Source organism: Eleutherodactylus coqui, chromosome 4 (assembly GCF_035609145.1).
Source record: "Eleutherodactylus coqui strain aEleCoq1 chromosome 4, aEleCoq1.hap1, whole genome shotgun sequence".
Lineage (NCBI taxonomy): Eukaryota > Metazoa > Chordata > Amphibia > Anura > Eleutherodactylidae > Eleutherodactylus > Eleutherodactylus coqui.
In genome coordinates, this window is record NC_089840.1 from 129,584,219 (window position 1) to 129,644,683 (window position 60,465).

The 60,465-nt window shown below is 45.9% G+C and overlaps 1 protein-coding gene across 2 annotated transcripts; it reads left to right on the top strand.

Annotated features, from left to right (window-relative positions):
* Window positions 1-1,383: 1,383 nt before the first annotated feature.
* LOC136625688 (serine/threonine-protein kinase 38) lies at window positions 1,384-43,756 on the top strand. 2 transcript variants are annotated; one of them, XM_066600104.1, is made up of 14 exons: window positions 1,384-1,471; window positions 13,649-13,781; window positions 15,931-15,982; window positions 18,027-18,149; window positions 18,231-18,314; window positions 26,526-26,649; window positions 27,692-27,846; window positions 28,447-28,549; window positions 29,570-29,631; window positions 32,122-32,239; window positions 32,629-32,752; window positions 32,886-32,981; window positions 34,713-34,807; window positions 36,577-43,756. In XM_066600104.1, the coding sequence occupies exons 2-14, from the start codon at window positions 13,651-13,653 to the stop codon at window positions 36,705-36,707; spliced, it is 1,398 nt and encodes a 465-aa protein (XP_066456201.1). In that variant the 5' UTR covers window positions 1,384-1,471; window positions 13,649-13,650; the 3' UTR covers window positions 36,708-43,756. The 2 variants fall into 2 exon arrangements, with proteins under 2 accessions (XP_066456201.1, XP_066456200.1); XM_066600103.1 differs by having other exon boundaries at window positions 1,434-1,534.
* Window positions 43,757-60,465: the final 16,709 nt, after the last annotated feature.

Consider the following 60,465-nt stretch of genomic DNA (forward strand, 5'->3'; position numbering starts at 1 on the left):
GGCCTATCGGCAGTTTTTTTGCGCGTGTCCAGACGCAGCGTATTTATGGGTGTAAAAACACACACACAAAATCGCAGCAGTTTTTGTCTTTGGCGTTCACTCTTCGCCTATTGTTTTGAAGGGTCCATGGCATGCGAGTGCGACGTTTCCCATTGAAGTCATCGGAGAGACGCTTGGGATCCGGTCACGGGCGCGAGGATCGCAACTTCACAGAAGCAATGCAATTTGTAATTAAAAACGTTTTGTATCGCCGTGAAAAATCGCAGGTTAGCAAAAGCAATATGGCGCTTGAATGGAGCCTCAGGCCGCTCTCTTACAGGCGGTTTTTACAGTGTTTAGCGGGCGTTACAAACACCTGTTAAGAACGCCGTACTGAGCCTCCATTGATTTTAATAGGGATTCTCAGAAAAGCGTTTTAGCGAAGCGTTTCTAACATGCCGAACGCTGTATGCTCTATTTTTGTGCGTTCAGCGCGCTTTTACATCACTCATTGCAATGACGGCGTGTGTTAAAAACGCCGTTCCAAAACGCTGCATTAAGAAACGAGGCGTAATAATAAATGCTTGTGAGTGGCCTAAGGCTAGATGCACACGGGCGTACTTGTGTGCGCAAAATATTCATGTGCAATACAGGCGATAGAACCCGCGGGCTTCACTGTGTTCGCTCACATCTGCAGCATTTTCCTCTCCCTTTTGTTCACGTAAAAAAAAAAAACGCAAGCTGTTCTATCTTTCTGTATATTTGCGCACCAAAAGTCCCCATAGGAGTCTATAGCGGTGCGTAGATGTACGTGCAATATGCAAGGAGATGCATGAACACAATGCGCAATTCCACTGGGAAAAGAACACATCTATAACCAATTAGCCATTTAAATGGGTGCGTCTTTATTTACTGCGCACAAATCAGCACGCCTCGTGGGCGCAGAAAATGCAGGAAAATACGCCGATGTGTGCAAAAAAACACTACACTCATGAGCGCGCAAATCCTTATCCGCCTGCGCTGTATATAACGGGCGGGTTGGGTTCCAGCAGATGTGGTAAAAGTAACAGCAGAAACTGGTGATTTTTTTTATTTCCCCCAAACTGCCCTGTATGAGCCATGCCCACTGCACAGTATGGTGCCTGCTGTAGCGCCCCCAGCTGTGTGTCGGCCGCAAGCCACACTGTGCCGTCACCGCATGACGCCATTCCCACATCAGCCCAACAAGAGAAAACCACGTGACTCTCCCCATCAGCCAGGCATCAGCCAACCCAAACAACCAATCAGTTTACTGGAATTGTGAATCAGCCAACCCTAACAACCAATCACGTTGCGAATCGAGCAGAAGTCTTGTGGAATATGATAATATGCAGCCCGGCCTGAAGCAGGATTCCTCCCACCCACGTGACTGGTCACATGGGCGTGACATCATCAAAGGTCCTTGAGCTCGCTGGGAGCTGGCATCTACCGTAACTTTTGAGAAGCTCGGCCGGTAAGTACGTGCCGGGTCCGGGGGAGGCGCGGCCGCCCTGCTGTGACCGAGGACAGGCGGGAAGTGAGTACCCAACACCCGTCTGTGACACCCCGCGTCTTGTAGTCCCCCCTTACAGCATATGGTTTGTTCCCTAAAGACAAGGAGTTGCTGTATAGAGTCATCCGAAAACCGCGTCTCGTGGGGGTGGGGGGTGAGCGCCCACCTGGGGAGAGGTGAGCTCAGTGCCAGTGCGCTGCCGGGAAAGCCGCTGCTCTGGGATAAGGATGGCTCTGTTGTTTCCCTTCACTGGTGCCAGTATGAAGTCTGCCTGCGGGTTCTCCTGGCCTGGCTGTCCGCACGGGAGCCCTTGTGGTCACACTACAGCTGCCGGCTCTGCAGGGATGCTGGGAGTTGTAGTTCTACAGCCCGAGAGCCGCAGGTGACTGCCGTTTATTACTTTCCATAACTTTGTACTGTTGTTGGAGGCTGGTCCGCTCTGTCGGCTGTCTGTCCGTCAGACACACGGCTTTACGCCAAAAAAGCGGATGAAAACTTAAAAAAGCAGCTGAGAACTTATTCTCAGTGATTTTTCGGGCCGCAGAAACAAAGATGGCGGCAGCGGCCTCGGATCACCTGTGCAGAACACAGCGCTTATACGGAACGCTAATTTCGCATCCATTTACACGGGGTGGGTGCCTTCTAAACGGACGGCCGACCCTGCCACTAGTTGTTGGCGCTCGTGCCAAGCATTTAGAGAGACCACCGCTGAGCATCACTGAACGGGGAGCGTTTACACGCAGCGAGAAGTCGCCAGTGAGTTTTATGCAGGATGAAAGCGAGTGAACCAGGAAACGGAAATGTCTTCCATTCCGACAGAACGACGATCGCGCTTCTGGGAACCAATTTTGCGCACTAATCGTCCCGTGTAAATGACCCTTTAGTCTGTCGTATTGGTTTAAGGGGGCGTGCGGGTCATGTAGCGGTCTACCACTGAGTATGGCAGCAAAATTGCACCACGATCCAGCAGTGAAGTCCGTCCGTGTAAACGCGCTGCACTAGTGCTAACTACCTTAGTGGTAACGGCAGCGCTCGTGCGGTCATTTACCCGACTGTCGGTCCGTGTGAAAGGGCCATCATACTACTATTGCATCAGGTAGTCGGAGAAGCCGTGCGGCCATCTTTGGTTCTCCAGGCTTGGAGGGTCACTTTAGGCCTCATGTCCGCGGCGGATTGGATTCCACATGCAGACTTCCACAGCAAGAGAGACATGGAAACAATTTGCGGGAGATCGCGGATGTAATGTTTTTCTGCACAGGTGTACTGCAGATCACCTGCGCGGGAAAATCCCCATCCCCCAGCCTTTCCCCCAGCCTTTCCCCATCCCCCAGCCTCCCGAGTGATTTGAACCTTCAAATCCAGTGCAGCAGCAATCATATTTTCGATGCACTGCGGATCATCTGTAGCTATTGACTAATATTGAACCCATCCGCATGGAATCTGCACTGAAAGGGAGCATGCTGCGATGTTGGCTGCACCAAACGGTCCGCAAATCAAATCCGCATTCTTAAATTCAGTAGCGGATGCCAATGCTTCTCTATGGGCACTTTAAATTGCAGATCTTCGGCGCATCACATCCACCCGTTGACATTGGGCCTCAGTGTACCCGTAGGCCATTGTGGGTTAAACGTAAGCCTGATGTACATGGGCAAATTTGAATTGCGGAGTCTGCACGGGGCGGGTGCAAGGACGATCCGCAGTTCAAGCCACCCAAAGGGAAGCATGGGTGTCCGCAGCTTAATTACAGCATGCAGGTTTGATTTGCAGACCCTCTGGTCTGAAAAACAAATTGCAGCATGCTCCATTTCAGTCCAGGTCCCCCTCAGCCGTGGGCGGAGTCAGATTCTGCCGCGGACGTGAGGCCTTCTTCAAACAAGACCCAAGTTCTGTGCGGTTCTCTCTGTGGATTGGGAGGTGCGACCCGCTGCGCTTCTCTGTCCAGCAATAAACCGTATGGAAACGTAACCTGTGTGAGGCTGTGGTCAGCGGGAGATGCACAGCCGGACGTCGGCCGACACGTAACTTATACCACTTTTATGGCCGCGTGCCTTTATAGGGGAGAAACAAGTGTTGAGCTATAAAAAGTAACTTTTCATTTTACCTGTCTTTCATATCGAAACCCGCACGGCGCAGACGCTTTATCGAAACCCGCACGGCGCAGACGCTTTATCGAAACCCGCACGGCGCAGACGCTTTATCGAAACCCGCACGGCGCAGACGCTTTATCGAAACCCGCACGGCGCAGACGCTTTATCGAAACCCGCACGGCGCAGACGCTTTATCGAAACCCGCACGGCGCAGACGCTTTATCGAAACCCGCGCGGCGCAGACGCTTTATCGAAACCCGCGCGGCGCAGACGCTTTATCGAAACCCGCGCGGCGCAGACGCTTTATCGAAACCCGCGCGGCGCAGACGCTTTATCGAAACCCGCGCGGCGCAGACGCTTTATCGAAACCCGCGCGGCGCAGACGCTTTATCGAAACCCGCGCGGCGCAGACGCTTTATCGAAACCCGCGCGGCGCAGACGCTTTATCGAAACCCGCGCGGCGCAGACGCTTTATCGAAACCCGCGCGGCGCAGACGCTTTATCGAAACCCGCGCGGCGCAGACGCTTTATCGAAACCCGCGCGGCGCAGACGCTTTATCGAAACCCGCGCGGCGCAGACGCTTTATCGAAACCCGCGCGGCGCAGACGCTTTATCGAAACCCGCGCGGCGCAGACGCTTTATCGAAACCCGCGCGGCGCAGACGCTTTATCGAAACCCGCGCGGCGCAGACGCTTTATCGAAACCCGCACGGCGCAGACGCTTTATCGAAACCCGCACGGCGCAGACGCTTTATCGAAACCCGCACGGCGCAGACGCTTTATTAAAAGGAATGCGTGGGTTTTTACACTTCATGTACGTTTCTCGCTTCCATGTAATGTTTAAGGATTTGCCAGTGGAGGGGCCCTAAGATGAGTGGAGCATTCCATTGTACAATGGACGCGAGCGCCGGTTCGGGGGTCAGTGGCGGTGCAGGGCACACATACCGTGTCTGCCCGCGATATACATGGTGACCAGTCTCTGTGGCACTTCTCCGCCGGTCACCGGCCGCCCCGGTTCTGCAGCCAGTTTCTCTTTATAGAGGGATGACCGTGGCGTGAAAGAATTCCCTGTAAATACAGTGTAACGCCACAAATCAGCGGTTGTGGCGGAGACGAGCGTCACCCAGGGAAGTGTCATGGTGTAATAAGTCATCCTCACCACAAGTAGTAATAAAGCCCTAATAACGGGCCTGTCACCTGGAAGACGGGCTTCACAGGGAGGCTATAATTAACACTACAATGTGTTGCGGCGCGCTCACACCGCGCCATGAAGCGCTCAGATTCCAGGGATTCAGAGTTTTTTTTTTTTTGTTTGCTTTCTTTTTGAAGTATAATCGTTCCGTGTAAACGCGGCCAGCGATAAGCCATAATATGTTCGCTTATCACGCGTTTTATGTTGGCGTGAAAATCGTCGTTGGCTCTTTTGCTAATCGTGCTCGTTTAGTCGTTGTCAATCGCTTATACTGCGAACTGAATGATCCTGTAGGCAGAAATCATCTGTGTCATAAGCCGACCGCCTTCTGACATGGTTGGCTCATTCGCTTGGGCGAACGATTATCGCTATGTGTAAAAGTACAACAAGGCTAACTTCACATGAGCAAGTCCAATCTCGGGCTGTGAATTGCGGCCTGATATCACGCTCGCCAATGCGCGATTTTTTGTTTTTGTTTTTTTTTCTCCCCCCAGCAAAACCGCCTCGCATCATTCCAGTGAAGTAGCAATCTGCCCCCACAGCTGACAGCCGCCGCGGAGGATTGCAGAGTTTCTCCCGTTGTTCTGAATGTAGAGACCTCGCATGGTGAGCGCCGAGCATGTAGCCTGATGCTGCCCTCCACCCCATTACAGACAGTGGGCGCTGCGATGCGAGGGCACGCACAAGATGGAGCGTACCACAATATGTTTCCCACATTGCAGCGCTATGCAGGAAACCATCACTCCAAAGAATGGGGTCCATACTCGTGCGTCTCATAACAGACTAATCTTGCATGATCTCTGTCGTGTGACGTTGGTCTATGGCCGTAAGCGGAAAATGGCGCTATCCTCCCGCAGCGTTTTGCAGCTGTGACCCTGCGAATCTTGTACTCGCACCGGCAGTTGTGCGCAGCACTCCTGTTTTTTCCCCTTACTTTCGATGCCGCACACACTGGATTAGCGATGACACGTTTACCTGCAGCCCGTGCCTAATGTAATCGTGTAAGGGCGTGCGGATATATTTACCCCACAATAGAGAACGAGGCGCTCTATATACCCAGCAAAATATGCTGCTTTCTATTTTGTGCCAGTGGATTACGCAATTCTGACACGCTTACATGAGCGTGAGGCAATGTGATTGATTGCCTGCGAGCTACGTCCCATCACATGGGCGTACAGAGCCCGCGGAAACGCAATTCCAGTACAGTTGTGTGAGCCCGGCCGTGGCGACAAATTGAGTATGGCGCAGAATGAGATCAGGATCCGCATGCATTGGTATTTTCTCTTCAGTCACAGCTGTATTTGCACAAGCGATATTGTTGTGGGGGAGGGGGAGAACGATCACACAAGAACCAAGAGAAAAAAAAAAAGCTCGGGACCCGGCGTCCCACATACAAAAATGCTCGAGTCTCCCATTGTAGTCAATGGGGTTCGTTACTCGAGTAGAGCGCTCGAATTTTACGAAAAGCTCGACTTGAATCGCTAATCTCTAGACAGATGATGTCACAGGAAATCTGTTTTCCTGGCATCGGCACCCTGAGAGTCATGATGCCAGGGGTTCAAGAACGTGACTCTGCCACCTCTCATTGGCGGCAACCGTCATCTGATTTCCGGTGATGACCTCTGTCACAACAATCTGTGACCGCAGCGGGTTGCAGCGTTGGATCCGGGCAACCATGGCGGGATAAGTAGATCTCTGCTGATTATCTTCACACGGTAGGGGGGCCCTATTGATAAGGGGGTTGTGCGCTAATTGGATAATCCCTTTAAGCACTCCATACATTCCTATGGGAGGTTTCCATCTGCAGAACAGATGAGAGCAGTGCTTGCTGCGTACCTAAAGGGGGTTTTACCAGGATCACAAGTTATTTCCTATCTGCAGGGTACTTTCTGATCTTGGGGGTCTTGCCACTTGGACTCCTACCAGTATAAAGAGTGGTTGATTCTCCCACCCACAGTGACTTCAGAAGGAATAGAGGGTCGGCCGGGTCTGTGCAGTTGCGCTTCATTCATTTCACTGAGCTTTGTGTGGTGCAGTGTGTTAAGGCAGCAGTATGCAGTCCTAAGCTCTCACTCACGACCTGAAGGTTGTGGGTTCAATCCTTGCTTGGTTCAGGTAGTCGGCTCAAAGTTGACTCAGCCTTCCATCCTTCTGAGGTCGGTGAAGTGAGTACCCAGCTTGGTGGGGGGTAATAAATACTGTATTTTTAGCTCTATAAGATGCACTTTTTTCCCTTCCGAAGCAAGGGCGAAAAAGTACCTGTGTCCTATAGAACGAATGGGCCGAAATTCATCGCGATCACAATTTGTTCGCGCGATCATCACTTTGACATGTGACCGTTATTTCGCTTGTGCGATCGTGTTTTAAACTCGCAATCACACGCAAAAATGTGCGATCAGTTAGCAGTTTTTCTCCTCCCCCCACCGCCGTTCATGCGTGCTGCTGATTGGTGGTGAGCGCCGGCGGCAACTGGTGCTGCTCCCCGCCTTCACCAATCGGCTCCTTCCCTGCCGTGCACAAGGGCCGCTGCTTTTTAGAGCTCTGCTGCTCCGTCGCCCGGCACTATCCCCCGCACTGTCCGTGGGTGAGTTCACAATATTTTTGCCCATTTTTCCCCTCTAAACCGGGGTGCGTTCTATCGTCCGGTGTGTCTTATAGAGCAGAAAATACGGTCATTACCTGAAAGCTCTGAAGAATAAGTTGGCGCTATACGAATAAGATTTATTTCTCTTTTTATTTCAATAGAAATGCCCAAACAGTTGCCGCTCGGCCACCTCTGGCCGTCCCATTGTAAGTGAATGAAGCAGCGGCGTGCTTGTGTGACCTCCACCTCATTCATTCCCCTCGTCACTGCCAGGGGTGCAGTAAGGAGGACAGGGACCCCTGTTCTAGGATGGGTTGCCGACTGTCTCAGGTGTGGGACTCCCACCATACAGCAAGTGATCCCCTATCCTGTTAAGGGATTATTTAGGATCCTTGTAGCGTGTTTGTTTTTTTTTCTTTCCAAAAAACCATAACTCCTTTCTCCGTTGCTGTCTGAGGGCTTGCTGTATTCGATAGTTCTATGTAATATATCCTATGATGTACTCAAAACCATTCTGATGCTAACTTCACACACATGGGTGAGCGCCATATTGGGCCGTGAAACTCTGCCTGATTTTTCGCTCCCAAACATGCAGTTTCCCTGCAGATGGAAGGTGGTTTTTTGTTTCAAAACCGCCTCGCATCACTCCGGGGAAGCAGCGGAGTATCTCCCATTGTTGTCAATGGGAGACATCGCATCTGTCACGCGATGCGATGCTGCCGCCGGCCCCTTTGAAAACAATGGGCGCTGCAATGCGGGAGAATGCCTAAAGATAAGATGTGCTGCAATTTTTTTCCCCCCTGTGATCCAAAAGAATGGGGTTCATATTCATGCATCTTGACTTTCTCGCCCGTGTGAAGCCGCCCTCAGATGCCTTCACACTTGTGATCATGATATCGCTGCTTTTTTTAAAAACACGAATGTCAATAGCACTTTCTAATGTTAACGCATCACAGTAAACGAACGCCTCGGTCATTGTACGCTCGTGCGAACAATTTATTGCTCTGTGTAGAAGGACAAGAGAAAGCTTCCGCTAGTCACAGCAGGTCCTTCTTGCCTCCCCAGTCATGACTATTTGGGGCAGGTAACAGGGCTGTCTGCTCCCCCCTTACCCCAGCAGTTACGACAATACTTCTCCCAACCACTAAGCCGGATTCACACTGGCAAGAAAATCACGTGATTTTCTCTTGATGCAAGACGGAGTGAAAACGCATGGTTATAAAACCAATGGTCTCATTCTCATTTGGGATGTTTTCACTAATGCGATGCTGCATGGAAAAAAAAAAGCAGCCTGTCCTATCTTTTTGCGATATCTCCCTTTGTTTTCAGTGGGGCCGGTGGCAGCGCCGGCCTTTTGAAAACAATAGAACAGCGTGGTCCCCTGCCGAAGCGGGAGATTCCTTCAGCCCATATGTGGAGCCGCCTCACATCCAGGGGGTTTCAGAAGGATTGTGAGTGCAGTATCTGGCCATGAATCATGGCCCAATAGCGCCCTCTCCAGTGTGAAGCCGGCCTTGGTGGTCTTATAAGCTCCCTAGCGCCCCCCAGTAGTGACTATTTGGGGCAGGTAACAGGGTTTCCCGTGCCCCCCTTACCCTAGCAGTTAGGACAGTGCTTCTCCTGACCTGTAACGGTCTAATAAGCTCCCTAGCGTCCCCCAGCAGTCGCAGCATTCCCTCTCTCCACACTGTCTTCCCTCGCTGTAGGTTTTCCGTACAAGTCCTGGTTATTGTAAGGCTGCTAGAACACTTCATGTTGTCTTGGCACGCTGACACATCCTGGTCTAGTGAGGACAAACAATGCGGCCCGGGCAGACTCGCTCTTACATTGTTCCTGCAGAACTTCTAGAATGTTGGAACAATACTTTGGCGCTGTCTCATTCCTCGCTGCAGCCATGTTCCACCTTCTCACGCACAAAGCTGCTCTTCTCAGTCTTGTAGGTCTGCTATCAGACCTGGGGGTACTTCAGTCTTGTCCCCCTCTTCATGTACATATCCCACGATTTCTCCTTTTACAGTCCAGTCATCGGCCCATGTGAAAGAAGACTAAATGAGCGCTGATGGCCGTGAGTGACAATTGGCGCTCGTTAGAATTGCCTGAGAACTTGGCCATTCTAGAGGCACCTTGAGGACCCTTCACGCCAGCACATTTGCGCACGCTTCAATGCGACCTTTTTTGCGCACTAGGCTTTTTTGTGTGCATATCAGCATGTTTTACTGTACTTTTTGCGCCCGCAATGCTTGCACATTTGTGCGTGGCAAAGACGCACTGACTGGGATGGCTAGTTTTGTTTGAGTTCGAGATGTGTTTTTTTCCAGCGGAATTGATGTTTCACGCATATACTTGCGGTTTATACGCACGCCCGATTGACTTCTATTGGGACCTTTTGGTGCGTAAATGCGCAGTAAAATATAGCATGCTGCTTTTTTGTGGGGAGAGAAAGGGTGTTGTGCATCCAAAAAGCGCAGGAAGACTATACGCATGTGAACGAACCCATTGGGGTCTACTTTCCACATAGTTTGTGTGTGAAAATACGCCTGGCTGAAGGGCCCAAAACTACACTATGCACTGTCTCCACCACCTGTCTCCACCACCTGTCTCCACCACCTGTCTCCACCACCTGTCTCCACCACCTGTCTCCACCACCTGTCTCCACCACCTGTCTCCACCACCTGTCTCCACCACCTGTCTCCACCACCTGTCTCCACCACCTGTCTCCACCACCTGTCTCCACCACCTGTCTCCACCACCTGTCTCCACCACCTGTCTCCACCACCTGTCTCCACCACCTGTCTCCACCACCTGTCTCCACCACCTGTCTCCACCACCTGTCTCCACCACCTGTCTCCACCACCTGTCTCCGCCTGGAGAGCCTACATAAAAAACCCTGCAATATTCAGCTCCTGCTGCCGCGATGCTTTCTCAGTCCTCCGGTCTGCTGTTGACGAGTGTTGTGGTGGTCATGTGGGTTGTTTACCCATGTGACTGCTGCAGCCAATAGAAGGCCAGATGGGGATGTCACTGATTTCCCGTAACCTGCCGGGACTACTGCGTTAGCAGTGACAGGTTTACGGGACATCCTTTTGGCTGGGTGATGCTGCCCCTCAGATGCCATGGTGTTAGACCGCTGACATGAAGGACCATTAAATATATTTATTTTACATAATATTAGGCATGGAACGCCTAAAACTATACGGGGTAACTTGGAACACCCCTTTAATGTGAGTTACTGATGGCTATGTAAAATGCATTTAGATCAAGCGGAATATCTAATGCCTGCGATTCAGGAACCCTCGTTTATCAATGATGTTACCCAAGTTCTCGTGGCCCTGCACAGAATCTTGTGCCACACCCAGCAATTGTGCATAACCTTCGGGGGGTATTCACAAGGAGGAATGATGTGGAGTTGGTGCCGAATCCGTGTCAGATCTGCACGCCGTTACTTTTTGCGAGAATCCATGTTGAGATCCGCATGCAGACAGAAAGCGACATGTCGCTACTTGACATGGATCCACACGGGGGAAACGCCTAAATCGGCTTCAATAGATGAAGGTCCCAGTTTAGCTGTGGATTTCTGCTGCGGTCTGTAGAGGTGGGGTCCACACAAAAATATGCATCAGATTCTGTCCTGTGAATGTACCCTAAAAAAGAGAGGTCCTTTCGATGACCTCATGCCATAGGAACGTGTGTATGACGCAGAGTTTGGGTCATACGTGAGATGGTGTGGGCCGGCCCTCAGCGCTTCTTCTACTGTTAGCTTGGATCCACACGTTGCCTAGCTCGGTCACTAACAAGTCCGCCACAGAGTCTGCATGTCTTACCGGATCTTGATGTGGATTTGCTACAGAATTGCGCTGGATTTTGTCCTTTGCAATTCTGCATCAATATCCCCATGTCCGTGATGCAGACTCGCTCTTCTGATCTGGGCAAACCCTTAAGTAAATCCTCTGTTGTGCTCACGGTGTACGGAGGGGAAGTTGAAGGCTGAAAACAGGAAGTGGTTTATAAGGAGTGACTTAAAAACACAAATTATGTCACAATCATGGGAACCAGCCATATAATATTTTTTTTTAATTTGCATATAATGGTCATATTGCTCATTAATGCCAAAAAAAATTGTCTGGAGTGCCCCTCTTAAGGGCTCCTTCACACTGGCGAACGCAATGTCACTGCATTATTGCAATTTTGCTCGTGACAAGTCTGAGCATCAGCGATGCTTTTTCTTGCACACCCCTCTGCCGATGGCGATCTTGTCGCGATAGACAATAGGAGTTTCAAATGTTAAACGTGTCGCATGAATATCGCAAGTTCGTGCATTTTGATGCTATAAAACAGTCTCCATAGGGAAACATGGGCGATAAAAAGAAAAGGCAAAGCGCAGAGATGGGACGTGCCGTGACTTACAAATCTTGGCACATTACCTGGCTTGCTTTCCGATCGTCTCTATTGATTACAATGGGGCCACTTCAAACTAAATTGTGACAGATTAATATACAGGCTGAACGCGCAAACTGTCAACGATCATCAGTTGTTGTGCGAACGATTTATCAAGGAGCCCGAGAAGTTCTTGTTAAAGGGGATTTCTGTGCAAAAACTATTGGTGACCTATCCTCCTATAGCGGATTGGCGGTAGTCCCAGATGGCAGAACCTGCAGATCCGGCCATCAGGAGCCCCAGATGGCTGGAGGGCAAAAAAAACCCACCGCAGTATGGTGGGGTCCGTTGCAGTGCTGCACCAACATACCAGGCCACTGTGCTACAGAAACATTTGTCCGCAGCTCCTTATCAGCTGACCGCTGGGGCATTCTAGCTGTGAATGTGACTGAAACGTCGGCGTTGGGTATATTCATGCCCAGCAGATTTGTTGCTAGAATTTGAGACTCTTCCATACTCTTCTAAATTAGGAGGTTGCCTGTAACATAGGAGGGGGCGGTCCGGGAATATTGTGGTCAGACGGTCATCTTGGGCAGGGTATGGTGGAGTTGCTTTGTGGTTTTCCTTAGTACCTCTAGTTGCGGATTGTAGGTCACTACTAGAGGCACACGATTGTTTCTTTCCTTCTCCTTGTATTGGAGCAGTTGACTTCTGGGTATCCTGGTGGCTCTGGTGATTTGGTTATCAACTGAGGTGGGATAGTAGCCCTGATTTTTAAATGTATTTTTGAGATTGTGTAAATGTTCCTCAGTCTGTTCGGTTGGCGCAGATCCAGTTGTATCTGATGGCCTGGCTGTAGATGGACTTTTTGATATGTGTAGGATGGGAACTGTCCCATCTGAGGTACGTGGGCCGATCAATAGGTTTTCGTTATAGAGATGTCTGTATTGAGTTGTTTGAAATTTTTATTCCAACAACAATAATCCCGGGGACATTCACATGTTCCATGTCCAGTGTTATGTACCTGAGCCGGTGCAGTAAATGTCCTGTTGGGGGGGCTTTTTATCTGGGAAACAGGACAAAAACGAAGAGCCAGGATGAGATCTTATCACCACACAATTAGAGAGGGAAAGATGGCAGAACATTTTTGTGGTCAGGGACACAGCATAGGGCAGATGAGTTATCATACTGAAGGGCAACGTCAAGTCACAGAGGAACTTGGGAGTATACGTTTTATGGCCATGTTTGATATCCTCAAGAATGGAATGAACCTCGGCCTGGAATTCTTGCGTAACTGTAGAATATGGAAGGATTGAAGGAGGTCAAGAAGGGTGTCCTCTTCCAAATCTACATGTAAAAACAGGACAACAACTTGTTTATGTTCGCTGCATAAGTGACTGAGAACAACTGAGGGTTCGGTCTTTAGGCCAAGCGATTAGTGAACGAGCCAACAATAAGTTTTATGCCTGCAGAAAATGTACGAAAAGTGAATGTTTTATCGTTCGTTGGCTGCATTTAGACTGACCGCTTATCGTCCATTTTCGCTCGTTTGAACGATCTTCTGTGTAAAAGGACCTTAAGCAACTCCTCTATTATGGTTAAGTGGCATTCTAGATGGATACTTTTGCTGCGGTGTTGATATTCATGTAGCAATTTGTTAAAACCTTTTTTGTTAAGTAGATAAATCTGATACCAGGTACAACAATGTCCTTTGGCACTGGAGATTTGTCCTCCCCTTAATTACTGTAACCAACCATGACAACATTCCAAACGTGAAAAAGTGTTGTGTAACTCTGACGATGCGATAACATCTAAGCTTTGTTTTGTCTTCTCGTGTAACTATTTTATTGCTAATCTTTTGAAGGAAACTATAACTTTTTTTATTTCTCCTCCCCCCATAGACATGGCTATGACTGAGCAAACTCCATGTTTCCCCATGAGCAACCACACAAAGGAACGGGTCACCATGACAAAGATGACGCTTGAGAACTTCTACAGTAACCTCATTACTCAACATGAAGAACGAGAGCTAAGGTACTTGATGGATTCAGTTCAGTGTTCGTCACTGAAAGTATTGGTGCCCCCTAGCGGGATCCTTTTAAAGGGGACCTGTTAGCAGATTGATGCGGCTTCGCTACAACAAAAACAGTTGTTAAAAGTTGGCGCTCTCCCTATATGTAATTAAGGACCTGTCAATCAAACCAGGCCATGCAGGGGAGTATATTGGTGGACTCCTTCCTCTACCTGGTGCTTTTCAAAGCTGGTTTCTAAGAAACACTGCAGCGTCTCAGAGTAAAGCACTGTTTATTGTATGTAATACAGTGGCCCCCTGTCACTTCATGCCACCAATTGATATGGTGGTATGAATCAGCTGACCGATTCCTTTTAGCTTGGCCGTTGACTTAACCCTTTCCAATCCAATTTGTATCCTGGTTTTCCTAGGGGGCTTACTCTTTCTGCCATTATACAACAGCGCTATATGCTGGCTAAAGCCAGTACTGCATGAGGTGACACGTTGGATAGGCTCCGACAGCAGAGAGGCTGGCAGTATACAGTAGGAGAACCCCAACGGAAGACTTCCAACATCGGAGCTGTACAGAGTTAAATCGTAATGTCTTCAGAGGTCAGACAGTGGATTTGAAAGGGTTAATATATTAGATACATTTTTTTTTTTCTGGTAATTGAACCCTTTGCAATCCAGTGTTGGCCGTTGTCCAACATTGAGATTTCCCTGCATAGCTCCTGTAGCGAGGTCTGACATACATGTTTCTAGCACTATGCAGAGGAGCATTCTGATGTCGGAGCTCTCTTCTGCATAGTGTGATATACAAATATAGTGTAATACACATGGCAACTCGCGTTTAATTTTCAAAAAAATGGCTTATATCTTCATGATGGATCATTTTTATGTGTTTTCTGTTGAGAAATTCCAAGGAATCCACAACACTCTTTCCCACCCAAAATAAGTAAGAGCCAGGGAGAGTGCGGGTGGCAGGGAGGTTGGATTGGAAATGGTTCTTAGGATAGGATACCAGTGTTTTGTCTGGTGAGGGTTTGGTTCTTGGGACCCCCTGATCAGCACAATAAAAGGGTGGCAGCACTCCTTACCTATACATATAGGCATAGCCTAATACCTGGTAGTTGTGCCTCCTACAGGTAGCTCTGTACCATTCATTCAACTGATTTTTTTTTGGGGGGGGGGGGGGTCATAGAAGTCAGCTTCTTTGATTTGTTAATAATCGGTGGTATTGAAGCAAAGACGATCCATCTTGACCAAATGACCTTGTGAGGGCTTCTTCAGATGAGTGTGTCTCATGCTGTTGTCCCATTGGCCTGATGATGGTCAGTGTGTTGTATAAACTGGAGATTAGGTGCCTGGACGCTGCTCTCCCCAATATTATATTGCTAGGGGTACAAAAATTAGGATCTGCATCAATATTGAAATGTCACTGTCAGTCTGCAGGACATATGTTGGTTTTTAACATTTCTGTAGACTCATTTATATTTTAATGAGACCTAAAACATTTTATTTTTATTTTTTTTTAATAGTGGAATAACTTCTCATAGATTAGGCCAATTCTAAATATGTATGCAATATGTTTAATAAAAAAAAAATCACAACCTTCTGTGTCTGGATGAACAAAGATGGCCACACCACTTCTGACTACCTGAGGCACACTGCATTCATATGCATCATTAGTCTAAGGCGCTACATGCTGTCTTGATTGGCCAGTGCTACCCATGATGTGAGCAGCACTGACCCGTCAGAGGAGCATGTAGTGCCTTAGGCTGTTAATGCATATTAGTGCACTGTGAGCATCAGGTAGTCGGAGAGGGGGGGGCATCTTGGTTTTTCCAGGACTGTAGGGTCGCTTTAAATTGCAGTTTAACTTGATGAATTCTGCAGTGGAAGGTTTCCTCCACGACGGCACATACTATGTTCTGCCCTGCCGACTGTTATCAGAGCACTCCAGCTTGCAAAAAAAAAGAGAATTTCTGCAAGTTATGGAGTTTCTTCACTTTTGTCCATCTAAATAAATGTTTAAGAACAGACTACTTTGTAGAATGAGCTCGGCACATGAGCTGCTCCTATCCTGGGTTATATGCATGCTAATCATATTATGGAAGTTGTTTTTACACAACTGTTGCTTCTGATTTTTTTATTTTTTTATTTTTTTTTTAGACAGAAGAGGCTAGAAAAAGTCATGGAAGAAGAAGGTCTCCGAGATGAAGAGGTGAATAGAACCCTAGTGGTGGGATTAATTATACATAAGGCCCTCACAGATCTCTCCTTGGGTGGCTGTGATAACATCTGTAGCAATGACCTGCTTCCATCCTCTCCCTGTCCTTGCTGCATTCACTAGCCAACATGTACTGTTAAAGTCTTAAACGTTCTGCTTCTAAACCAAGAACATTTAAGTGCCCGTTCACACCTGCTTTAAGGCTGAATTAAATCTTTCCCTTTTTTCCCTCTTATCAATTTCAGTAAATTTCTAAAAAACAGAATCTTGTCAGTGTACTTCTGTTCTGTTATGTTTTTTTATGGAACCAATAGTACTGCAGACCTTTCTTTGTGTTTTTCAATTTTTGATCATTTTCAGAATCTCACCCCTGCTGATAACATTCCCATCCTGACAGAGATAGAGCAAGCCGGGACTACAGTCTTAAAATGTGCCAGTTTACAAAGTCTCTGTTGGGTGATAAATGTGTCTAAGACCATCGAGTCTAACTTTATACCTATCAGTTGGCTTCGTTTTCCAACATATTTTGCACCAAAACTTTGGCACGTTTTTGTGTGAACTCATTTAGGCCACGCCCCTTCTCTGCAAATACACGCCCTCTTTTGGAGTTGGAGATCTTTTTCCATTGCAGTAATCGTTTTCCTGCAGTCTTGTCATGAGCCTTTATTTCACAAATCCCCCTTGTGCTGTAACCTCCAGGGAAAAAAACGTAGATACTGTCGCATTGGTATTGAATGTTTGCGGCTCCCCATGCCGTGTTCCCAGACTGTATTTGCTGTTGTATCTTGGAGAATGGTAGTATGTCACACACAAGGCGGCAGTGTTCCAATATGAAACCGTTCTGGGACCCCGTTAAGGGGCCGTATAGCAGGGTGACTTGTTGGTCAATAGATTTGGCTGTCCTGTCCGTATTACGTAGGCAAATGTCCCATGCATAAGACACAGTGAACTGAGGCAAGGAGTCTGTGGACTTTCACTCTTCCATTCACACCTGCGTGTGGACACTGCGTATAGGAGAAATAAGTTGCAGCATGCTCTATTACCCTGCATATCATGTGCAGCCCTTGTATGGAGCCAATCCTGCTCCATACAATGCGGGTGACAGCTGTTTCGGACAGCTGACACCTGCCAATAACTGCCACAATCGGCGCTCATGCTGAACGCAGCTCTTAATCCTTTTTCAATGCCGCTGTCAATTCTTACAGTGGCATTTTAAATTCCCTGATGAGATCACCGGGTGCCGTTTGGTTTTCATGGGGCCTTCAGAATGCCGCCAGGGCTGCCATTGTATACTGCCTGTTAGCTCAAGGTTTGATGTAATACTATGGTTATATATTTATACTGCAGGAGCGATCAAAAAAACAGAAGATAAATACCCCTAAGGGTATTAAAAAAAAAAAAAAAAAGAAAATTGGCTTAAAAATTTTTTTTTTATTAATTAAAAAAAATTTCCCCCATATTTAAAATAAAGTAAACCTATTTTGGCTTTGCTGTGTCCAAAAAAAGTATGATCTATCAAAGCTAAATATTTCACACGCACAGTGAAAGTTGTTAAGGGGGGGTTGCGCTTTTATTTATTTTTTGTTTTGCTTTTGGTCACCCTGTATCCAAGGAAAAAATTTTAACAGTAATCAAAAAGTCATATGTACTCCAAAACAGTACCAATTAAAATAAGCCCTCACACAACTGTCAATGGAAAAATAAAAGGTATGGCGGCAGAAAAATTCACTTTACTTTCTTCCAAAGATATATTATAAGTATAGAAAAAGAAAGTTGAACTTTTATTTTGCCGTAATGACAATACTGTCGTACTGACTCATAAAATAGTTATCATTTTTACTGCAGAAAGGCTGTAGAAACAAGCCCCGCCCCTCCCGACATGGCAGAATTGCGTGTGTTTGTGTTTTCCCACTTCACTCCATCTATGTTTTGTTCCTGCAGTACTACTCATGTCCAGGCCCTGAGTCCGGAGCAGACGGCCTTGTGGACTTTACTGTTCACTATCTAATATATGTCTTTATGTTGCATACAAATCTAGAAAAAGATGCGACGGTCAGCACATGCGCGAAAAGAAACTGAGTTTCTACGACTGAAAAGAACACGTTTGGGTTTGGAGGACTTTGAGTCCCTAAAAGTGATAGGAAGAGGAGCGTTTGGGGAGGTAAGAAGACACCAAGAGGCTTGTTTGTTACCAATATGAATACATATGAAGTGATCTCACCAGTTCTTCCTCTTCTTGTAGGTCAGACTGGTTCAGAAGAAAGACACTGGTCATGTCTATGCAATGAAGATTTTGAGGAAATCCGATATGCTGGAGAAAGAGCAGGTAAGCAGATGCTGCTTATGGTCCTAGACTGAATATTTTGGTCTAATTTGGAGAGATGAAGCCGGTTTCATATCCGTGTTGGGACCTCCGTCACAGAACCAGACGAAAGATGCTGGAAGAAAGTCTTGCATACAGTGCTTTTTCTTCCAATCAAAAACTGGGTAGCTGGGTGGAAAGTGGTCAGACACCATTATAGTCAATGGGGTCTGTCTAGAGATGGGAGCTATTTGGCTGCAGGGATTCCCCTTGCCTGCTTCCCGAATGGAGCAGGAAAGCTGAACCCCGGGCACAAGTGTTAAACCACCCTGGGGTTATCTGTGATGGGGTTGGGAAGAATATGACAGAAGTGCAGATGAACGGTATGTGTATCTGCCGGCCTTTACAGAGCCTGATTCTCATTGTATTGGAGGCTAGTTCGTATCAGCCCTTGTCTCCATGGTGGACGTCATTCCCTCATTTATATGGTGCAGAAAAATGTTGTTGCTGTTTCCGATTTGGGTGTAAAGCAGCTGGCTGGGCACAAGTGGTATAAGTGAACCCAGCCTTAGCACACGTGGACAAGTATCTTATGGGACTGTCCATTAAGCTGCTTTCATTCTTAGTGGACTGCTAGATTACATTCTTTTTACCTGTTTTTCTAAACTCTTATTTAGGCCTCCTGTCCACGGGCCCACACGGTTTCCCTGTGCAGAATCCTGCAGTGGATTCCGCCCGGCCCGCAGACATGAGGCCAGCAAATACATTTTAGTCACCTGACGGGACACTGTAGGACTCCTCTGTGCAGGCTGGATCTTCTTTCTGCTGCACAGCGGATGCGCTTGGGATGCCAGCGGTGCGCTTTTTTTATTAAAAAAAAAAAAAAAAAAAAAAAAAGCTTCTGCTTTCCCGCAGTCTGTGGCACGGACACAGTGACAGCTGTGTCTGTGCTGCGGCTCCGGACTCCAGACGACTTCTGTTTGCTTCAATGGAAGCTACCAGAGCCGTCTGTGCGGGAAAACTGCAAAAAATGGAGCATGCTGCGGTCGTCTTCCCACATGTGTGTGATCCGCACGCCGGGGAAAATGACATTTGCAGGTATTTAATTACCTGCAGGTGCCCAATGATTCCCTATCGGTGTGGGAGACTCATGCAGATTTAATAAATCTATTTTCCCTGAGAACATTGGGCCTTTTAGTCTGCATTTAATTCTTCCTCCAAAATACAGAAATGCATTGGAAGCTGGCTGGTGAAGAGGAAGTGGTAAGATGGGTGCAGCGGATACCATGTGAGGGCTGTTCCACAATACACAACTGTCTCTTTTTGTGAAGCAAAATGAGACCAAGCTCAGAGAGCTTGGTAGGACCACTTGGATTAGGGGTACGGTCTCTTCCCAGTTCAGGGGCCCCCCTTCCCCACCCCCTTCCATCCTTAGCTGTCTCACATTTTTGCATTGTTTGAATAAACCTAAAAATATGGCAACAATAGTATCCATACAGACAAATGTGTTTTGTTTTTCTGTACGGAGTCCTTTTTCCATACACGCATGCCCACTGTCTCCCTCAGGCTAGTTTCACACGGGCGATCACAATTTTGCCGTGAGAATCGTGGCAGAATTGCGTCTTTTTTTCCCCCATTTTTCAGCATCAGCGCGGCTTTTTCTTGCAAAATCTTTGCTGCTCGTGATTTTGTTGTGCATTTTTATATTATAATTTATTTATTTTTTTGAAAGTCAAAAAGGAGGCTTCATAGGGAAACTTGGGGAGATGGAAGAATCGCACATCACAGAAAGACAGAGCATAAGGCGATTGAAAAAAAAAAATGTTCTCTCAACATTGCATCAGTGAAAAGCATCGCAGATGGGAAGGGAGCCATTGTAAATCACTGCTTTTTTTTACTGACTCTCGCATCACGCAAAAATCGCACGCTTTTCTCACCCGTGTGAAACCGCCCTAAAGCCCAATGTCAACGGGCATATTTTATTTATAATCCGTGCGTCTTGCTGCCCATAGGGATACATTCACATCCATAGGGCAGCTAAAAGCATGTAGATGTGATTTTCTTCCCAGCGTGCAGGTCACACACGGGAAGAAATCGCAGCATGCTCTATTTTTCAACGGATCTGCCTCATGTCCACGGGGAAAATAAGAATTAAAATCCGCAGCGTTTTTCCCGCACGCGGATCCGCACCCCATAGGAATGCATTGACCACCCGTGGGTAGATAAATACCTGCGGATGGTAATTACAAAAATTTGTGGAGCATGAAAAAAAATGGACCTGCTCCATTTTAGTGCGGATCACGCGTGCGGGAGCTCATAGAGCACATAGATCAATTGATCTCCCGCATGAAAAATAAAAGACAATTACAGTGCATCCGCAGCCCAAATCCGCAGCGGATCTGATTTTCCCCGTGGACATGAGGCCTAAGGGTGGTTGCACAAACGATCCTGTTCTGGGTTTAGTTAAACTGCTATATAAATCGCCTATTGAGTTTAGTTTAAACAAGAGTCTTGCACCAACACCTTTGACCTATGATCGCAGATCAAGTGAACTTGGTTTTGCAAATCTAAGGTTTCACCTAGAAGAAATGTATTTCACAGGGCGATTTGTGACTGTAGTCAGGTGATCTTCCCAGCATTAACAGTGATAGTAAAACATGGCCACAACTGGCAGCAAATGTGGGTGTAATTCCAGGCTATCAACAGCATCCACGATTTAGTATTTTGGCTGGTAATAACTTGGCTCAATTAATTTGAACCACCGAATATCGGGGTGGGGGAGGGGGGGGATTCAAATTGAACCAAGATCACGGGTTAACCCATGTTGGTGCAATGTTTTATTTATTTGATCTTTGGTCCACTCTTGCTGATCTCCAATCAAAACTTTGGTGCAAGCGGCCCTAAAAAGTTCTGACTACAGTGACCCCTTAAGTTACAATGGCCTCGGGATTTCAGCAGAACTTGAGCCCAGACTCCACTTAGTGCCATAGACCATCCGAATCAGCAACGTGTGCACACTCCAGATGGAGTTTTCCGTAATTTGCATGGGCACTTCACTGGTAACACCGATATCACTGACATGCTGTCATATAGCGCCTCTTTACAGTACAGTGCAGTACTATATATTGTGAACGGCCTTCCACCTGTGTTGGAATGAGCGGCTCCTTTAGGCACCAGGTGAGGGTGGCTTCACTTTTCTGGTGTGCTGTACAAACCCTGAAGAAGCTCCTGTCCTCTACTTAGCAAATCATTATTGGCTTCCAGCAGCTTTTTCTGACTTTTATACGTAAGGACTTGCTTAAGGGTCCTCATGTGAATGAGCGGGTGACGTCACCACTAAGTCGTTCGCACTCGTGCAGCCTGTTTAGGTGAATGCATCGTTGGCTCGTTCAAGCGAGAATCATTCAGTGTCTTTATAAGGGACTGAATGAGCGCTATTTAAACCGAACGATAAGCGAATGAGCTAACAATGGGTTTTGTGCCTGCAGGAACAGAACCGTGAACAATTCTCACTTGTCGTTTGGCTCATGTTTCAGCCCACCGATTTATCGCTCACTTTCACTTTTCTTTTTAACTATAATCGTTCCATCTAAAAGGGACCTTATCTGTATTATCTGCCTTAATTTCTGTAGTCTTCATTTTGTGTTACTTTTGGTTGACCATTACATGTTTTCCATAGTTTAAAGGGTTTTCCGGTTGAACAGGAGTTCATTTGCATGGCTGCCATATAGTAATTCCCCCTGTAGCAGGCCTGATGATTCAATTGTCTGGGATTTTAGCTGTTCACTGCAGGTCCTCCAAGCTGCCTCTTAAAGTAGACTATGTGATAAATCTTATAATGCACCTTTTGGTGCTTTCATGATGCCTCTGTCCTTCAGCCATCAGCAAGTAGGCTTTATTCTAACTTCAAACCTGACTTTTCAGAATAAGTTGCCGTATATGAGGTGTAACCATTTCTGGCCATCATATCACTTTAATTTTTCCCTTTTTTATAGCATGTTCTTTAGGCTGTAGCTCTAGTTTTCAGTTCTTTCTGTGCCGATGAAGGGAGGCTGCTGCAATGTACAGTAGTACTGAGCAGTGTACATACGATTTCTGTAGCTGTGAGGCAGTAAATCACTTACTGCTAGCTCCAGCACCTGGCCTGAGTCATGACCCTCTTAAGTTAATGTTCTACATAGTATTCGGTCATCACATTGCCTGTCGTATAAGCACAAGTTGTTGCCCATTTAAGTTTCATCACCTTGAACTGTGAAGCACTACTCAGATTTCAGTCATTCATAAAATAAAGTATATATCTGGGAACATGGAGGGATGTGGTAGTCACTCTCCAGTGTCTGTTCACTTCTTCTGTAGTTTCCATATTTTCTGTTCTTGTCAGCAATGTAAAGAGAGCCATAGGCACATGGCCTTAATGATTTGGGTACAACACGCATCGGACCGCATACGGCTATTGTATGTTTTGACTTTAAAAATGGTCAAATAGGACATGCCGCAGCTTTTTTTTTTTTTTTTTTAATGCAGACCATTAGTCCGTGTGAAAAACGGAGCATGTGACTAGCCTCTTGGGCTGTAGTAGGACTGTGTGCTATCCGTAGAATGCACTGCCTGAAGATATGGCTGTCTTTTTTTGGCTTTGGAGATCTTCATTTGTAACTAAAAGTATGGCGCTCAGTTTTGTTTAAGCTACACAATAACTTTCATGTACGTTCAAATTGCAGCAAAGTGTTTGATCACAGCTAGAGATGAGCGAGCGTACTCAGATAAGCACTACTCGCTCGAGTAATTTGCTTTATCCGAGTATCGCAGTGCTCGTCCCTGAAGATTCGGGTGCCGGCACGGAGCGGGGAGCTGCAGGGGAGAGCGGGGAGGAATGGAGGGGAGATCTTTCTCTCCCTCTCTCCCGCCCGCTCTCCCCTGCTCCCCACTGCGACTCACCTGTCAGCCGCAGCGGCACCCGAATCTTCAGGGACGAGCACAGCGATACTCGGATAAAGCAAATTACTCGAGCGAGTAGTGCTTTTCCGAGTACGCTCGCTCATCTCTAATCACAGCGCAACTTCAGTTTTCTATGTAGGAAGAAAAGACAAGCAAATTTGAGAACTTGCTACTAATACAGAAAAATAGGCCATTGAGGGAATGTAAAATGATACATGACCATTCCTATGAGACATGGGGTCTGGCTGTAGCTTTACTTCTTGAAGTGAATGTGGTTGAACTGCGAGAGCCGACATCATGCCTACCGGAGAGCAGTGCTGCGTGGGGTGAAGTTGGAGCCCACGGCACACGCTGACCTCTCTTAGGGTTGTTTGACACCTGCGTTGGGGATTTCGCTTTTCTGCTCCCTTTGAGCCGCAGGAAAGGGGAATCCCCATGGCCAAACAGTTCCCTCTTTAGATGGAACCATACAGCGCTGGGTGGACCCCGTTGACTATAGTTGGATCCACCCACTTTCAGCCCAGTTGTCCGGCTTTTGGACAGAAGAAAAAGTGCCTTTTCTAGGTTTTTTTTTTTTTTTTTTGCCGTATCTGTGATGGGACCTCCAGAGGTGCCAACGCAGATGTGAAACCAGCCAAATTAGCACTACATATTTATTACAGTAGAGCCCAGTAACAGTGCAACAAAAAGCCAGTGAAGACCTTGATGCAGCCCTGTGCACCCTTATTTTACTGACTTCTATTCCCCAGAGATTGTCTATAGAATATCTATACATTAAGGTTTACAGGTGGATTTTTATTTATTTTATTTTTTTTCATGTAATCCTCTCAACATGTAAGAGTCTTGTATACAACCAACTCTTGTTTGCTCAGTGCACAGCATGTCGTCAGAGAGGGGCTCATACCATGAAAGCAGCATTGGTAGCCTACAGGATGCCTGGCCAAGATAATGCCATAATCAGGAAGTTCGTTGCTCAAACCCTTTTTCGCTAAGTCATTTGATGTGCTCACCCTCTAATAACCCTGAGCATGTTAATAATACACCTCACTACTGCTCGCCTGTCACCCGTATTGGCAAATGCTAATTAATTCTTGAAGGAATATTCAACATAGTCACAAAAAATGCTTTGAAAAATTGCATAGCTACATAATCTCCTTCCCTTTTTGCTCCTGCTTTGTCTTAATCTGCAATTAAAAGGGGCCAGTGTCCATGTTTGCCCCTACTAAACTCTTCTCACCATGTTTTCCCCTTGTAAACCGCTTTCCAAATGTATTTCTAGCAGCGCCCTGTAGTTCGGCATACTTTAGTAATAGTAGTTTGCAAAGACCCTGCGCTGTCTACTAGTCGGCACTAAACCCTCCTCTAGGCATATCTGGGCAGTAGAAGCTGCCTATTGGGTTCAGGCCGGCCCCTCAGTTGGCCGACCTCTCGCACTGGCGCTGTGCTGGTTACTGGCGTACGTGCGGTTTCTTACCCTGTTACTCTGTGCTGCTCCCATGCAGTGTAGCATCAGCCAGAGATGGCAGTTGCTTTGAGGACCTGCACATAATCACACTGGGGCTTTTTGCAATACTTAAAGGGTTTTTTTTTTTCAGGGAGAATACTCACTAGTAACAGACCTTAGAATACATCATCAATAGTTGATCAGCTGGAGTCCGTCGCTCGGGACCCCAACCGATCAGCTGAGTGGGTGCATGCTGTCAGCGCTGCAAATACACAGAGGTCAGAGTAAAGCAGCGGAAGTCTGCACGCCGATCCCTGTGTAGTGGCCAGCGCTTGTAACTGCAGGCACAGCTTGCGTTGACTTCAATGAGAGCCGTGCATGTAGTTACAAGCGCCGGCCACTACACAGGGATCGGCGTGGAGACTTTTGCTGCTTCCACTCCAACCTCTGTGTATTTGCAGCACTGACGGCATGCACCTGCTCAGCTGATCGGTTGGGGTCCTGAGCGACAGACCCCAGCAGATCAACTATTGATGACATATCCTGAGTATACGTCATCCGCAGTATTCTCCTGGAAAACCCCTTTAATCTCGAGGACACGGCCATGTTTTTTTTTTTTTTTCTCTTACGCCCTGCTTTCAAATAATAACTTTTTTTTATTTTTTTTCCGTTGAGATGGTCATGGGAGGGTTTTTTTTTGTTTTTTTTTTTTAATTTATGATGGTGCCATGTAACTTCCAGATTTTTATTGTCTGCAGTCAGTTATCCCAAAAAAAATTTTTTTCCCGTTAACATTCAGGTTAAAAACGGCTCTACGGTAATGGGAAATTGGGGTTTAAAGGGGTTGTCTCGCGGCAAACCTCAAAATTTTACCTTACCCCATTCCCCCGGTCACCCCCCTGGCATAAAATAGCAAAGTAAAGCGGTTTTTACACCGCTTGCTACTTACCGATCCGAGGAAATAAGGACTTTAAAAAATCTTCTGCCTAAGATGGCCGCCGGTCCTTTCCCAGGGATGCACTGCGGTTTTCTCCCATGGTGCACCGCGGGTCTTCTCCCATGGGCTCTGTGCGTTCCATTGCCGATTCCAGCCTCCTGATTGGCTGGAATCGGCACACTTGACGGGGCGGAGCTACGCGATGACGCGTAGAAGGGGGCGAAGCCAGAACGCCGCTCGTGCCTGGACCGAGCAGAAGGGGAGAAGACTGCACAGCGCAAGCGCGTCTAAAAAAGCAAGAAGACAGCGAAATTAGACGGAGCCATGGAGACGGGGACGCCAGCAACGGAGCAGGTAAGTGAATAACTTCTGTATGGCTCGTATTTAATGCACGATGTACATTACAAAGTGCATTAATATGGCCATACAGAAGTGTATAACCCCACTTGCTGCCGCGAGACAACCCCTTTAAGTATGAGGGGTTTCCCCATAAAGATAATTTATCACTTTCCCCTGTTGAGATCACTACTGATCTGTAGTACAGGGGTTCTTTGTCTGTTTGTCCTGTCCTTCATCAGCTGTTGGAGCGATGTTCTGGTGTTGTATGAAGGATATAATTCTAGATGTACTACTGCTGTGAGCAGGACTGGAGCATGAGGACAGATTTTCACCTGCCTTTTGTCTTCATCCCAGACCACTACAACCCTTCCATCTTCGGGCTCCTTTCCTGCATGGACTTGTACATTTCCTGGTGGTTACATGCAAACTCATGAATGGAATACATGTTAAATGTCTGCAACTATGCTCTACATATGTACTGCAGTCAATGTTTCAGGGACCTCTCTAGCAAGACACCGCTTTCTGCTCTCTATGTAATCCTGACCCTTTTTCTTTTCTTCTTTTCTCTTCCCTTCAGGTTGGACACATTCGCGCAGAACGAGACATCTTGGTGGAAGCAGATAGCCTATGGGTGGTGAAAATGTTCTATAGCTTTCAGGACAAGCTAAACCTTTATCTCATCATGGAGTTCCTACCTGGAGGTAACTTTAAAATGTTACCTCCATATTGCCTCAATATTGTACCTTTTAGTGTTTCAGATTGGAGCCTCTGGGTAAAACCCTATTCACATAGCTGTATTCTGGACGGTATTGTGCATCAGTATTGGGAAGCCAAAACCAGAAATAAAGAGAAAAAGTATAATGGAAAGATTTGCATCTACATATTTTGTGCGCACGCCTCTGTTTGGCTTACAAATACTGATGAGATAATGCCGTCTGAATTGGGCCTAAGGGCTCAGTCACACGGGCGTAGGTAAGCCGCAGAATATGCAGTACACAGCAAATACTCATGTAGCATATGTATCTGCTGTGTATGTTAAATAATCCCCATAGCCTGTGTTGGTGTGTATTATGCATCAAAATAGGACATGCTGTGGTTTTTTTTTCACTCGTGTGAGCACGCGCACGCGCACACGCACACTAAATCATTGGGCTTTTAGCACCCTGTGGGCCACATACGCCCATGTGAGTAAGCTCTAACGGTTACAGGTAAATTCAAGAGCATGATACTAGGTTTCGACTTCATACCAACGTCCTGGCCTTTGTTAATAATGGAAGCAATGACCCTGTCCCAATTCGTCCTACAGGGAATCCTTGCACTGATCCATGCACCTCTGACTTGTAGAATGGGTTCTGTTGAGGTTTCTGCCTTTTGGCAGCTGCATGCTACTCTGTTCTTTTGCTGTCAAAAATTACCTAAACCCTTGGCTAAGGCTCCAAATAATGCGGATGCGATCAAGCGGCAGGTTTAGGTTATGCTTTGTGTATACCTTATAATGGCTGCAGAGAAGTCTTGTTTTTGACCTGGTCTTCAAGCTTTCCCCACTTAGATGACATTGTGCAGGGTTGGGAAATAAGTGGTCTTTGCTGCATTTTTTGCACGTTTCAAACTAACTTTCTTCTGCTCTCCGCAAACCCCTTCAGCAGAAATGTAATTCATGTTTAATGCTTTTTTTTGTGATGTGAAATGTAGATCCGTAATACAGACTTGGTTTCTGCTTTTCTTCCCTCTTCCTGATTTCAGGTGATATGATGACCTTGTTGATGAAGAAAGACACACTTACAGAAGAAGAAACACAGTTTTACATCGCTGAAACAGTCCTGGCGATAGATTCAATCCATCGGTTAGGATTCATACACAGGGATATCAAGCCAGATAATCTCTTGTTGGACAGTAAGGTAAACATGGCTGTTAAGTGGCGTTCTCATGTTAACGCTCAACTATTGATGAACAAAATCCTAATCCCTCCTTAGGCCGCTGTAGATGTAGTGCAAGCAGAAGTACTGCATCTTACCTGCTCGCTTTGGCTCTTTTGACTCCAACCAAACCCTTCTTGTATCCTATCTCCCTTCCTGCATTCATAAATTAGCCATCGAACACAAAGGTGAAGAACTGAGGAGAGGCGCTCTGCGATGATATTGGGGGAAAAACCATGTCTTTTTTTGTTTTGGTTGTGTCCTTTTTTGTTTTTTTTTTGTTTGTTTGTTTTTGAGTACATATAACCTATTCCACATTTTATTGGAAGATGAAAAATAGTTTCCTTCTAAGATTTGGTTGCACGTTCTTTAGGTGCGCTAGTTGTGACCATTCCTGATGGATGGGGTAGGTAGAGGTAACTGTAGCATTCTCTGCCAGAGTTCTATTGTCGGCTGAAGGTGGTAAACAAAACCCCTAATACCTACCTACTTTGTCTTTTTCCCTATTTTATATCAAAGTTTGTCTCTTGAGTTTCTTCATCAAGGCCACCAACCCAATATTTCTGCTCTCCTCCTTTTTAGGGACATGTAAAGCTGTCTGATTTTGGATTGTGTACAGGGTTAAAGAAGGCGCACAGGACGGATTTTTACAGAAACCTTAACCATAGTTTACCAAGTGACGTTAGTAAGTATAAAAAAATAAAATAATCATTTGGTCTGCAGCGCCCCCACAGTAGAAATGAAGCATTACAGCCCAATGAATTCAATAGGCTGTCTATATGGACAGGCTGTGTTTTCAAGTTAAGCTGCTTTTACATCTGCCAGGGAGCGGGAAAAGGGAATCCCCTGGCCAAAGGGGTCTGTCTTGTGACTTAACAGACCCAATTGACTACAATAGGGTCTGTTCGGTTTCTGCCCGGCATTGCACTAGAAGTGCTGCATGCAGCACTATTTCTTTCTACATTTTGTGCCAGATCTGCTACAGAAGCTCTGACTGGAGGTTCCAGCGCAGATGTGAACTTGCCCTAAGACCCTTTTTAGCCAGTGTACTCTAACCTGACAGATTCTGAATGGGGGACCCCCTTCTAGAAATGCAGAGTGTCTCAAAATGGTATTTGCAAGCGTGTTTAAGAACAAACCAACTTTTAAAAAGCATTCCTTACTGATGTAAAGCGTCGGCACAGCAAGTGCTAGCATTCTGTAATCTACATTGTTTTGGGATTCTGTTGCTACAAAATAAAGCTGGTGAGCCTCGGTGTAACTAGGGACGTCCTTATGAACTGCTAAATGTCTGAGCCAACTTCTTGAGTTCTATAAAAACCTGCTCAGAAGCGCACGCTTTGCAGCCGTTTTCACAGCCACTTGCTCCCCCATACATTGTGTAGCCCGTGTCCATGCAAAGGAGTGGAGTAAACCTAACCCGCGGCATCAGATCTGCATGACATGAAGGAATTGAAAGTGAAAGCACTGATGTGATTGCTTGCTGCAGGCAGCTGTCCTGGTTTTCGGGTGGATTAGTTTTGGTAAATGCCCCCAATGTGTCTTAACTTTTCTTAGTAGTTGATGTGCGGATGCTTGGCAACAGATATTTACATTATTACATGTCCGCCTCCTGATGTAACATTTACTGTCGGATACATTGTTTCTTTCTAATATCGGATATTTACATACATCTTATAATATGCGGGATTTTGTTATATTGCAGATTTTCAAAATATGAACTCTAAGAGGAAAGCAGAGACGTGGAAGCGGAATAGACGTCAACTGGTATGTTAGCTGGTGTGTGACTGTTTTCCGTTCCCTGTAGGCGGACACACACGTTAGATGCAACCTTTCTCTGTTAGGTTGGTGTCACATGGCGTAAGCGCACTTGCGCCATGGGCATTGTGTATTTGTACATGTGGGGATATTACTGTACTTTCTGTGTGCGCAAATCGTGTTTCAGACAGACAACCATCATAAAAATGTGTGTATTTATAGAATGAATTTTATTTATTTTTTTTTATTTGAACGGATTTGCATTAATAATCAGTTCTGTTTAGATATCAGTTTCCCCTCCAACTATTCTATGGGCTCGTTAACACAAGCGCATATGTGCCGATTTATTATGTGCGCAATTTGTGCACTCTGAAATCAATGAGTTCTTCTCACTGGGTATTAAATCAGTTCGTTCACATTAGCATATTTTTTCATGCAGTATTTGAACGTATGAAAAAATACACTGCATGTGTTGTGTTGGTGTGTATTATGCCCCGCAATAGGCTGTTGAAGCAAATGAGCCGGCGCAAATACATGGCGAATTTACAGGAAACCTGAATATTCACTGCGTATTTGCACAGCAAATGCCTGGGCCCTTATATGTACTCTATTGCATACATCCACGGGCAGAAGCTGCTTTCATTTCAGTAAATATGCAGCATATTTACGTGCCTGAAATACTCTTACACCCGTGGGAATGAGCCCTATGAAAGATTGATGAAACTTCGAGACATGGGTGTAAACTAGCCCAAAATGAATGCCCAGAAATATTATGACTGCACCCTTGATTATCGGAGTTTTCAGGTCTGACTTCCACAGTTCAGTCTATAGACAAAGACGTCAGAAAGGTAAACTTCTGGAGTTTGGTTACCAGGGAGCAGTGCATTATGGGAGTTCGGATAGCTGTTATACACTTGTCACTATACCTTCTGAGTAACCTATTAGGCGTCATGTCCACAGGCAAAAGAAGAATTAAAATCCGCAGCGGATTTTAACTCTTCTCCTGCCCGCGGATCCGCTCCCCATAGGGATGCATTGACCACCCGCGGGTAGATAAATACCCGCGGATGGTCAATAAAAGTGATTAAAAAAAAAAAATGGAGCATGGAAAAAATCCAGACCATGCTCCATTTTCGTGTGGGGCTCCCGCGGGCTTCTATTGAAGCCTATGGAAGCCGTCCGGATCTGCGGGAGACAAAAATCGGAATTTACTCACCTGCTCCGGTTCTTCCCTTCGCCGCGGCGCCATCTTCTCTCCGTCGCGGCCGGATCTTTTTTCTTCGGGCCGGCGCAGGGCACGTCACCGACCGCATCCGCCGAGCCGAAGAAAGAAGATCCGGCCACGACGGAGAGAAGATGACGCCGCGGCGAAAAAGAGATCCGTAGCGGGCGGGAGGTAAGTTTATTCTCATTTTTAGCGCTCATGTCCGCGGGGCAGGAGGGACCCGCTACGGATTCTCCATGGAGAATCCGGAGCGAGCCTGATTTTCCCCGTGGACATGAGGCCTTAGACAGCGGAATAGACAACGTCCTGCCGCAACCAATAGTATTTTGAATTCTTAGCCAAAGCAACTATGTATGTGAATAGGGAACACAAGCGGAACCATCTGCTATTAGATTATCGTGTACATCACTTATTGAATTGGGCTGCTTTCACATTGGGGAGAAGGGAATCCCCTGGCTGAATGGCTCTGTCTTATGAGGAACAGAACGGCGCCCACTGATTATAAGTTGCGCTCAGCTGCCTGGCATTTTATTGGGGGAAAAAAAGCTCTGTCTGCAACGTAATTTTTAGCGGTATTTTTTGCCAGATCTGAGACGGAGGTTCCAACACAGATGTGAGCCCGGCTGTAATAATCACTGTGACACAACACCTTCTTTTTTATTTTTTAAACCATTTGTAACTTAAAGGGGTTGTATGGTGAGGAAAGTACTTACCCCCTCCAGTCTTGGTCCAATGGTGTCTCCAGATTTGGCCCTGTTCTGACACAAGGCCACATCGTATGGAATCTTCACCCCCATCTCAATATCAGTTATGTCATCGCAGAGGGATGGCTGTTCGGCGCAGTTCAATAACTGAGTCAGCCCGCTTCTCTGTATCGTGATGTTGCCACCAACGAGGAGGGAGTAGACCTGCTATGACCTTGTGTTGGCACTTCCACTTCTTGCGCTTGGGTACAGCGGGTGTTAACTGACCCTAATCCTGGTATTTTTCTCGGTTTATAAGCCCGTTGACCACCGTGGCTGCCATGTATATTGTGAATCTCAGGATGCTTACAATGAGCCCTGTTGAGCCAGTGCTTAACTTACTACTATAGTGATCCTGTAGTGTCACATGATGCAGCCCCCAACGTACAGTACGACAGCCATTTAGATATGGATTTCATGACAACACTTTATTAAAGGGATTTTATAGTGGTGTAAATGCTCATTGTGCATGTATCGGGGATGTTCAATACTCATAAATTAGCCAATTTTATATTTATTTTATCTTTTTAGGCATTTTCTACTGTCGGCACTCCAGATTATATAGCGCCAGAAGTATTCTTGCAGACTGGCTATAACAAACTCTGTGACTGGTGGTCATTAGGAGTCATCATGTATGAGATGTTAATTGGTAAGGCTTTAAAGTACTGTGCATATTATAAAGGTGTCTTCACCATTCAGATGCCAGGTTTCCTGGTGATAATAGCTGATAGCTGGGGTAGACTTCATTCTAAGAAGTTGTTGTACAGTTCTGACATTTTATGGTCTTCTGTATAGAAATGTAAAATTTTTATATTTTCAGTTCTTTACATAAATTAATGTGAAGTGCCTGCTAGCATGATGCTTTACACCCATCTTAGACTTGGATTTAATGCCAGCCGGGCACTAGTGTCCGCCTCTAGTGTGACCTTGCAGCATTAACTGACTTTTGAGCTGCCTTGTTCAGTACCGAGACGCCGTGGTCTCTCTAAACTTGTAAAAACTTGACACAAGCCTCATTTACTCTTTCTTCATATGAAGGCTATCCTCCGTTTTGTTCTGAGACGCCCCAAGAGACCTACAAGAAAGTTATGAACTGGAAAGAAACATTAACATTTCCTCCAGAAGTTCCAATATCCGAAAAGGCAAAGGACCTTATCTTGCGGTAAGTGGTCTTCAGACATGATGTAGCTTTCCATAAGCCCTACCTACTACATCTAAGAGAGTATGACAGAGTACCTGTAAGTTGTAGTCTTTATCTCCCATCAGCCATATTAACACTACACTATGTCTTCCAGATTCTGTTGCGACTGGGAACAAAGAGTTGGGGCCTCAGGTGTGGATGAAATTAAAACAAACCCCTTCTTTGAAGGTGTTGACTGGGAACATATAAGGTAAGTATATTTAAGGAAAAAAAAAGGTTTCCTCTTTTTTCATAAAGGGAACCTGTCACTTTAAATGTGCAGTCCAACTTGTCAGCAGCATCTTGTGGAGCAAATATATATCCATCTACATCTCTGCTTGTTGCAGGCTAGAAGGGATTGCATCACCTAGATTTTTTTTTTTTCTAATTAAAACTAGACAGCACTTTTTTTTTTTTTTTTTTTAAATCCTATGGTGTGTACATGACTATGGCGGCTATCATCTTGGCTTTGCTGCAGAGTTGTGTTTTGATGTGCTAACATCTGTGTCGGAGGTTCTGTTTGGAACCTCCTTTGTAGATTTATGCCATTTTGTCCTGTAGACTTTGGGAAAATGCCAGACTGCTGGCCAAACACCGTATAGTCAATGGAGATTCATTGAGCGCCATTCGGGTGCCTTCTCTGCTCCGTCCAGGGAACAAGGAAAACGGAAATCCCAAATGCTGATGTGAACAGATGCTTTTCAGCAGCCCCATTAACTTCTATGCAAGACTGTTCTAGGCATTTTCTGCGGCCTGTGCAGTAGAGAAGTTGCCATCCCCTGTTGTGAATGGTGGATCCTGTGTTATCTATACAGAGCTGTTATAGGAAGGGTCAGCCTATTATTGGGTTTTAGTGATCAGCATGAAAAATGTAGGATTCTAGAATTTGTTTTTTTCATTTAAACTCTAGACGTCCGACTCCAGATTAACCAGTCTTAATATTCCCACCCGCCTCGCTTCCCGCACACAATATGCCTAATATATGACGTGCTACAAACATATGCACCTATACAGAAATATACGCTGGGTCTGACCTGGCATACATCTCTAGTATAACTTATGACGTAAACTTATACATAAATGTGTTGGTCTGGGGCGGCTGTATCCTCTCCTGACGAGCCACACTCCCGTTTTTAGAAAAGGGATGATTGTGGCATAAAAAAAAAGGCACAAAACTTTTGCAACTTTTTTACTACATAAACTTTGAGGTCAGTGAGATCAGTCTTGTATGGACACTCATTGTGTCAGTCTTTATGCTTTTCCCAGAAAACTATCCTCCTTCTCCCCTCCCCCTACTCTATTGTGCTGCCCACACAATAGAGTAGGGGGAGGGGAGAAGGTGAAGCTTCAGAAGCCAATGACTAATGTTTGCTAGTGGAAAGTGTACGCAGCAAGCACCATTCAGTGTCAGTGTGGAAGTTCCCATTAGAGCTCTAGTGAGTGCGATCAGTTTTAGTTCCAGGATCAAAAAATTTCAGTTGTGTGTTTTTGTTTTTTTTGTTTTTTGTTGTCTTTAACACATCCTACACTTTCATAATCTACATGGTTTAGAATTTCTGATGCTGCGAATTGCAGTGCTAGATTTCCTAGTGCATGCAGCCATCACTGGGGGAGGGGAATGTGACTGAAGACAGACTTTTTATGGTGCTTGTTGGGAGCCGGTCTAGTTAGTCATTATCTGGTAACGTGGGTATAAATCTGTTTTCAGTAGGCTCCACCTAGTGGCGGCTAATAAAGATGTTAGGAAAAACAAAAATACATGCACTCATTTTCCTAATAGTCGGTGCTCTTGGGTCAACGGTAGTCAATGTGAACACGTCTCCATAACTCAGGTGTGACGTGGCATTGAGCCTTACATGACAAACATTATTGCTTTACAGGTTCTTTATAAAAGAGTGATCAACATCAAATCTGTGTTAAATACATTTTTTTTCACCAACAGGGAAAGACCTGCTGCGATACCTATCGAAATAAAAAGTATTGATGACACCTCAAATTTCGATGAATTTCCAGACTCAGACATTCTTAAGCCCATGGGTACGTTTCTAGAGGGTGCAAACCTTCATGGCTCTAATTTCTTCATTCTTCACCTGGGAGCAGCTGTCTCACCAGGACGGTTTGGGGGACCCTCTTTCTGCTGATAGGTGGAACCCCAATCTAGCAGAGATTTATGGGCATATCCTATGAGTATGCCATAAATGTCTATGATGGAAATGGCTCTTTTAAAGGGAACTGTCCAATTGAACGAGGTGCTTGATCTGCAGGAGGAGTGGAGTACATAGCTGTGTAGTATTAATGGGAAAACATGCAGTATAGCTTGTCATTTTTTCATTTTAATTCCTACTTTCTATGCACAGGAGTCCAGTGGGCGGTCCTAATAGTGATTAACAGCTTTCCTTTGAGTGTGCATACAGACACAGTTGTCAGTCACTGAGTAGGACCACCCACTGAACTCATTCCTTTACAAGTTATACTGAATGTTTTCCCTCAACTACCATGTTTCCCCGAAAATATGACAGTGTCTTATATTAAATTTGTTGGAAAAGGTTTAACTTTTTTTACATATATAGCTGCCTGGACACTATTTAAATTGACTTTTTAATTAACTGTTAGCAGGGCTTAATTTTGGAGTAGGGCTTATATTTCAAGCATCCTCAAAAAGCCTGAAAAATCATTTTGCATCCTCAAAAATTCTGGAAAATCATGCTATGTCTTATTTTCAGGGAAGCAGGGTACATATCAATCCAGATAGATATATCTCTCATGTTGTAGTATAAACTAAGTTATATTAACCCTTTCCAATCCAATGTTCCTGCCACCCACACTATCCCCAGCTCTTATTTGTGTTGGGTGGGAAAGAGTGTTGTGGATTCCTTGGAATTACTCAACAGAAACACATCAAAATGACCCGTCATGATTTTATTAGCAATTTTTTGGAGATTAAGTATGAGTTAATATATACATATAGTGTAATATAAAAACTCACATTTAACTTACACAAAATTGCTAATTAAACCAAACCTGTATATTGCACTATATGTATATCATATCCATATACTGTAATGTACATGTGTTGCTTTTTATTAGTTTTTTTTTTTTTTTTTTTTTAATTAAACATATATGTATATTACACTATGCAGAAGAGAGCTCAGACGTCAGACCACTCTCCTGCATAGTGTTAGAAACCTGTCAGACTTCTCTTGACATGGCAGCTGTGCAGGGAAATCTCAATCTGACAAGGTCCAGCACTGGATTGTAAAGGGTTAATTATTAGACATGAGTGAGCGTACTCGCTAAGGCAAACTACTCAAGCGAGTAGTGCCTTATGTGAGTACCTGCCCACTCGTCTCTAAAGAGATTCGGGGAGCGGGGAGGAAGATCTCTCTCTCTCTCTCTCTCTCTCCCTCACTCCTCACTCCTGCAACTCACCGCTCTCCCCCGCCGGCACCGGAATCTTTAGAGCCGAGCGGGCAGGTACTCGCATAAGGCACTACTTGCTCAAGTACTTTGCCTTAGCGAGTACGCTCGCTCATCTCTAATAATTATGTATTTGATATATAATGTCCCCTTTTTTTTTTTTTCTAAAGTGTAGAAAAGGAAGCTCTGAAACAGTATGGGTTACATTTATGCCATATATATTCACAATGAAAATCATAGTAACCTAGTGTGTAAGGCTGAGAAAAAAGACATGTCGATAGAGTTCAGCCTATTACCCCCCTAAGCCTAACTTGGGGTAACAAGAATATCAACTTCTCAGTTGAATATTAATTTTTTATTTTTTTTTTCTTCCTAATTTCTCTCCGTAGGTGTAGCATGCAACCATCCTGACTCTGACTTTAAGAACAAGGACTGGGTTTTCATCAACTACACATACAAGCGCTTTGAAGGGCTAACGGCTAGAGGAGCAATGCCCACCTTTAGCAAACCCAGGAAATAAATCCATTGAGACTCGGGCGAATACTTGTGCTTTTTTTACTTTTTATTTTTTTTCCTTTCTTGAAATGATGGCATGATTGGTGCTGTTGCTTGAAATGCACCATTGGAAAATTCAAGCTTCCATATTTTATAGAATATATCTCTTGGAGAATGCAACAAACTGTGAATGATCACAAAAGGGAGTTATCCTGCACAACTTCATCCTCCACAATCCAGTATTGGAACACTCGTATGTAAAATCAGCTTCATGCAAAGTCTGGTTGCATCATTTGCCCCTTAGCATCCCAGGTGCAGCATTAAGAAGTAGATGGACGGTCTTAGTTATACCCTTCAAGTCTGCATAGAGTCATTTGAAAAAATGGAAAGTTTGCTTGGTACGCGATAGAAGTTTGACTTGACTGTATGTCTATAGTGTGAAGAATGAGGTTTAGCACCAGCTTTATTATGCACTTATCTATGATTCTTAAGGGCTTACTCAGACCAGTGTGTCCGATCTGTCCGTTTTTCACAGACTTGGATTTCAGTCCGTGTGTAAATCCATGTTGCATCCATACACATTGCATGTCAATCTTTCATAAGTCATCCGTTTTATTTTTTTCTTGCGTGAAGGTGCCCCAAGGTTCGTTTGTTCCTTCTTTTTTAGCATTGCTTAGCAATGATCAGTGAAACGCAGAGCGCGCAAGGATGTCCTCCGTCTGCAGGTTTTCTTTTGTTTATTAACACATTGACTTGAATGGTGGATTTCCGTCAAAGACGTTGGACCAGAATAGGACAGGCTGCAATTTTTTTTTTTTTTTTTTTACACAGCCCATCTGCATAGCTGTATGGACTGTAATGGGTCACTGTCCAGTCGGGTGCGAATACGGACAGCACACGGATGCGAAAATCGCCCTTGAGAATAAGTTCTTAAGTCAGCAAACTTGGTATTTGGGACCCTATTTCATGCAATTGTGTTTTTGTACATGGCCTATTTATTTACATTCAGTTATATAATCAAGAAATATGTTCTCAGATATAACCACGTGTGAAATATTAGCATTTTCTTTATTTCTTTTTTTTTTTTTTTTTTTTTGCTTTTGAAAATGTCGTTTGCTGTAAAATGGCACAAAAGTGCTTTACGTCTTTTTGTTATTCTCCCAATGGTATGCAAACCCGGATGTGGTGCCTTACTCGTGGAAGGGCTATGTGTTTATATGGCTGTATTAAGGCTTTTTAATTACTCTTACCATCTCCTTTTTAATCGATTCTGTGCTATTAAAATGGCCCACTGTGATTTCATCTCCAGGACAGGCTGGTGTTGGGAAGGGGCATTAGTGTTTCAACGTTTCTAGATTTTGGCAAAATATTTTGTCCTAATTTTTTGTTTAAGGGCATAATGACCCGTGCTTCCCCCTCTGCATCAGCAAGTGTCACCCTCGTGTCATATGCTCACCTCCAGATCATGTAGGAGCTTCATAGCCAGCATAGAACATGACTGCACTAGTAGTGATCAGGGATACAGTACATCAGACAACGTCGCTTACAGCATAAAGCTTTACCTTGTTCAAAATGGGAATTATTCTTTAACTTTTTTTTTTCTTTTAGGATAAAATGTTTTGTTTTTCTTTATTTCATTTTTCTTTTTTTTTTTTTTTTGAGAAATTCTGTTAATTTATTGTTAATACATGGCTGCTTTATAAATGAATCGGACACCTAATGAAATCTGTTTGACTCTGACTTGGCTCTTCCTCCCAGGACAGTACTTGACCATGCCATATCATTTGGTATCCTGTCTTGGTTGTAGACTATAATGTGCTTTTAGCCGGCCATTGAGATTACGATTGGGTTGGAGGCTCATTCTGATTGGGCAGGATCTGTGGTACAGCTCTTTGATAAAAAGATGGATTTTTTTTTCCCATCCAATACCTTCCCCTTGAAATGAGCAGATCACCGGTAACTATCAGCGGCTAATCATATCCTCCTTAATTAGAATAGCACCAACTTACAAACTAGCAGAACTGTATAATAACCCTTTAGTGACAGCCAAGTACACCTTTTTACTGACCTCACTGATGTAATTTAAACCTGCACATACGTCATTTTAAGGCAGTGGCTTGGCTGACTACGGACAGCCAGGCTCCTGCTCTAACAGTCAGGAACAAAGAAACCTCAGATCCTGGGAGTTTAACCACTTACATGCCACAATCAATAGAAACTACAGCATTTAAGCATATGGGGAGGGAGTTTCTTTCTGCCATCCATAGGCACCCCACAGTGTAATTGTAAAGTACAGATCTTTATTTTTTTTCAAGTCTCCTGCTCTCCCTGCAGATTCCGCGGCCGTCCACAATGCCAATTGCGGGCAAGCTGCGGTTCAGATGGCTTCCATTGACTTTAATAAAAGCTGTCCATGCGGGAACCACAGTAAAATGGAGCATGCTGAGGCGTGTTCCCCATCCCCCCTCCCCCTCATCTGCGAGTGGAAACCGCAATTGGTTTCCGCTTGTGTGCATGAAGAATCGTTTTACATAGCATGCTATGTAGGGTTAATGTTGCGGAATCCAGAGGCGGATGCCCACTCCAGATTCCGCAGCCAAAATTCACCTGTGGACATGAGGCCTGAGACCCACAGAATAAAAATATATTGTTTTATGATGAACACTGTTAAAAATAATTTTAAGAAAAAAAGCCAAAATTGATTTTTTTTTTTTTTCTTGTTTGCTGCCCAAAAAATGCAATAAAAGGCAATCCTGAAATCACATGTACCTCAAAATGGTACCAAGTACAAAGAAAAACAAAACAAAAACCTGTTCCTGGAAGAAAAAAAATCACCTAAATTCTTTGCTGGAAAAAAAATGCTATGGGTCTTAGAATGCGGCAACGCAGATTCAATTGCTTTTTATAAACATGTTTTTTATTCTGCAAAAGTAATAACAAAATATATAAATATGGTGTCTCAGTAATTCTACTGATTCAGATAAGACAGTTATGTTATTTTCACCAATTGGAGAACATCCTAAAAGCAAAACTCAAAAACCAATGTTGGAATATCTAGGGATTATTTGCACCCACCCCCTCCCTCCCCTCCAATCTAAAAAAAAAAAAAAAAAAAAAGAGGCTACAACCCATTCTATTTAGCTCAGTGCTGCCAATGATAATACAACTTGCTCTCATACAGCTTTTGTCAATGAGCTATGGCTCTTGCAACGGCAATGCAACGATTAAAATCATTGGTCTTTAAGGCAAAAAATAGGTTGGTCACTAAAGGGTTAATGGAGAGATTACAGATGTAATCTTTCAGATTTAATGTACTAATGGTTCAAGTGCATGAAAAATGAAGCCTGAATGGATAGTTCAATATTCAGTGTTATTACCTCTCTTATAATGCCTTGCTGGACCCTCGCGTAACGACCAATTACCGCTCTCCTTTTCATATTCTGCTCTATGATGTCTTTGTTGCCTGTAGCAACCCAACTTTACTTTTACACAGTAACCTAAATCCGCCCCAAAGTTTGTACACTAGATTAAAGGGTAAGTCCAGAAGCCTCTCCTGCATAGAACAGCAACCAGACCATCCGCTCTCCTGGCATAAACTTATGGAAAGAGATGCGGCCGGATGCATAGCTGGAACTATTCTCTATTGTCCCCCTCAGAAACCAGCTGTTACATCCTGGGTTATGCTCACACTGTTGGGTCTATTCTGCCTGCCTTCCATTACCATTTGCTGGGTACAGTTTACTGAGCTATTTGGAAAGTTTCAAGAGAAAAAAGCTCCCAATCTACCGATCACAAACCAATGGGATCTGCTTTTCTTGCATCCTATAAAATTGAAGACAATTGTGAACAGAACTGTAGCAGATGCTTTGTCTAAATCTAGTTTGTATAAAACTGCCTTCACATCAGCGTTGGGGGAGGGGTGGTGGGGGGGCCAGCTCCAGCCGTATAGCACTGAACGGGACCCCATTGTCTATAATGCTGTCCATTCAATTCCCATTCAGCTGACCGGCATTCTACTGGATGAAAAAGTCCTGCATGCAGCGCTATTTCTTCCAGTATTTTGTACCAGATCTGCGACCACCTCCGAACCGTTCCTAATGCAGATATGGAAGCAGCCTAAATCGTGTATTTTCACAGTTGTTGAGCATTATTGCTTTCCCAGAAATACAGAACACCTTTTTTTTAATACATATGGATTTTACATAAAGATGTCTACATATAGTCCCTAAGGCATTCAAGGGGTATTGGCACCCGCCTTTAGACATGTATGGCCCATCCTGAGGATATACCATAAATTTTTGATTAGATGCGGAGTCTACTTCTGGGATCAGCAGCAATCTCTAAAATAGGGATTTCTTGACCATCGTACTGCCTAGTGAAGTGGCTGCTGTGTTCAGGTAGAAAGGCTGTGCAAGTACACATCTATCCATTTGTGGGACGCAGGTGTGACTCGCATCTATTGGGATCTAGGGGCCCTTTTAGATGGGATAATTGTTGGGTGCCTAAACGTTCAACAGTCATCCCAGTAATTATTACTTCTGTATGAAAGGAACAATTTAATTGTGGAGCGCTGGAGAACTCTTCCGCCCGCCTCAATTCACAGTAAACAGGCGCTCTTAGACGAACTGCCTGTTTACACAAGCCGATCATCGTTTGATTTTTATACCTCCCCTCCTCCTCCTAGACATGATGCTTGGTTCAAGTGAATGACTGCAGACACAGACCCATAGACAAGAGTGGCACTGCGTCTGGTGGAAAATAGCATTTATTTTTCATCCCCCAATCTCATTAAGCCCCTCTTTTTAACAATGTCTGCTTTATAAAAGCCCACACTGCAATGGAAGTGGATTCTCATGTGCATTTATTCTTCAAAGTTTTCTAAGCACTCCAACAAAATGAAAGAAAGTTGAGTAATTTGGGTGTTCCAGCAGCTCAAAACACCCCCATGTTTCATTGATCTGCCCTAAGGTCATTTTTTGGGACATCCTCTCAGAATGACTTACAACCCATGTATTTATTCCAGATTCTGTAACTTTTAATTGTGAACAGGAACATTATTTGCATCCATTTGGTGTGGGGAAAAAAATGCATTAATGTCCAACTAAGGGCGGTTTCACATCTGTGCTGGAACCTCCGATTGGTGGTTCAGTTGCAGATCCGGCACAAAATACCAGAAGAAAAGGCGCTGCATGCAGGTAGGATACCGGGCAGTGGAGCGGAAACAGAATGGACCCCATTATAGTCAATGGGATCTATTTAGTTTCATCAGAAGATAGACCTGCCCAGCCAGGGGATTCCCCTTTCCTGCTCCCCGAATTGAGCAGGAAAACTGGAACCCCCTTGGAAATGTGAAAGCAGCTTAAAGGTGCATTTAGACACAAAGATGATTGCTCAAAAGATGGCTTTTGAACGATCATTTTGCACCCTCTACTAATTGGTACTAATAGGGGGACGGGAGCTGGGTTTTTGTTTTTTTCTTCCAGAGGACCACCCGCTGTTCTCAGAATAAATTCTTTGTTCTTCCAGTGGGGCTGACAGCTGAGAACAGCTGATACAATGTTAGCAGCGATCCCTGGGTAGAACAGAGCGGTCCGTCTTATCAGCTGTTCTGCTGAACAACAGATTTCAAGTCTAATTGAAATCCATTGTTCGGCCAAAGCTTGATGGATGGGCACATTTACACGCAAAAATTATCGCTCAAAAATTGAGTGAATCATTGTCTAAACGGGCCTTAACTCTTCTTCTAGCTCTGTACTGTGAGAACAATGATAGACTTCAGATTGACACCTACGTATATGTACAGTGATTTTCTTCTCCCTTCATAAGAGCAGAACTTTGAAAATGACAGATCTGCTATGATGGACACGGATGCTGGACTGACTATAATATGGTCATCAAAGTAAAGAATGGGGCGCCACATACAATAGGGTTTTTTGGCCCAAACGCTATTGCATGTGGTGAGCATTTTGCTTAAATACAAACCACCTCACCTTTGTGGTTATATTGCACCACGTGCTGCTGACTACTTCTTGTATGCGAACATGACTACAATATGGGGTCATTCTTCTACTGGAACAGCGCATGCAGCACCACTTTTCTTTCTTTTTTTTTTTTTTTTTTTTTTTTAATGGATCCGTGGTGATGTGAATACTGCTTGAACCAGCCCTGTACCTCTGTCTCTTGGGTAGGAATAGGATGGGAAAACCGAATACTTGCATTCCCTGACCACCAACGTTGAAGCGCACCATATTAGTTGGGACTTTTCATTCTTCTTCATTATACATTGATTCAGCTTTATCTCCATAAAACCACTTTGATATTTCGAATGCCTCCATCTGATTTCAGTCTCGCCCATTCAGTCCACTGAGAGTTATTCATCGCTCCCTTGATCCGACACTGTGGCATTGGGTATTTAGAACTTGCACAACTTTTGTCTTTGCACCTGTGCTGGATATAGTACAAGTGGATGAGCCCGATTTGCTGTCATATGCGTGAAATGAGAGCTACATTCATTCATTCATTCATTCATTCATTCATTCTTCTCCAGAGTTTTGTCTTTTTTTTTTTTTTGGCCTTTTTAAATTGTTAATTGCACTTTCTTAACAAAATTGATGTTTTTTACAGTTTTCTACTGCCAGGAAAATTTCTTACTCTTTCATAGTGCTGGAAAACAAATTGTACAGAGATGTTATGTATGATTGTGTTGTGCAGACCAGGCTATTCGAAGCATTAGCAATACCTGTAATAGCAAATGGCCAAATATCTGGTTTGTGCGAGTGTGTGTATATGTAGAAGATCATGGTGCAAGGAAATATGGTAAAATTAAACTGCTTTTCTAGTCCTCAAATGCAAGGCAGACCAAAACTTTTTCTATAGTATTTTCATTCCCGAATGCTAGTATTAAATTCCAGGTGTCCACCGTGCCCCATTCTCTAATGTACAGGTGTTTTCTGTAGTTGTACTGTATGATTGCCACAAACTACTTGTTTTGGGGGAAAAAGTGTAGACATTTCTGATCTATGTTTCTATGCATGTAATGTCTGTCATTTTTAAAAATAAAGTTTATACAAAATCTTTTGAGCGTTTTTTAAAACTTAATGAACTTGGTTTTGATAACTGGTTACATTATAGACCCTCCAGGGTACCTGTCATATGGGGGGAGGGATGGTTACTTGTTGCAGATTTTCCGCAGTGAATCCGCATGCATTGAAATGTGCAACACCAATTCTTCTGATTTTTGCAAAAAGTCCTCCTACCCGGTCTGTTGTATCGAATATTTGCATTGCATAGAGATTTTTAAAAGCTCATCAACTTTGCGGTACTCTATTTGCTGTCAGCGCCGCCATAACAGAATACCCCAAGGAGAACAACGGAATAACTCCTCACCAGCATGGGTTCATGAAGGGTCAATCATGTCAGACCAATCTGATCAGCTTCTACGATGAAGTAAGCTCTAGGCTGGACCTGGGAGAGTCTATTGATCTCGTATATCGGGACTTCTGTAAAGCATTTGACACCGTGCCACATAATAGGCTCATATATAAAATGAGACAGCTCGGATTGGGTGAAAACGTGTGTAATTGGGTTAAAAATTGGCTCAATAATAGAAAGCAGAGGGTGGTAATAAACGGCTCATACTCTGATTGGGCCACCATCACTAGCTGGGTGCCACAGGGTTCAGTATTGGGCCCCATTCTGTTCAATATATTTATCAACGACCTGATAGAGGGGCAGCAAAGTAAAATATCAATATTTGCAGATGATACAAACTTATACAATATAATCAATGCAACGGAGGACAATGTATGGCTGCAAACGGACCTAGATAAGCTGGGGGCTTGGGCAGAAAAATGGCAAATGAAGTTCAATGTTGAAAATGTAGGGTTATGCACATGGGCAGGAAAAACGGATGTCCCCAATATACACTAAATGGGGTACTACTAGGGAAAAGTGATATGGAAAAAGACCTGGGGGTACTAGTGGATTAAAGATTTAACTGGAGCAACCAATGCCAGTCAGCTGCTGCAAAAGCTAATAAACTCTTGGGGTGCATTAAAAGAGGTATAGGGGCAAAGGAGAACATTATCCCCCCCCCCCCCCCCCCACTATATAAGGCACTTGTCAGGCTTCACATGGAATACTGCACACAGTTCTGGTCACTGGTGCTCAGGAAAGATGTTACAGTGCTGGAGGGGGTTCAAAGAAGGGCAACTAAACTAATACATGGAATGAAGGGACTGGAATACCCAGAAAGGCTATCCAAATTGGGATTATTTACTCTAGAAGACGGCTAAGGGGCGACCAAATAACTATGCATAAATACATGAGGGGACAATACAAGGATCTCTCCCATGATCTGTTTATACCCAGGACTACGACTGTAACAAGAGGGCATCCGCTACATCTAGAAGAAAGCAGGTTTCATCACCAACACAGAAAAGGGTTCTTTACTGTAAGAGCAGTAAGACTGTGGAACTCTCTGCCTGAGGATGTGGTGATGGCAAAATCTATAGAGGAGTTTAAAAGGGGACTAGATGTCTTTCTAGAGTGGAAGGATATTACAGGATATAAATTTTAGGTGACCAGCGGGTTGTTAATCCGGGTATACAGACAGGTAGGAACTATTAGGGGTTGATCCAGGGATTAGTCTGACTGCCATTAGGGAGTCGGGAAGGAATTTCCCCCCCCAAATGGGTTAATTGGCTTCTGCCTCTTGGGGTTTTTTGCCTTCCTCTGGATCAACAAGGAGGTTAAACAGACTGAACTAGATGGACATGGTCTTCATTCGGCCTTTTTGATCATATTTCCTATCCATTTTTTGGCCGCCTTTTAGGATGCCACTCGAGCTGTGGAAATCACTAGAAGCCAAGAATCTAATCACCACGCATCGACAAGCTGCTCTTAGAGCAGTAGAGACCCCGGAGCAGTCTCGGGCCAGTTGGACATTAGATTATGACCGTCATGCATCTCTCAGACACAGAGATACATTAGAGCAATGTCAGGTCCGCAAAATTTTAGATGCTGACCGTAACGCATCTTTTAGAGCTACACAGACATTGGAGCAATCTCAGGGCCGCCAGACCGTAGATGCTGAGCGTCACGCGTCTCTTTGAGCTGGCAAGACATTGGAGCAAACTGAGGCCCGCCGGACCTTAGGTACTGAGCATCACGCATCCCGGTATTAGTGTATCTTGACGCCACCAGAAGTGTAGGTGGTGTCAAGATACTAGGTGCTTGACAGGAGGTTGACGCCCCCTGTCCCTGATAGGCTCTTATTACTCACCCTCACTGCAGGTCCTGGAACTGAGCAATGCACATCGGTCTCCTGAAGTGAGTATAACGCATGTGCTGCTGGGCCCGCTGTGATTGTCGGCAGCAGCGCTGCACCTCTGGAAGTGTGCCCGGCGTTGGCTTGTTCCTGTGACTCTTCCTTCCGGCACTGTAGCTGCCGGCGCTTGCGGCCTCCCAGCAGCAGCGCTGCATTGGCGGTGGCTTATTACTGTGAGTGTTCCTGGAGGCATCTACATCTACAGGCCTACCTGTAGCAACACTACAGTGAGTGTTAGCAGCATGGCACCGCCGGTAGTCTCTCCGGCGACAGTGTCCCCGGCAGTTTCTCCCTGTCATTGTTCCCGCTGTGACTGTCCCCGGCAGCGGCACCGGCCTCCTGGCAGCAGCGCTGCACAGACTGTGCCCTCCCCTTTGCGGGGCCCCTGTGACTGTGCTCGCCGGCCGACGGTCAATGCTCCCTGGTGCAGCAGCGCTGCACACTGCATGGCGACTGCTCTCCTCTTCCTCCACGGCATCGTCCGCTGACCACCATCGCTCATAAGTCCCGAGCGTCACCTGTCACCTTCCTCCACGGCGCCCAGCAATGGCTACAGGACCTGTGAGGTTACAATGCAGGACAGCCAATCAGTAATGGGGGGCGTCAACCCCCTGTCAAACTCCTTGTATCTTTACTCCACCTCTACTTGTGGTGGCATCAAGATACACTAATACCACGCATCCCTTAGAGCTGCTGAGACCCTAGATCACAGGTGTCAAACACAAGGCCCGCATTCCGCCCACCACCTCATTTTCTGTGGGCCGCCGGCTTTGTAGCAAGTTTCCTCACCCTCCGTGCGGTTGTCAGTAGGCGATGTTCTATCGGCTTGTTCTGTCTCAGTAGAGCAGACAGAAATAGAGGAGTGCCGATAGCAGACTGACAACGGTCGCGGAGGAGGGAAGAAGACTGCAGAGACCATGATCTCTGGTGCAAGGAGAGCAGCTGCAGGGTGAGAGCCTGGTCAGCGCTGACCTCCTCTCACAGACACTACCTCTGTGCATGGCTACAGGTCTGGAGAGACATCAGGGGCCCAAGCATGCAGTAGGGCCCGAAGGACTAAGAGCAGTCGGTATACCTGTCAATGGGACCATATTGGATGCAAGTAAGTATAAAAATGCAAATGTGTGTGTGTGTGTGTGTGTATATATATAATGTACACCTGTGAGTATGTATGTATGTGTGTGTGTCTGCGTATATGTGTGTTTGTGCGTATATACGTATAATAGTGCGCGTCAGTGTGCGTCTTTGAGCAAATGTGCATAATAGTGTGCGTCTGTGCGCATATGTGCGTAATAGTGTGAGTCTGTGCATATATATGCGTAATAGTGTGCGTCTGTGCGTGTATATATATGTAATAGTGTGCGTCTGTGTGTATAATAGTGTGTGTCTGTGTGTATATATGTATAATAGTGTGTGTCTGTGCGTGTATGTGTATAATGGTGTGTGTCTGTGCCTGTATGTGTATAATGGTGTGCGTCTGTGCCTGTATGTGTATAATGGTGTGCGTCTGTGCCTGTATGTGTATAATGGTGTGCGTCTGTGCCTGTATGTGTGTAATGGTGTGCGTCTGTGCCTGTATGTGTGTAATGGTGTGCGTCTGTGCCTGTATGTGTGTAATGGTGTGCGTCTGTGCCTGTATGTGTGTAATGGTGTGCGTCTGTGCCTGTATGTGTGTAATGGTGTGCGTCTGTGCGTGTATGTGTGTAATAGTGTGTGTGTATGTATGTATGTATATATATATATATATATATATATATATGTGTGTGTGTGTGTGTGTATAATAGTGTGCGTCACTGGCCACTATGGGGGACCTTATTACCAATCGGGCCACTATGGGGGTCACTTACTATACTGTCTTACAATTAGAATCGGCCCTTTGAAGCCAGCCATAAGGCTGATGTGGCCCTCGGTGAAAATGAGTTTGACACCCCTGCTCTAGAGCAAACTTGGGCCCATCAGATTTTAGATGCTGAGCTTCACACATCTCTGACAGCTGCAGAGACTCTTGAAGACTCACAAAGATGGCATGTTTTATTTACTGAATGACAGTCAGAAAGGAGACATGCGTTTGTACGTAGCACGTTGGAGCCTTTTAATCATACCACACTTCATTATGACCCATTGATTGACTATGTTAATCATCAATTAGTAAGCATAGGGAGAATGAGTCAAAAATGTAGGCATTGCAAAGCACTAAAATGGAAGGAGAAAAATGTTATCTGTTTTTCTGGTTGGAAAAACTCGCTCCCATCATTAGGGGAGCCAGAGGAATCGCTAAAAACTCTACTTTTGTACAATTGCAGTGAATCACTATGTTTTTTAACCCCTTAGTGACCAAGTCTGTTTGTGCCCTAATGGCCTGGCCAAATTATATTATAAATTCCAGGTCAGAAGAACCTTTGCAGGACTCAGTCCTGCGTTTTGTCAATCCCTAAGTGTCACCCTGGTACTATACATGACTAGGCACTTTATCAAGAAACTTACTATAAGACCTAGGTACAATTATATTTAGTTACTCTATATATAAAATCACTGTTCAGGAACAAACGAAGAAACCGCTGGTTAGCACCTGGTTCTTGTGGTACACCATTTATGACCACAACACTTTCTCATGCATTTTTGAGAGTGGGTTCTCTCTATTATACAGTACCAAAGTTTTCCTGTGTAACATCTAGTTCAGAAAGAGTATTGTTTCTCCTTAAGCAGAGCACCTACCGTAGCAGGTGAGTAAGGAGACTTATAAGGCCATTCATGCTCCTCTGGGAAATATGCACATAAAGAAGATGGAACAATACCTCTACAGCGCCAACTGTTGGAAGGCAGAATACCTGCAAACCAATGTTAGACTCTTTGGTGCTGTAGAGGTATTGTTCCATCTTCTTATATTTGCATATTTCCTTCTAAGTGTCTCCTCACAAAATTTCTAGGTGCTCTCCTTAAGTTGAAGCAATGCCCTTCCCAATCCACATTATAGGCCTCTCACTTGCCAAGCCAGAAACCTACTGCACACTGATGAGGGGCGGAAACCCTGAAACAGCTGTCTGTGTATGGATTCTGGCTTGGTTTTCCATTCCCAGTCATTCTTATGACTTTTATATGGATTTCCTCTGCTCTCCTAACCAGCGCCAGCAACCCTATCCCCTTATACCTCCTCCGGTCCCTCTCCCTGGCTGTCATTGCCCACCTCACCACTATCTTCAACCTTTCCCTAACCTCAGCCCTCTGGAATGCACTACCCCAAAACATCCGGACAATCCCTGATGCACGGAACTTCAGACGCGCCTTAAAAATTCACTTTTTTTTAAAAAAGAATATCAAATCTCCAAATCTAATTCTCCACACCCCCACAACATGCCCCCTGTCCTTCCTTATGGCTTCCCACATTTTCCACTCTGCTTACTGTGTACATCTCCTGCCCCGGTACCTCCTGTATCACCTCCACCCCGTTTATGTAAAAAAAAAAAAAAAGATGAATACCACATGTAATTGTCGTATTGTTGTTGTCCTCCATGTGCTTTGAAAGCGTTGTGGAATAAGTTAGCGCCATACGCATAAAGATTATCATTATTATCCGGCGCTGCAGAGGTATTGTTCCAACTTCCTTATTTACATCTAGATCAAACACGCCCTGAACTGGAGGGGGATCCTCATCCTCTTCTCCCGCCAAAACCTGCAATGGAAAGTTAATACATTCCTCCTCAATGTCTACATTTTTCCTGCTGTCAGGAGGAGACAGATGGCTACTAAGGGTTACTTCAGTCTTTCTAGTAGGAGATGTTACTTTTCCCCATAAGTCCCAAAATAGAGGGAAATCACGCCCCAACATTACACTATGCATCAAGTTTTTAACCACGCTTACTTCATAGGACACAGCTCCCAACCCTGTCTCTATTGTAGCAAGAGCTACCAGGTACACTTTTGTATGCCCATGCATGCACATTACACTCATGTGTTTTACTTCAGCTACTAGGCTAGCATGAGCCAATGTAACGAGCTACCAAAAGAGCCTTCACAAAAAAATTGTTCACACTCAGTTTAAACACTTGCAGTTCAGTCTCCAGTCCCAGCAATGCAATATACACAGATTCTGCAAACAAGGAGTAGTGCAAGCCCCCGTCACACTCCATGGACTCAATGGTTAATGGGCAATGGGCTGAGATATATTCTAATATATCTGAGATATATTCTGCACCTCCACCACCACAACAGCCCTGGTATCTTTGAGGGTGGTTTCACACTGGCGAGAGAATCGCACGATTTCCCAGCGCTGCGAGAGATTGCAAAAATATGAAGCCAATGGCTTCCAATGGCTCCATGCACATTTGCGATGTTTTAGCACTTGCAATGCAGCATTAAAACAAAATTGCGGCATGTCTATTCTTTTTGCGATCTCGCCCATTGTTTCTGGCGCCAGCCCCATTAAAGTCAATGGGTGAGGATTGTGATCCCCTGGCACTGAGGACTCTCTGCAACAAGGGTTTTCAGGGGAAGGGAATGTGGGGGGGGGGGGGGGGGGTGTTGAAATATAAGCCCCACCCCCCCATGAAAATAATCGATAACTAGAAAAATAAAAATAAAAAAAGTAGAATACATCACCTTAGTAGCGCTATCATCTCCGGCGCGTCTACTTGCAGGCCCTGGCACTCTTCTTCTGCTCTTCTTCTGGCTGGGGATTAAAAATCCCCACCTCCTGAAGCTCTGCCTCTGATTGGCTGAGCACTGTAACCAATCAGTGGCAGTGCCCAGCCGTCATGAGGGGCGTTCTGTGTGATGGGTAGTGGGGGTAGAAGAATGAAGGGCGTTCTTTGTGATGAGGAATAGGGGGGAGAACAAGGGGCGTTCTTTATGATGGGGAGTAGGGGGGGAAATGAGGGGCGTTCTGTGTGATAGGAAGTAGGGTGGAGAACGAGGGGCATTCTGTGTGATGGCAAGTGGGGGTAGGAGAACGAGGGGTGTTCTTTGTGATGGGGAGGACGAGTGGCGTTCTATGTGATGGGGAGTAGGGGGAAGAATGAGCAGCGTTCTGTATGATGGGAAGTCAGGGGAGGAGAATGAGGGGCGTTCTGTGTGATGGGGAGTGGGAGGGAGAATGGGGAGCGTTCTGTGTAATGCTGTAGAGACAGAACCATAGGAGGTTTCAGCAGTCTCAAAGAAAAGGGAAAAATGGAGAGGGGTGAACAATCTGTGAGAGAGGACAATGCAGGCAACTGGCTGTAAGAGTGTGGCCTGGTGAGAAGTTTGTGTCAGATTACTTATTAGGAATAATAGCTGGTTGGCACTTATTAACCCCTTAATGCTACAGTTTATGTCCTGGCGGGGTGAGTACTTAATGCAGCAAAATATAAACTTATGTGTGACTGAAGGCTCCCACTGCAACAGTGGGGATTGATAAGAACAGAGATCCCCGCTGATAACTCCCTACATGTTGCAATCTATGTAGATCGGGAGATTTAAAGAGCCTACAAATTTAATCGCAGAGGGCTGATGGATTGCCATGGCAAAGGTTTGTTCAAAAACCTAAAAATAAATATTTTGGTATTGCTGTAATTGTACCGACCCTCAGAAAAAATGTATCATGCCATTTATGCTGCATGATTAATACTATAAAAAAAATTAAGATTTGTGATTTTTTTTTCTCCCTGCCCTAAAAAAAATGAATAAAAGTTTTTCATTACATTATATGTACACACAAAAGATACCAATAACAACTACACTTCAATAATATGGAGGAGAAAAGGACTTGGTTTGAGTATTTAATCGTGACTGCTTTTATTAATGTAGTGAGGAACAACAGGGAAGACGCGTTTCAGTTCACAGAATGTTGATCACTTCATACCGTCTTGTCTTTCACAACTTGATAGTCATATGTTCATTTTTGTAATGACAATGTGGTGTGTGTCTTTGGAGGAGAGATCCACAGCATGGGTTGTAGAGCAAGTTTAAAGAGTTAATGGAACAAGTGTTTTTAATTGATTTTAATGAGTTTTCTATTTAAATGGATGAACTATGTAGACACGGTATGAAGTGATCAAGGTTCTGTGAACTGAAACGCATCTTCCCTGTTGTTCCTCACTACATTAATAAAAGCAGTCACGATTAAATACTCAAACCAAGTCCTTTTCTACTCCATATTATTGAAGTCAAGACTGAGTGGTAAGGACGTGAGTATATCGCTGCTAAAGCCGACTTTCCACCATATGAAACATAGAAGCGACTACGGAAGGTGAGGTGTGTTTTTTTCAGTTTAATGCAATAACAACTACAGTTTAGCACTCAAAAAACAAGCCCTCATACGGCCATGTTGATGGAAAAATAAAAAATGTATGGCTTTCAAAAAGTGGAGATGAGAAACCCAAAAAATCATTATGTCCTCATGGCCAAAATAGGCTGTGTCCTTAAAGGGGTTGTCCCGCGAAAGCAAGTGGGGGTATACACTTCTGTATGGCCATATTAATGCACTTTGTAATGTACATCGTGCATTAAATATGAGCCATACAGAAGTTATTCACTTACCTGTTCCGTTGCTAGCGTCCTCGTCTCCATGGAGCCATCTCATTTCAGCGTCTAATCGCCCGATTAGACGCGCTTGCGCAGTCCGGTCTTCTCCCTTCTGAATGGGTCCGCTCGTGCCGGAGAGCTGCTCCTCGTAGCTCTGCCCCGTCACGTGTGCCGATTCCAGCCAATCAGGAGGCTGGAATCGGCAATGGAACGCACAGAGCCCGCGGTGCACCATGGGAGAAGACCTGCGGTCCACCGTGGGTGAAGATCCCGGTGGCCATCTTAGCAAGGTAAGTAAGAAGTCACCGGACCGCGGGGATTCGGGTAAGTACTATCCGGTTTTATTTTTAAATACATGCATCGGGTTTGTCTCGCGCCGAACGGGGGGGCCTATTGAAAAAAAAAAAAAAACAGTTTCGGCGCGGGACAACCCCTTTAATGGGTTAAAGAGGGCAGCAGTATGAGGTGATTTTTAGACGTGTGCAGCTGGGTTTGGAAAGCATGTAGCCAAAGATATCTGCGATCCGAATTGTGCAGAGACGAATGGTGGCTGGGAAAAGCCCTAATGGCGGTCTGGGCCAGCTAGAGATGAAAACTGAAAAGTGACTGTCACTTTCCGGCCGCGGAAAGCCACAGCAAACACCTGCTGAGGAGCAGCGGAGGCGGGGGGACAGCTGCTGAGACCTGTAGAGAGCCCGGGAGTGGGCAGAAGAAGCAGGAAAGAGAGCGGCAGACCCACGGGACCCACAGGACTGCAGACTGGGTGAGTGACGCTGCGGCTGCAGCCACCGGACCCTGCGGCCCCCCCTACGCTCACCTACCCCTGTGGGACTGTGATACCACCCCTGGGGCACTGGAAATCCCCTGCTGCGCAGCAAACACCCTAGACCGGCAGACACATTGAGGGGCCCCCTCCACCCCTCCCCCCAGTCGGACACCACCTAGGCAGAGGGAGACAAGGGGTGCAGAGGAAAAGAATTGGGGGCAGTGCAGGAGAAGAAGTAGAGGGGGGACGCTGCGGAGAAGTACGTATACAGAGAGGAGCACCGGTCACGGAGTCCCCCCCCCCCATCCCTAAGAGAGCACTCTGCTCCCGAACAGAGAGGTGCAGAGGCAACTGACTGCCCTCCCCCCATTCCTGTGTGTCTCGCCCCTCAATAACGTGGCACCCCAGGACTGTAACCCACTGCTCTATGCGCACCCAGAGGCTAAGATCTGAGCTTCCGCCTAAAAGAGACGCGCTAAAGGTGCACGTACACTACTACACTATGATTGCACCCCAACAGCCATGCATTAAAGCTTAAACTGTGCATGAATCCCCCCTGTGACATCTTATAAGTTCGAGCCTACGGACATTCCCTACTACTATCCTCCAACAAGATGGCGTCCATCAAGCAAGCCAAAATAACCAGCAAGCTGCAGCAATATTCTTGGCCCAGCACCTCAATGGACCCCCGATCTAATGCGCCCTCCAGCCCGCAGAGCGCGTCCCCCGAGGCAACAGCACCAGTTTCGCCCTCCACATCTGGCCCGACTATCGCCGATGTACTGAAAGCGATTACAGAATCGCGCTCTGCCCTCACAGAAAAAATTGAGGCACTACAGTCGGACTTTGGTCTGCTGCGAGCGGACGTCCAAACGCTGAGAGAACGCACAACAGAAGTTGAGACGCGAGTCTCTAACCTAGAGGACGCTGTTACACCACTCTCAGACCAAGTGCGCACCCTCAACTCTAATCTCACGGCGCAGCGGAAAAAACTGGATGATATGGAGAACCGCCTGCGCAGATGCAACCTCAGATTCATAGGATTGCCGGAGGGCGCTGAGGGCAGAGATCCTTGTGACTACCTGGAATCGCTCCTCAAACAGGAGTATGGCCCCAACTCTCTGTCACCTCTATTCTGCGTCGAGAGAGCACACCGCATTCCATCAAGAGCCCCTCCGCCCGGGGGCCCTCCACGCACCTTTATTGCAAAATTACTTAATTATAGGGACAGAGACAAAATTCTGGCACTCAACCGCGAGAGAGACCCGATAAGGGTTGACGGACAAACAATCTGTATCTTTCTGGACTTCTCCTTAGAGGTGCAGCAAAGGCGACAAAAATTTGTAGAGGATAAGAAAATGCTGCGTTCAAAACAACTGGTCTACGCCATGTTATACCCTGCCAGACTAAAGGTGATCAAGGATAACCGTTCCCATTTCTTTGAAAACCCGGAGGATGTCCTAAACTGGCTCGAACAAAATTAACCTACGCCGTGAGACTTTCATAAATGTGCATTTGATGCGGCTGGCCGGTCGTCGTTTTCCTAGAATTATTGCAGCATAATAGTGGAGGGTGCCTCACCCCCTTCTCCCCCCCACCCCCCCTCCCCTTTTTTTTTCTTCCTTTTTCGCTCTCTTCCTTTCCTTCCACTCCCTTTCCCCCTTCTCTTCCCCCATTCTCCCTCCTCCACTCTAGATAAGAAGGCCTGCAGCCGAAGATAATGAAGATGCAAAACGGTGTGGGCTGCGATAAAGCTACTTTTTTCTACCTAGTCTGTGGGGGCCCGACTGGACTGGGGGCCTACGCAGTGCCCGCGGCCCATGCCGGGTACCTATAGCCCGCACTGACGCAGCCCACACTCACATAACCCTGTCTCTGTTTCTTCACAGGGGGACTTTATTTTCAGGCCTGCAACTGCTGTTACTGTTCTACATTTTTCTGTTCTAATCTGTTGGTGACTTTTTCCTGGGGCTAGGTCTTACGCCCCCTACAAAGTCGTGAGTTATGGGATCGAAACCTGTCCAAAGTTCGGGGGGATGGGTAGGGTGGGAGGGGAGGGACTGGTTTGAGGTTGGTAAATGTGAACAGATTTTGGTTTGCTTTGTAATTTCTACTTGTTATCTTTGGCGCGACTCTCTTTCGGATGCTTTACAAGGAACCCGTGGGAATAATGGCCAGCCCCTTGAAAATGGCTAACACGTACTTAAAGCTGGTCTCCTGGAATGTCAGGGGCCTAAACTCTAAAATTAAAAGAGCATTGGTTTTTGACTTCCTTAAAACTCACTCTCCCCACATGATACTACTCCAAGAAACACACCTTAGGGGCTCGAAGACGCTGGCGCTTAAACGAGCAACAATAGGCTCAGCATATCACGCGACTTACTCTAACTACGCTCGAGGAGTCAGCATACTGGTGGCCAAATCGGCCCAGTTTGCCTTCCGCCAAATACACATAGACCCTGGGGGGCGCTACCTGATCCTACAGGGAACCTTCCATGGCCGCCTCCTCACGATAATAACTGTTTACCTACCACCACCTGCTAACATTGAAATACTTCACGACGTGATGGCACGAGTGGTTCTTTTGGAGGCGGCCCCGATAGTAATCATGGGAGACTTTAACCTGATTTTGGACCCGGTGCGGGACCGCCTCACTCCAGCCGCCTCCACGCAGACTCGGCTGCCTGGGTGGGCCGACTCCTACTCACTGCAGGAAATATGGCGTGTGAGACACCCAGATGACAGAGCTTACTCATGTCACACCCCGACCTACAATGCCTTCTCGCGCATAGATCTCTGTTTTGGCTCCCCGGACTGCCTCCGTATGGTTCGTGATATATCCTATCTACCCAGAGGCATTTCAGATCACTCCCCACTCCAACTAGTGCTTGACCTTGGAGTTGAGGGCAGCCACCCTACGTGGAGACTGAGCCCGCTGTGGTTGGAACAGAGAGAAGTGCACGAGTACGCAGAACAAGAGGCTGAAATGTACTGGGAAGTCAATGAGGGGACGGCCTCGGAGCTAGTGGTATGGGACGCATTTAAAGCCTTTACCAGGGGATCCTTTACCTCGGCTATTGCCGAGCATAGAAGATCCCTAGGAGCGCGCTGCTTGGACTTGGAACGGCACCTTGACTTAGTAGAGACTAGACACATAGCAGACCCCTCCCCGGAAACTACTACAACTCTGGGTGCCCTGCGACGGGAATATAGATTACTGCTTATTGAATACACCAAGAAGAAACTCCTGTATTCCCGTCACCGGATCTTTGATCAGGGAGACAAGAATGGCCACTTACTGGCCTACCTGGCTAGAGAGGATCAGACACTGCCACCGATTACGGCTGTGCGAGATGGCACGGGTACCCTAGTAAACAATCCCAAACTAATTAACCAAACATTTGCCCAATTCTATGGTGACTTGTATACCTCCAGATTGAGCTGCACTGAAACGCAGCTCCTGGCGTACCTAGAGGACATTCCCTTCCCCACACTGAGTGGAGACAGCGTGGCCCACCTGGATAGCGATCTAAGTATAGAAGAAATAACGGAGGCCATTAAGGCACTTCCCAATAGGAAATCACCAGGTGTGGACGGGCTCCCCGGGGAACGGTACAAAAAAATGTGGAAACCCTGGCCCCACGACTCCTCACACTATATAATTCTATTCTGCGAGAGGGGACATTACCGGACACAATGCGTAAAGCCCTTATAATAATGATCCCCAAAACCTGGAAAGACCGCATGGACTGTGGCTCTTACCGCCCCATTTCCCTTCTCAACAACGACGTAAAAATAATTGCAAAAATTCTGGCGATGCGTATAAACTCAGTACTGAAAGAGATCATACACGCGGACCAGTCCGGCTTCATGCCTGGCAAGAGCACGGACATGAACCTGAGGAGGCTCTTTAATCACTTGTCGTACAAGCACACTAATTGCGGGAAGCGTAAATACTTTAGTATTTATAGATCAGGCAAAAGCCTTCGACTCAATAGAGTGGAAGTACTTATGGGCGGTGATGCGTCGGTTCGGATTCGGGCCAACCTTTATTAAATGGATCGAGATCCTATACGACTCCCCGGTGGCCAACATTAAAAATAATATACATGTTTCTGCCTAGTTTTCCTTGAGCAGAGGCACAAGACAGGGCTGCCCTCTGTCCCCCGCCTTGTTTGCCCTCGCCATAGAGCCCCTTGCGATCCAAATCCGAACGTCACCAACAGTGAAGGGATTTAAACTGAACAACTACGAGGAGCGCATAGCGCTCTATGCAGATGACACCCTCCTCTTTCTTCAAGTCCCAGAGGCGTCTCTAGACGCAGCTCTGGCTATATTTGGCACATTCGGCGCACACTCTGGCATTAAGGTCAACTGGGACAAGACCCATTTACTGGCGGTGGACCCTGCGGCCGCCGAACTCCCTCTGCCCGCCCCACTGAGTTGGACAACCCAGACCACCTACTTGGGAGTAAAGGTCTCAGCGGAACTATCCGCCTTTTACAACTCCAACCTGGTCCCTCTCCTGGGCTGGGCCGGGGAGGCGGCGACACGCTGGGCCTCTCTCCCACTCACGCTGGTGGGCAGAATAAACCTGCTAAAAATGAAACTACTACCAAAATTCCTGTACATACTGCATAATTCCCCTATGTTAGTCCCAAAAAAATTCTTTACCAAGCTCCACGGGATTGTGCTGCGCATACTGTGGAGGGGCACTACACCCAGGATTAAATTGGAGACCCTGTGCCTCCCGTCGAATGGAGGGGGACTGGCCCTACCGCACTTCTATTACTACTACCTGGCCAGCCAACTGGTATACGCGGGATGGTGGCTATGTTCGTCAAATTACAACCCAGCAGTGGGCCTGGAACGTAGAATGGTGGACCCTGCACAGAACCTACGGGGGCTGCTACTGAGCGGCCCCTCATCCTCGGTCGGCCCTCTGCCCACTCCCATGCTGGTGACGCTGGAGGTCTGGCAACGGGTCACGAGACTGTCCACTGCAGAGGAGACCGCGCGATCTCCACACACTCCCCTCTGGAATAACCCCAAACTGCCACACTTCCAGCGCTTCCCGGAGTCCGCCTTCTGGAGACGCCGGGGCGTCAATGTCCTCTTTGACATAGTCAGCGAGGGCAAGTTCTGCACCTTTATGCAGCTACGGGTTGCCCACGGCCTGCCCGAAAACTCCTACTTTAGTAATTACCAATTGCGAGATGTAGCCAGGGTTCAGTTTGGAGGTTTGTCTATCCCACTATTTGCTCAAGTAGTTTGCCTTAGCGAGTACACTTGCTCATCTCTAGTCACTAGCGATCACTGAAGGTAATTGCATGAAATTGCTATCAATGGGCTGGCCTCTGACCTTTTAAATGCGAATTTCACTATTAGTCCTCGTTCAGACGGGCGCTGTTTTTGCGCATTAGAGGCACGTGAAAAGATCGCGGCTGTACTGCACTAAAGATCGTGCGAACGGGTGAATTCCAGCTATTTGGATTAGCATGTTCAGACTATCAGAGGTGCGTGTTATCCAGCTTCCATAGAGGTCTATGGAAAGCATGCACCACAGATAGGTCGGGTCCTATCTTTTCTAGCACCACAGAACTTCGATGCAAGTTTGCAGTCCATGTCCTATCTTTGATTGGTGCAAGCTTTTTGTGCATCTAAAATTCCTTTGTGTGAATGCTTTTATCGGAACCCGTTGGTTCTATTTAGACGGGATCTTTTCACGCGTCTCTAATGTGCGAAAACAGCGCTAATGTGAACGAGGCCTTAGAGCTATACTAGAACTGAGCTGCTGTATCGGAGACTAAGGGCTCATGCCCACGGCCGTAAGCGTACAATGCTGTGGGGAAACCCACAGCATTTTACACATTTTCCAGCCATGCAGGCTGCCAGCAGGGACCGCAAAAGGCTTCGTGTAGCACTCCGCATCCCCGCGTTTACACAGGCTTTTTTTTTTTTAATTCCCCGCTTTGTTCAGAGTGGGGATGCATATGGAAACAACAACAAGTGTATAGGGCTCACATTACATGGTACGCAGAGAAATAGAGCATGCTGCAATTTATTTCTCATGCGTATCTACACGCAGTCCATTGACTTTCATTGACTCCATTCACTGCGTATCATGTGTAGCAACACTGTTAAAAAAGGCAATATGTAAGTCATATAATGTGCTATTCTTCAAGTAGATACAAATGGCAGCTTATTTTGAAAAGCCAATCACTAAATTTGGTACACTTTAAGTAAGAGCAGACTAGTATTATTGTATCTTGACCCCACCGGAAGGTAGGGGTGTGACAGGGCTTAGATAGAGGGAAGGCCCTGTCACACCCCTACCTCTGGATTGGCTGTCAGTCAGTGCGCTGTGCCATCCCCATCTGGCTGTGTTACTTACCAGGCTGTGGCTCCATCGGGTGCTGCTGCTGCGGACTTCTGTGAGTCCCAGTACTGCGCCGGAAGAGCAGGGAGCCACGGTGATGGAGAGCTGAGTCGCAGACATTGCAGGAGACTGGAGGCGGTGAGACACCACAACACAGCGCCGGAGCATGGAGCACAGTCTGGGGGAGGTGAGCAGTGCAAACTACAGCAGCGGCCCGGGGAGCAGAGCCAGGGAAAGATAACGCAATAAGTGCAGCGCAGGAACGGGGGAGCGCAATGCCGTCCCTGTGACCTAGCCCTGCTGTCAGTGTACCCTGCTCACGGCTTTGTCTTCCCTGCCGCTGTACTAGCCAATCAGAAGCATGGGGCTTGCCAGGGGACGTAAACCCCAGCAAAGCCAGGTCAGCCCCTAGCTTCCGGTGGCGTCAAGATATAATAATACCAAGCAGACTCTGGTCAACCATGTTGACTTATTCCCTTCTGTTGAGGCAATTTCTTTAAATTATAGACTGGTCAAACCAAGTGGCGCGGTTCTCCATATGTTCTCTATGTACCTTAAATATTTTTAATATTTCCAGTCTACATAATATACAAAATGACTCCATAAATTACCAAAAGCTATTGTCACTTTCTCAAAAAATTTCCTTTCAAATTTTTGATGGATTGTTAATTTCAGCTTCATGTTAATACTTCCTACTCAGCACATCCACTGCGAAAGAAGACTTCACCAGTTTAAGCTGGCAAGTTAATGTCCCATGCAGTGGAGTAACTAGAATTCATAGTACTCCTTAGCAAAGCCGGTGTGTTGACAGT

Excerpts from the sequence above, each read along its gene's own strand:
- LOC136625688 (XM_066600104.1), top strand. The coding sequence starts at position 13,651 with ATGGCTATGACTGAGCAAACTCCATGTTTCCCCATGAGCAACCACACA. Across the intron at positions 29,632-32,121 it reads AGCGGAATAGACGTCAACTG|GCATTTTCTACTGTCGGCAC; the intron begins GTATGTTAGCTG and ends TTATCTTTTTAG. Across the intron at positions 34,808-36,576 it reads AGACATTCTTAAGCCCATGG|GTGTAGCATGCAACCATCCT; the intron begins GTACGTTTCTAG and ends TTCTCTCCGTAG.